The sequence below is a fragment of the Mobula birostris genome, chromosome 5 (genome assembly GCF_030028105.1).
Source record: "Mobula birostris isolate sMobBir1 chromosome 5, sMobBir1.hap1, whole genome shotgun sequence".
Taxonomy (NCBI): Eukaryota; Metazoa; Chordata; class Chondrichthyes; order Myliobatiformes; family Myliobatidae; genus Mobula; species Mobula birostris.
This window is the reverse complement of record NC_092374.1, coordinates 53,321,840-53,393,928: the sequence shown is the minus strand read 5'-3', so window position 1 is coordinate 53,393,928 and position 72,089 is coordinate 53,321,840.

Genomic DNA, 72,089 nt, shown 5'->3' with positions numbered 1-72,089 from the left:
GTGTTGGAATTCCTTCTCACAGATCTGTCAAACTTTGGAATTCTTTATCAGAGGGTTTGGGACACTGGATCATTGGTACTTAAAGGGAAAGTAGCCACAGTTTCAAAATACCAAGGATTTGTGAGCTATTCTGGTTCAGAATAGAAAAGACCTGGAGCTGATTGGCCATGATCACATTGTAAAGAGAGGTAGAAGCCTGCTCCTGCTCTTACTTGGTTTTTAGTTTTACACTATGTTTGGAATAAGCCACTTTTCAAATTTATTTTATGGAAATGGTTTACTGAGTGAACTGTCTTTTCATTTCAAAAAAAAACTTCAGTGCCCATGCTAATTGGAGGCATGTCGAAAGACATAAGCTTAGAATACTGCTCCTTTCTGTCTGCTGAAAACTATTGTACCAAGACTTGAGTAGCAACTTCAGCTCAGAGACTCATCTGTACCTACAGTCAGATCATTGTACCTAGTAGCTGTTCTTGATACCATGGCCCTAAACTAAATGAAAAGTCTGTGTTTTATTGTAGTCACTGTCATTTAATGCCAATATTAATTGCCCGATGTATGAAAATACTGTATTATTTGTTTACCTATTCAAGAATCAACCATAAACACAAAAGAAATCTTGAAATCTTGTTGAACACACACCCCTCAACCATTGGGCTCCTGAACCAAAGAGGATAATGTCTCTCAACTTCACTTGCCCCAACATTGAAATGTTCCCTGAACCTATGGACTCATTTTCAAGGGGGCTTTATCTCATGTTCTCAATATTTATTGTTTATTTATTATTATTCTTTCTTTCTTTTTTATATTTACACAGTTTGTTGTCTTTTGTACAGCGGCGGAATGCCCAAGTTGCTGCAGTGTTCCATTGATTCTACCATGGTTATTATTCTATTATGGATTTGTCGAGTATGCCCACTAAAAAATAAATCTCAAGGTTGTATCCGGTGACATACTGTTTATGTACTTTGATAATAAATTTACTTTGAACTTTGAATAAAATACTGGAAGATGAAGATGAGAAAAATCTACAGATGCTGGAAATACAGGCAACACACAGAAAATACTGGAGGAACTATGTCCTGACGAAGGGTTCCGGCCCGAAACGTCGGCCGGTCTTTTCCACGGATGCTGCCCGACCTGCTGAGTTCCTCCAGCTTGTTGTGAGTCAGCAAGTCAGGCAGCATCTGTGTAAGAGAATAAATAATTAATGTTTTGGGCAGAAACCCTTAATCAGGACTGGAAACGAATGGGGATGAAGCGGGAATAAGGAGGGAGGAGCGGGAGGTGGAGGAGTAAAGCTGGCAGATGATAGATGAGACCAGGTGAGGGGGAAGATGAATGGATAGAGGAGGGCTGATGAATGAAGAAGCTGGGAAGTGATAGGTGGAAGAGATAAAGGGCTGAAGAAGTAGTGTTAGCCATGTTGGGATAGAATTAGGATCCAGACCTTTGTACTGCCTTAACCAATTATAGAAAGCAATTGTTGATTAGATGACCAGCATACACTTATTTTGTTCCATTGATGCCTGAGGTGGGGTGGGGGTGGAGTGGGAGTGGGAATAGGAGGTCTCAGTGAGGCATAATGTTGCCTAAATTGCCCCTCAAACACTAGGAGAAGAATATCTAGTCTTGTGGAGCAAAGGAAATTACTGTCCAAGGATATAAAAGGACAAAATAAACAGAGCAATATTGTCATCTTAAGTGTGTGTATGGGAATATTGGGAGAACTTTTTTAAAATCAGATACCACAGCTGTAAAATCAACCTTTCCATTAAATCCAACTTCTTGTCAGTATCATTTCTGAGTCTATGTCAGGCAGTTGTTGATAAAGTGGGTGGCATAGTGGCAGGTGCAGACATTAGCGCAGTGCCTTCTAACATTCCTGGCACACTTTCCCTGCTCCCTGTCATGCTGTGATTGACAATAGTGTAATGCTGCATAACAACAGCAATTTACTGACTGGGAAAGCTAGCTAGCTATCAATGGCTGAAGAGATGAAACCAACCCTAAAATGATATTGTATATTATGAAACATGCTGAATTCATAATTCAGAACATTGAATCTTAATAAGAGCATGGTACATTGACTTTTTCCAAGAGTTGCATACAATAAATCCTCTGAGAATAAGCTAACTGTACACATCTAGTAACTGCTGTGCTACTAATTTTCTATGGTCCATTGCATAAATTACATTGAAGAAAGTAATTTCATCTTCAAAGGGCTTTCCATTCTTCTGCCTAGATTAAAAAAAAAAACAGTTCTTAAGTTGTCCCCTGCTGAGGGAATGAACCCACTGCACTTACATATATATTATATGGTTTAAAATATAGCAGAAAACTTAATGCAAGAAATTGGGTGGCCTCTGATATCCACCTCATAAAGAGGAAAAATATAAGGTAATCAAGGGAATTATATTCTAAGAACGTAATGTAACGTTTGTTCTTCCTTTGTATCATTAAATAGATTTGCATAGGCAGTAATATTTTCATAATTCTGTTATAATCATCCGAGCCTATACTGATTTAATTATCCGTTTACAGGTTTCTATAAAATACAGTATATAGACATTGCAAAGTTTTTAACCTGGGTGCCAAACTTCCACCAGCATAGCTTGCAAGTTCATGTCTGTTATTTTGAGAGCATTTTGGTAATCTTTTAATATCAGCAAGCAAGAAGTAAACTGCTGCAGGAAGTCAGCAGACTGAGTAGCAGCTATGGGAGGAAAGGAGTTGTTGATGCTTCTTTTGAATTCTTTTGATGTGGGCTCTGGACCCATGGATGCTGAATGACTTGCTGAACTTCTCCAGTAAATTGTGTGTTACTGTATATCTGCAGTCTTGTAACTCCATTAAGATATGAAAGCAATTACCTTTTCACCAGGAAACCACCAGCCTTAATTACCTACCAAGAATTTCTTGGAAGTGTGCTGTTATTATAATTTAACTCTTTGCTTATAACTCGTGTCCCAAAGACTCTAATTACTAATTGCACACAACTCGTGAATATAATGGAACTGCAAAAATAGCATTTCAGCTTGAAATTTCTTTGATTTAGAAGATTTTATTAAAATATCAAATATAATTATCAAACATCCATAATATTTAACTTTTCATTAAATTTCCTTCCAATATCTTGTTTGATCTTCTATGATTTACATTGTTTTACCTCTTTCTCAAATTAGTTTGGTCCAATTTCCAATATTTAATTCTCTGTCTCTCTTTGTTTCTTTTCTTAACCTTATATTTCATTAGTTAAGAAATAGACCATGAGACCCAATATTCAAGAGAACTCAGATGTAACCTCTTTTCCATTATCAATTGGCAATTCATTAAGTCTACAACTGAAAATAATATTGGGAGCTTTTTAACATTTTCTAGGCTATAATCATTGTGATGCAGACATTATTATATGATACTAATGGAACAAATATGGTGCAGTGATTAGTTAATAGAGGTGTCAGCTGTGAGGATCAATTGCTTTTTGCAAAGCTTTTCCCGAAATACATATTTCATCTTAAAGGGTATTGCTGAATTTGCATTGTCAACAATATTCCTTTTAAAATTTATTTTAGTATTCCTTAATGCTTTACTTTTTGGCAGCCTTTTTCCACCCTTCATGCACCTTGCTTTTATTTTTTTCTTGTTGCAGTTGTAACAGTAACTTTCTCCAGAAAGGAACATAATTGCTTAAAGTGAATTGGAGGACTTTTGTATGATTTGATTCAGAAAGTTGAAAGAGGACAAGAGAGAAGAAGATTTTAAACCAACAGCTGTGCAGAGAAATTTATCATTTCATTCGGACTCATCTATATCATCATTAATAAATCTATAATGACATTACCTCATGCTTTGTTAATTTCATTCGATAGTATAGCAAGACTTTTGTTGTCATTCTAACAATATACCTATTGAACAAAATGAAGATTCATGATGGATTTCCAACTATATCACTTAGGTAAAGGTGCTTTTGAATGCAAGATTTCATTCAGGAAAAAGTAACAACAAGTTTTTATGACATCCTTCACATGCAAAAACTGAACATTCAGTTCTTCAATTTGGAACTCTAATGTTTCCTTCTCTGTACAGTGAATAACTTAATCCAGTTCTCAGGATTGTTATCTGATTAAAGTCAAAGGTGAGTTTAGTGTCAGTGGCTCAAGTGCATGTATTCATAGTTGCAATGACAAACTTATTATCAGATAAGCAGCATCCATTATAATTACAATGAATCCAAATTTGATATTCCCCCAAAAATGAACAAGGGGTTGGTCATGCAGGAACAATGAACTAACCAATGCTGTTAGTATTTCTACATATGTAGCTTGCATATTTAAATGTATGGGGGGTCAAATCAGCACTAACCATACTGTGAATTGGATAAACATTTCTTTAGTGTCCAATATCATAAGTGGTTAGCACGTTAAACCTATTGTGTGCTGCTAAAAGCTAGCCTTCAGCTCTTAAACATGAGATATGTTAGTGCATTCTACAGCTGAAGCTGACCCAGTGAAAAAAATGCACAATGGGGAGAGAAAAAGAGGGCTTCAGAGTCTCTGATATTGCAGTTGATTTGTTGTTAAAGATGTACAATGGCCAAAGAGCCATTCAAATACCTGATTGAATGGCAGGAGGAGTAGATAGCTGTGGAGCCTTGGATGGCACTCAATCCTGAAGTCCTGATTATTCACAGAGCATAGAATAGGCCCTTCGGCTCCAGCTCATCCACAATGACCAAGATTTAATATTGCAAGAAGTCTAGTTACCTTTCACTAATGATCAATTCAGTGAATGCATCTCCAATTGTAAATCCTACAACTGGTACCATGAGCCAAAGTCCCTGTTCAATTCTCAGCATAACTCTCACAACCTTCCTATTCCATCCTTTTATTTACTCTGTCTCTATCAGTAAGGACTCCGATATCTCTGCCATTTGCTGCAGTGCACCCTCACAGACAGACAATGTCTGCAAATCCCCCACACACAACTGTTCAGTCAAAACAATGGCATCTCCTCAACACACTTCTGTTTTGCAGGGAAAGTGAGACAATAGGAGCAGCTGTATCTGATTATGCCACTAAGCCCATGGAAGAGATAGAAACATAGAAAATAGGCGCCCCTTAGTGTTACGCAGCTCTACCCATATCGATTCCACGTCTTCCCGGCTTATGTCCTTCCTTTCTATTGCGTTAATCTCTTCTTTAACCAGCAACGCCACCCCACCTCCCCTTCCTTCATGTCTATCTCTCCTGAACATTGAATATCCCTGAACGTTGAGCTCCCATCCTTGGTCACCCTGGAGCCATGTCTCTGTGATCCCAACTATATCATAATCATTAATAACAATCTGCACTTTCATTTCATCCACCTTATTACGAATGTTCCTTGCATTGACACACAAAGCCTTCAGGCACTCTTTTACAACTCTCTTAGCCCTTATACAATTATGTTGAAAAGTGGCCCTTTTTAATGCTTGCCCTGGATTTGTCGGCCTGCCACTTTTACTTTTCTCCTTAGTACTTTTTGCTTCTACCCTCACTTTACACCCCTCTGTCTCTCTGCACCGGTTCCCATCCCCCTGTTGTGAACTAACCTCCTCACGCCTAGCCTCTTTAAATTGATTCCCACCCCCCAACCATTCTAGTTTAAAGTCACCTCAGTAGCCCTCGCTAATCTCCCTGCCAGGATATTGGTCCCCTTAGGATTCAAGTGTAACCTGTCCTTTTTGTACAGGTCACGCCTGCGCCAAAAGAGGTTCCAATGATCCAAAAACTTGAATCCCTGCCGTCTGCTCCAATCCCTCAGCCATTCATTTATCCTCCACCTCATCGCATTCCTACTCTCACTGTTTATGACCATTGCTAGAATCACAACCAACAGTGGGTTTGAAATATCAAATCACTGACACTTCCCTCATTTCTGAAGTTCTGTTCCGCATCCCACCTTCTCCATCAGTCAGGAATCCTTTTTGATTTAAAAGTTGTCAATAATATCATCATCTTGTCTGTAACTCACTTCAAACATTCTGGTTGCACACCAGAGCCCTGGCCCCCATTCCAATTTAACTTCAGGTTATCAAGTGCTGGAATCTGTCTAGATAAGTGTAGCAAGATGTCAGTGATGACTGTAATGCACAATCACCCACTTTCACATTCACAACCATTAGTTCAGATGCTCAAAATGGTGGAATATGCTTGTGATGAAGCATGTTCCAGGCAGGACATGGGAAAGCAAAACCAAACTGCTAGCTTGCCAGAAGGCAAAGGTTATCCCCCCGTTCTGTTGCCAGTTATGGACATCACCAGCATATGTTATTGACAAAGATGGATGGGAATGGACAGGGAAATATTTTTTTGGGGGTGGAATCTTACTCAAAAGTCTGCACACATCATCTAGCACCAATATAGGAGTCTGGAATCAATTTGGTACAGGTCTTTGGAGATTACTTGGAACCCAGCCATTCCTGTATGGAAGTGGTAACGGATTGTTGTTAAACATTTGCCTACTCAATCTGGAAGCAGTGTCCTGAGTCACAAGCAGTAGGAGCCAAATATCAGAGGTCTCCAGAGTAAGGTCAGGTTGCTTCCTTTGTGGCTATGGATTATCTTCTGGAAAGTGAATTATAGCAGTTCGACAAACATTTTCCAGTAGATTATGATGATAGATCTGGCAAGGCCAAACGGTAGCCATGGCTCTGTGGAGCACAAGTGTATTGTTGTCTCACAAGTAGGCATCATTGTTCTACCCCTCCTGCCACTCTACCAGTATCTTTCATTTTCCTCGCCACACGGTCAACCTTTGCCGCTGTCCAATGCAGGGTTTGTAATCCATTGCTGGACTGTTTACTTGTAGGGTAACAAACACAAAATTCTGGAGGAATTCTGCAGGTCAGGCAGGATCTATGGAAAGGAATAATGAGTCAGAGTTTTGGGTCGAAGCCCTTTATGAAGACTGGAAAGGAAGGGAGAGGAAGGCAAAATAAGAAGGGAAGAGGGTGAGGATGTGTTGATGAGAGAAGCTGAGAGCAACAGGTGGAAAAAGGTAAAGGCTAGAGAAGAAGGAACCTGATAGGAGGGGAAAGTGGTATGAGGAGGGGCACCAGTAGAAGGTGATAGGAAAGTGAGGAGAAGAGATGGGTAAGGGGGAGCCAGAATAGGGAAAATAAAAGAGAGAAGGTGTGGGGGGGAGAAATTATCAGAAGTTAAATAAGCTGATGTTTGTGTTGTCAGGTTGGAGACTATTCAGATGGAATATCAGGTACTGCTCCTCCAACCTGAGAGTGAACTCATCATGGCAGTAGCAAAAGCAATAGACTTGCATGTCAGAAAGTGATGGACAGTGGAACTGAAATGGACTGAAATCCTACTTGTTGAGGACAGAGCAAAGATGCTCAATGAAGCGGTCCCTCAGTCTATGTTGGGTCTCACTGATAGTCATCGTCATACTTTATTGATCCCGGGGGAAATTGGTTAAATTGTACAGGAGGTTACACCAGGGGCACTGGATACAGTAGATGACCTTGACAGAATCAGAGGTGAAGTGTTGCCCTGTTTGGGGCCCTGAATGGAGTTGAGGGAGGAGCTGAATAGGCAGGTGTAGCATTTGTTCTGCTTGTAGAGATAAGTGCTAAAAATGAGATCAGTGAGGAGGAATGAATGGACAAAGAAATTATGGAGAAAGTTATCCCTGCAGAAAGTGAAGAGATAAAGAAGTGTTTGGTGTTAGTAACCTGCAGAAGATGGTAGAAGTTATAGAAAATTATGTGCTGGATATTAAGGCTCACGGGGTGGTTGGTAATGGTAACAAGAGGAACTTTATCCCTGTTAAGGTGGCGAGTAGATGTTTGAGGAGGGTGGTGAGGGCAGCCAGGGAAATTTTATAACTTTGCTGGATGTAATGCAAGATAAATTAAATACCAAAAAGTGCAACCTCATACCTGGCAGTTTACCACTATTCTATCTTTAAAGATAGTTTCATTTAATAATTTCCCATAAGTAAATCATGGGGTTTCAGTTAGTAGGAATCAAATTAGAAATCATAGTTAAATTCAGGATTATGCTTAATGCAGCTTTGAGCAGAGGTTGCATTCCTCCTCTAATAAAATGTGCAGAATGCAGTTCAGAATTGGCTTACATTCTGCCCAACAGAGTGAGGAGGAATGGTTTAAGGGGATAGCTGTACATTATGCCTATTAGGAATGCTGGAAGAAGATCAGCTTCAACCTTGAAGTTGAAGCAGAATGTCAAAGTTCAAAGTACATCTATTATAAAAGTATGTGTACAATCTATAACCTTAAGATTCATTTTTTTTTTGCAGGGAGCTACAACACAAAGCAGCACAATAGAGCACATTAAAAAATCTCACCCAACAAAAGCTGTCAAGCACCCAATGTGTGAAAAAATGAACAAAACGTGCAAATAATAAACAGATAAACAAATAACACATAGAACATGAACTACAGAGTTCCCAAAAGTGAATCTACAGCCATGAAGCTAGTTTAGCATTGTAGCCACTCTAGGAGCATGAAGGCTGCAGGTCAGAGTCATGGAGCCAGTTCAGCACTGAGGAGAGTGAAGCTGGCGCAGGAGCCAGCTGGCTGCAGACTACAGCCTCAAAGCCAGTTCAGCACTGAGTAAGTGAAGTTGGTCCAGGATGTGCAGATAAAGCAAGGGCTCATGGCTGCAGGCCACAGCTGCAGAGACAGCTGAGTAGGGTAAACCTCACTGAGAAGTGAGCCCAACACTAGCTCGTGAACTTTGATCTTAGCCTTGATGCCTTGATCTTTTCAATCTGGCTCAGTGCTTAAATCAGCCAAATGTCGGTTCATTTTCCATTCTCGGGCCTGGGATCCGCCACTTCAAGTCTACCCCAACCATCTCCATTGCGGCTGTATCTGCATTCTTGAGACTCCAGTTCACTGAATCATTCCGGATGTCTAAAAGAATTGGTGGTATACTCTACTTATCAGGCTAAAATGGAATGGAGGTAAGTAATCAGCTGTGCCTTGGGATGAAATCCAGTTTTGCTTCCTTATGTGCTTCATTTGTTGACCTTGAAATACAGTATGTAAGATTATAGCTATAATACATATTAACAGTTATAAATATTGCTGCAGAAAAGTTGTTTATATTTAATTTTATCCACTTTGAAAATTACATTTTTCATCCAAAAGAATAAGACAGTAGACAAAGATGAGAAAATCTGCAGATGCTGGAAATCACACAAAATGCTGGAGGAACTCAGCAGGCCTGGCAGCATCTATGGAAAAGAGTACAGTTGACATCTTAGGCTGAAACCCTTCATCTGGAAAGTAATAAGACAGCAGGTGCAAGGGAAAATAGCTATATATGGAAGTTCTTAGAATTCCCTATCTTGCAGTACTGTTGGAAAACCTTTACTTAACAAGCTGGAACAAATCAAAGGAAAATTAGGGAGGCTTAATAAATGATGGTATTGCCAATGTCACTCATACCCAATGAATGAAGGAAGAATTACAAGGACCATCTCATGCTACCTATTAATTAAAAGTAGACACTTAACAATGCCAAATCTTTCTGATGAACTTTTGAAAAGCGGAAATGTTTGGATTAAGAAAATAATTTAGGGAACAAACAGCAGCTGGACCTATATTAGTGAAAGTAATGAAATAAAAAGATTAATTTAATCTTCTATCCAAGCAGATAATAGATCATATTAAACCAGTACACATCCCAGTACCTCTGTTCTGCCAATGATGAAGATCTGTACAGAAGACTATATGTTTCAGAAGTGAAAACTTTCCACTCTATCAAAGATAAGGATAACATTTCCATTGTTTCAATAAGATGATGATGATGATGATAATAATAATAATAATAATAGAGACATATTTCAGTTATCACTACTTAGATATATATTGAAATGGTCTGAGCTAAATTTGAACTTAGCATTATCTATTATGTCTAGGATACCCTTGTCAATGGTTATGACTTGATAAGGGAAACAGCAGTTTACTTTTTCATGAAAATAGTTCAAATTTCATGATCCTTCAAAATCCTTAATTTTAATAATTTATTGGTCACTTAATTATTTATCCTTGATATATTATTTAGACCAGGCAATATTTCTCTATTTCCTACATTGAAATAAACTCAAACACCACTTCTGGTGAAATTGATAATTTAAAGTTTTAATTTGGCTGATTTTAGTGATTCCAATTAAACAAGAATGGTGTGTACCCATGATTTACTTAACTGGACTTTGCTGTTGGAAATATGTCAAAGTACAAAGTAAATGTTATTATGAAAGCACATATATGTCGTCATATACAACCCTGAGATTCACTTTCCTGCAGGTATACTCCACAAGTCTATGGAACAGTAACTATAACAGAATCAGTGAATGACAGACCAACTAGTGCTTTCAACTAAAGTGCAGAAGACAACAAACTGCGCAAATGCAAAATGAAGAAGCAGTAATATAAATAAGTAAGCAATGAATATTGAGAACATGATATAAAGTGTCCTTGAAGGTGAGTCCATTTGTTATGGGAACATTTCAATATGTGGCAAGTGAAGTTGAGTGAAGCTATCCTCTTTGGCTCAAGAGCCTAGTGGTTGAGGGGTAATAACTGTTCCTAAACCCGATGGCGCGAGTCCTAAGATCTTGTACCTTCCTCCTGATTGCAGCAGCAAGAAGAGAGCATGTTCTGCATGGTGGGGGTCTCTGATAATGAATGCTACTTTCCTGCAACAGTATTTCATGCAGATGTGGTCAGTGGTTGAGAGGGCTTTACCTGTGATGGACTGGGCCATATCTAATACTTTTTGTAGGATTTTCTGTTCAAGGACATTGGTGTTTCCATACCAGGCTGTGATGCAGCCAGTCAATATACTCTATACTACACATCTCTCGAAGCTTGTCAAAGTTTTAGATGTCATGCTGAATCTCGGCAAAGGAATTAGAGGCACCGCCGTGCTTTCTTCATAATTACACTTACGTGTTTTGTCCAGGAGAGGTCTATTGAAATAGTAACACCTAGGAATTTAAAGTTGCTAACCCCCTCCACTTCTTATACTTCAATAAGGACTGGACTCCAGCAGGCAAGTTCAAAGTTTTTAAATGCAAAATCATGGACACTTAGGCCAATTAATTCTTCATTTATTAATGTGGTAAAATTATCCAGTGTTTTACAGGAGGATTAATGAATAAAGTTTGATGCCAAGCCAAATAAAGAATAGCAGGAACACATATGATACCAGACTTGTAGAGTGCAGAGAACAGATAGGTTGGCAGCAGTACAGAAACCATGGCGATAAGGATGTGCCATGGATGGATTTGTTTTTTAGACAGGATTGTTAATGGATGTATTTGGGGAAATAGATATGGCTGTTCTACATAAACACAATCCTGATTAATATTTGGGAAACAGACAGCTTTCTAATCAATCCAAACTGTTTATTCTCCTGTTTTAGTTGTATTTTCTGCAAAGACATCTACCCTATTGATCAGCAAGGATATAGATTCCATGTGGGACAACAATGGAAGCAATCACGTTGGAGTAAACTTTGGTTCTTTGGTAGCTGGGTCAATCGATACTCTGTCCTCTTCATTTTCAAGAAATGTGATCCTGGTATAGAAACAATAGCTAGAAGGTGATGGTGGTCAAAGTGAGCTAGAAATCAGGATAATGGGGATGGTTCTATCTCTCGGGTGATAGAGAGAATCTGAACATCAGATTTGAGGGCCCCCTGGTGTTATTATGCATAGCGCAAGTGTGTTCTGTACCCTTTTCTTGCATGGCACAGATACCTGACTGTTTTCCATTATATATGGATATTGAAAATGAGTTCTATCTATAGGAGCATAACATGTAAATTCCAGGTAAAGAAGGGGAGTGTCTATTCAACACGTCAGTTGTCCTTATGACTGCTTTTGTATGTCTCTGGGCATGTAAACACCAAGAATGACTGTATGTACTGCTCCTGATGCTAAATTACATTGAAAAAAATTGCTGTAACAGGTTTTGACTCAGAATTAAAAATATCTACACAGAATAAAATTTGGTTTTACTTTAATCAATTATTTTAATTTTCTGGATTTAACTACATTCAATAGCCCAATTATTTTCTCAATTTAAGTGGATGGAATAGAAGCCTGGCTATAATTCAGGAAACGTGCAACTATCTTTGATAATGGGGAGGAGTGGACTGAACTATGGTAATCAGTCCTCCCTGGGTTTTGATGAAGTGGCAAAAGGTCATTTGAAATTATTCTGCTGTGCAAATAATGGAATGACTTATGCATTGTAATTCCCTAGGACTTCTATGACCTAAAACACTAACTTCTGCAAAAAAATGCTTCCTGATATTACCCCAAAATGGTATAGACCCAAGATTTGATCTGGACTCCCTCAACATGGAAATAGGCTTAACATTTCATGTTAGGTAATTTAAACATCACCTTGTCTTAAAAGTGAACCACCAATCCTTCCAGAACACTGAGTCAGAATTCTGGAGCACCCTATCAGTATGGAAGCACTTTGATTACAAGGTCAGCTGTAATACAAGAAGACAGCTGCATTGTGGGAAAATAGGGATGGGTGATAAAGGCTGGACATGCCATCTCTCCTGAGTCATACTGCCCAGAACTGGGTTCGGTGGCGTCTCATCAGTATAGGTTCAATATAACTAAATATTACTTATAGTGGGGTTATGCCAGAGCTTTACATAGCTGCATCTCACCTGTGGCTCCAAGTAGCTGTTGGCGTATGACAAAACTTACCCTAAAATCACCTTGACTCTTTATATGAAGTATTTCTTTCCTTCATCTGTATGAACTCCAACTACGCTTCTGATGCATATATCCCGTGCTCTTCTGCTACTTTGCATTAGTTTATATTCCTTCCATTGTTTATTCTGTTGCATAATAGAAATATTTAGATTGTAAGTTTTCCAACTGTGGAATACAATCTCCCCTGAGGAAGGGATTTGATTTCCAAACTGGGGAAGTATCCATTTGATTGTATGGCACAGTTGAAAGGAAGTGACTTCTAAAAATGATTATTTTTTATTTAATACTTGTAATAAAGGTGGAGAATGCAGGGAGCAGAATAAAGATTGGAAAGCTGTAGTTCTAGACATTCATACCATCTATATAGTTTGAAATATAGACTCTCCTGCTACTGTACTTATTATCCAGAGGTTTGGGTTAACGATCAGGCCAAGGAGTTCAAATCCTGCTAGGACAGTTAAAATTCAGTGAATTAAATAGATAAATAATGAGAACTAGAGTAAGAGGCAGTGGTTATGAAATTAATGAACTGCCAAAAAACCTCAAATGGTTCATCAATACTCATTAAAGAATGAAGTTTACCACCGTTACCTGTTCTGATTTATAGGTGACTCTTGTTCCAAAGTATTTAGTTGATTTTTCACTCCATTAATATCTTATACATGCACAAAATGAAGACGATCAGTCGTATAAATCCAGTCAAGACATAAAGAATTCAAGACTAAACTGTTGACCCATGTGTCTAACCTTAGGCTTTTTTAATTGGATCTTGGAAGGGCAAATACCCACTTAGTCATGGAGCTAAGTAAAGTTTTCTGTTCATTTACCTCTTTATTTCTTTGCTTCCAACTAACTTCTGGAAGCACATTAAGACAATTTCAGAGCTCCAGCACCTGCATTTGAACGTTTCTCCCAGAAATGGAAAGACGACGCTTAAATCAGGGAGGAATACCTCAGCAGCAAATGAGAGGTAAAAAGATCAGATTTCCTCTGAAATTCCTTTCCTCTATCCAATTTTGTTTCTGCATTTCTAGTTTCATATCAGAGCTTACGTGACCTTATCATTATCTAACTAGTTACTTCCCTTTGTAAAACAGTCAAGGTCCCTTGGTAGAAATTTGCAGATGCAGTGATTTCAAAACACCAAAGGCAGCTTCTGGACTAATCTTATTAAAGTAAAACATAAAACACTTCCTGTATCTGCCTTCTCCAATATATTCTGACTAAATGGCTTTTATGGATTTCTTGTTATGTAGTGATACTTTGCCAACTACATAGCAAGATTGATCAGCACGGATTGAAGGAATGGTAAAATATTGCTATGATATAAAGCAATAGAATTTTTAATTCATCTGGTTAACTGCATACTAATTGACTGCATAATCCATGCAGCCCTAATAAGTTTTGAAGATAAACTTGAACATGAATATTGTTCCATGAAGTTGCAAAAATAAAAATTCCATCATAATTCTCTCTGAGGATTTCACATAGCATGTAACTCAAAAAAAATCTGTAAATTTAAACAGCCTACTTCCTAATTATTCTCTCACATCCTCTCCAGAAGCTGCCAGTCAGCAGGGGCACCCTTTAAGCACTCTCAGGCAAACAAAATCACCCACATAATTGAGGAAAACAGGTGCTGAATACAGGTTGACAAGGTTGTCACAGAAATGTGGTGAATCAGGGACATACATATTAACATATAAGTCCTGATGAAAGGTCAACCACCTAAAGTTTTAACAGTGTATTTCAAATACTTGACTGTCTTGCTGTATTTTCAAATTTTTTTGGTTCTTTTTCACGTAAAATACAATATAGCAATCAAAGTAGTGAAAGAACTATTTGAATAAAACAAAATCCTCATAAAGTTACTGCACTTAAAGATGCATGTATGGTCCTATTCAAAAGCAATCTGGCTAGTCCTAAATTTCCATTACCTTTCAACAACACAAGCCATCAAAGGACAGATGTGTGAAGAGGCACGTGCATAGAGAAATCGGTTTATGTTGCTTTGTGGTGTAAGTTGGCGGCAAATCATTCCAGCTTGTCGCTGATATAGCCATTAAACCAGTCCTTATAGTCACACTGCCAATTTCATAGAGAGCGCTTAGACACATGAATGGTATCTAAAACAGACATCAGATGTTCTAATAGGTAGATAATTCCCTTCGAAAATCTGATCACCAGTGAGTAGAGTGGATGAGGTCTGCCTCATTCAAATATCTTTAATGGTATTGGTACTTATCAAAGACAGATTCATAAACTTAATAACCTACTTTCTGTGGGTCTAAAATGATGGGCAAACTGGCCAACTTCAAAATATTTCTAATTTCCATCACCTTGGCCAAGAAGAGCTTTGAGCCTGATAGTTTTAACACTTTAATTCATTTTTATTCTGTTAAGTAACATGTAAACACATGACTTACATTCTTCAAAGGAATGTTATTGTATACTCTATTCTCCAAATGGGCTATTATGCTTTTATATAGATTGACAACCCTTGCTTCCCTTTGTTCAACAATAAAGTAAGGACTAGCAGTACAAATCTTTTGTTGGATTCAAGTTATTTAAGGAAGCCAGTTTCCCAAATATTTGCTCGTAACACTCAGCTTGTGATTGCAGTCTCCGGTTGGTTCCCTGACTGCTTATTGACTATTTTGTATCCTTTTTTTTTATCAGATAGTGCTTTGTAAAAACAAAGAACATATGACTATAAACAGTTATAACATTGCGCCAATATTTCTTTGTCTGCCATATTAATGCTCTGTTATACTTCACAAAGGAATGGTTCACCAGATTGATTCCTGGGATGGCAGGACTTTCATATGAAGAAAGACTGGATGAACTGGGCTTGTACTCGTTGGAATTTAGAAGATTGAGGGGGGATCTGATTGAAACGTATAAGATCCTAAAGGGATTGGACAGGCTAGATGTAGGAAGATTGTTCCCGATGTTGGGGAAGTCCAGAACGAGGGGCCACAGTTTGAGGATAGAGGGGAAGCCTTTTAGGACCGAGATTAGGAAAAACTTCTTCACACAGAGAGTGGTGATTCTGTGGAATTCCCTGCCACAGGAAACAGTTGAGGCCAGTGCATTGGCTATATTTAAGAGGGAGTGAGATATGGCCCTTGTGGCTACGGGGGTCAGGGGGTATGGAGGGAAGGCTGGGGCAGGGTTCTGAGTTGAATGATCAGCCATGATCATAATAAATGGCAGTGCAGGCTCGAAGGGCCAAATGGCCTACTCCTGCACCTATTTTCTATGTTTCTATGTTTCTAATACAATGTTAGGTGCGTTCTTAATTATAATTAAAACTAATTGGAAAATAAACTCTCTTGTCTATAAATAGTCTACTGAACTTTCAATGCACCATCTAACTATATATGGGCGAATTACCTTGGATCTTTAAAGAGGAGAAATTGGAACAGCCAGAAGACAATCAGACTGATTAAGCTGATATGGAGTAAGGGGATCTACAAACGTTTGTATTAGAAACGACAACACCATAATGTAGCAACTTATTGAGGGAAGAATCTTTTAAGCAATTTCTCCCTCCTTGCATGACATGCACAACAAAAAAAATCCTCACATTATAGCAGTCATAGTTGTCTGTAACATTCATAAAATAAGAAAAAACAGCAGTTATACTAAAGCTAAGCTTTTCTTTACTCCTTGGAAAGACTTGGTTACATGCCTCATACCGGCCTACAAACTATTCTTATGCTAAGTGCTTTGGACTGTCTGGTATCCTTTGATGAGTCCTCCAAAGTTCTCACAAAAACTAGTTCACCAATCACTACAAATCAAAGGAGAGAACACTGCTGAGTATTCTTGAAGACAATAAGAGGGAACTGGACAACTTTCTTAGAAGTTTGTGAAAATTTGGAATGTCAACTAAGAATTTGCTAAACTTCGATAGATGTGCGGTGGAGGGGATATTGACTGGTTGAATCACAGCTGGTATGAAAACCCCAATGCCCTTGAATGGAAAAGCCTACAAAAAGTAGTGGGTACAGCCCAGTGTATCTCAGGTATAGCTCTCCTCACAATTGAGCATCTCTGTCGGAAAGCAGCATCCACTATCAAGGAGCCTCACCATCTAGGCCAGTGGTCCCCAAACTCTGGGCCGCAGACTGATACTGGGCCAAGAAGAATGCAGCGGTGCAGTGGTAGCCGGAATGCACTCAGCACATCCTTAAGAAAAAAGCTGAAATAAACAAGCTAATTAATTTGGTGCCGGCCAGCACGTAAATATCAGCCCAGATCAGAGGCGATTGCTGATTGCGTCACCTCTGATCTGGGCCAACATTTACATGCCAGGTGGCACCTAATTAATTAGCTTGTTTATTTCAGCTTTTTTTCTTAAAGATGTGCTGAGTGCATTCCGGCTACCGCTGCACCGCTGCATTCTTCGCAGCCCAGAGGCTGGGGACCACTGATCTAGGCTACAGCTCTTCTCACTTCTGCCATTAGGAAGGAGGTACAGGAGCCTCAGGTTCCACAGTACCAGGCTGAGGAACAGTTATTTCCCCTTAGCTAGTATGCCCTTGAACCAGTAGGGATATTTCATTCAACTTCACTCACCCCAATACTAATCTAGTTTCCCAACCTATGGACACACATTCAAGGACTCTACAACTGATGTTAACATTATTTATTGCTTATTTATTTATTATTATTAGATATTTTCTTTTTGTATTTCAGCAGTTTGTCATTTGCACATTGATTGTTTAACTTCCTTTGTTGTGTGCGGTTTGTCCTTGATTCTATTGTGTTTCTTTATAGTTACTGTGGGTGCCCACAAGAAAATGAATCTCAGGATAGTATATGGTGATATATATGTACTTTGATAATAAATTTACTTTGAATTTGAAATTCAAACAGAGGAACCAACCAAATAGAGAAAACTGAAACTTTGAATCATAGAATTGTTACTGCATAGAAGAAAGACATTAAATCAACAGTCCATGTTGACTGAGTCTGTCCAAAGTGATCCTATCTGTCTCATTCCCCATTGTCCTGTAAACTATATTCCTTTTTTTTCAAATACCTTTAAAATGCTCTTTTCTCATGGCTCCGATTGTAGTGAGCTCAATTCATTGCCGTGCTCTGCCTGACAAGATTATCCCTCACATCCATCCATGCAACCTGTGTTGATTCCTTAGAATTCTGCTTCCAAGTTGACTTTTGTCAGGCGGCACTACAGCAGTAGCAGTGACGGCCCGAGAGCTGAGGGAGAGACATGGACTTGGAATGAATAGTTTGCTCAGTTTTAATTAGAGCAGTACAGAACAAAGGAAAATAATAAATGCTAGGCCAAAAGGGTCATTAACTAAAAACTCTCAAAATACATAAAAAATCACGGTGTCACTACATGTTGAAAACAGTAACCTTGAATTAAATTTATACTGCTCCTTTAATAAGTGTCTATCTAAAATCACTGGCCCACTTTCCCAGACTGCTGGCTAAGGTAAGGTTAAGGCTTGACAAGACTTGCAATTTATCTATCGCCACAATAGGTCAACAGCAGACGCAATCTCAATGGCTCTCCACATGGCTTAAGACCACTTAGACAACACAAACACCTGTGTCAGGGTGCTGGTTATCAACTATAGCTCAACATTTAATGCCATCATTCCCAAAATACTGATTGAGAAGTTGCAGAACCTGGGCTTCTGTACTTCCCTCTACAATTGGATCCTCGACTTCCTAACTGGAAGACCACAGTCTGCGTGAATTGGTGATAACATATCCTCCTCACTGATGATTGACACTGGTGTCCTCAGGGGTGTATGCTTCGCCCACTACTCTATGCTCTGTATACGCATGACTGCGTGGCTAGGCATAGCTCAAATACCATCTATAAATCTACTGACAATACAACCATTGTTCGTAGAACTTCAGGTGGTGACGAGAGGGCGTACAGGAGTGAGATGTGCCGCCTAGTGGAATGGTGCTGCTGCAACAACCTGGCACCCCATGTCAGTAAGATGAAAGAGTTGATTCTGGACTCCAGGAAGGAGAAGACGAAGGAGCACATACCAAGCTTCATAGGGGGATCAGAAGTGGAGAGAATGAGCAGCTTCAAGTTCCTCAGTGTCAAGATCTCTGAGGATCTAACCCAGTCCCAACCTTTCGACGTTATTATAAAGAAGGCAAGACAGCAGCTATACTCTATTAGGAGTTTGAAGAGATTTGGCATGTCAACAAATACACTCAAAAACGTCTATAGTTGTACTATGGTGGACATTCTGACAGGGTGCATCACTGTCTGGTATGGAGGGGCTACTGCACAGGACTGAAAGAAGCTACAAAAGTTGTAAATCTACATCTTGGGCACTAGCCTACAAAGTACCCAGGACATCTTTAGGGAGCGGTGTCTCAGAAAAGCAGTGTCCATTATTAAAGACCTCCAGCACCGAAGGCATGCCCTTTTCTCACTGTTACCATCAGATAGGAGATACAGAAGCCTGAAGGCACACACTCAGCGATTCAGAAACAGCTTCTTCCCCTCTGCCATCTGATTCCTAAATGAACATAGAAGCTTTGGACATTTCCTCACTCTTTTTAATATACAGTATTTGTTTTTGCACATTTTAAAAAATCTATTCAATATACATAATTGATTTACTTGTTTATTAATTGTCTTATTTATTATTTTTTTTCTCACTGTGCTAAATTATGTATTGCATTGAACTGCTGCTGCTAAGTTAACAAATTTCACATCACATGCCAGTGATAATAAACCTGATTCCGATTCTGATTCTGACTGAAATAAAAGGAAGAGAGTTAAATACAATTACAAGAAAACTCTAAATGGCTGGGAGATGCAATCTTACATGCATGATTGCTGTCTGCTTCCAGCTGACTGCCTGTGATGGTGCCCAGACTCTGCAGCACAGTCTGTAGTTGTGACAGGGTCTCTTTCCCCAGATGCAGTTCCTGAGGCACCAGAGACCCGTGCCCACCAGAGACCCGTGTTCCAGATGAGAGACTTGTCTTGCTTGCCTCGAGCTGGAACCCAACTACGCCCCCATGCCAATCCACAAAGTACTGAACACTGGCTTACACTCAATGAGATGCCAGAAGGCAGGGACCCATTCATCAAGTTGGGAGGAGTAGGAAGGGGGTGACTGAAACAAGCAGGCGAGGAAGTCACCAGCTTGAGCTGGGAAATATGGAATGAACACTGGGTGAATCCTCGTGGATGATGATAGGTGTAGCCTATAGGAGACTCTGTTGCGAGCCTTCTCTACTACCAGTGTTTCTACACAGCATGGGGCCAACTTGTGTCTCTCAGCTCTCAATGGAAGAACCCTAGATGCCAGCCAGACTTTTTGTCCTGGCTTAAGAGGCCTCACCTGTCAGTGGAGTTGAATGGCCTGTGGGCATATTCTTTCTGGATGTGCAGCAGCTAAGCCCTGGCCAGCTCCATGTGCACTTGTAGCTTTGGACTAACTGTTCACCAATCTCTTGGTCAGGGAAGAGTGTTGACTGGAATAATTTCTGGCATTCAACACGGACTTGCCAGTAGTTGACATCTGGAGGTTATTGTGTGCAATTTCTATCCGAACCAGTTGGGAGCTCCAGGAAGTGGGATTGGAAGAGACAAGGCAGTGCCGGATTGTCTCCTGTTCCTGAATTACTCTCTTGGTCTGGCTATTAGTTTGGAGGTGGAAACCTGATGAGATGTTGGCTGTGGCTCCCAAAAGAGAACAGAAAGCTTTCCAAAAATGGAATGTGAACTGTGGTCCTTTATCAGACACTATGCCCTGAGGGAAGCTGTTCCTGAACACATGCTGAACCATGAGAGTGACAGTCATGAGCTTGGGGAGAGCAATGAAGTGGGCAGCTTTAGAGAACTAGTCCAGATCTATCAGAATGGTAGTGTGCCCATCTGACAGAGGCAGACCAGTGATGAAATCTACCAAGGCAGTTTGGCACAGACAACAGATAGAGCAGATCATCGGGGTACTGACATGATGTCTTGTTCTGGGCCCAAGTGGGACCGGCAGGAATGAAGTTGTGGACCTCCTGAGACATAGACGACCACCACAATCATGTATTTATAAATTCTAGAGTCCATTGAATCCCCAGAGTGACCCCTCTTCCACTCTAGGACGCACAGTGGCAGGGACAAACATTTGTTTGGAGTGTTACGCCCCTGGGCCAGGATCTGCCTGTTGGCAGCCCTTGCCTCTGCTTATATTCCCCAAATCACCAGAGCAGCTATGCATGTGTGAGGAAGGGTGGGCTCAAGAGTGACATTGTCATCAGAGATGTCAGACTGATGGGAGAGAGTATCGATTTTGGTACTCTTGCTGCCAGGATGGTAAGTGAGGGTGAAATTAAACCGGGTGAAGAGAATACATGAGGCTTGACTTGAGTTGAGTCCCTTGGCATCACAAATGCAAATGAGGTTTTCGAGATTTATTTATACCAAACAGAGTTTCTTTGCTCTCTCCGGCCAGTGTCACATGCCTCCAGGGTCTCCTTGACAGCCAGAATTTCTTAGCTCCTGACATCATATTTTGACTCTTGCAGGAGTCAAGTGATGGGAAGGAAAAGCACAAGGGTGCAGCTGAGCATGTACTGAAAAGAGCTGGGAGAGTGCAGACCTAATGTTGACATCAGAAGCATCAATCTCAATGATGAAAGGTTGGGATGGGTCCGGGACAGTGGATGATGGTGAAGCAACACTTAGCTCTGAGAATGCTTGATCTCCCTCACTGGTCCACTGGAAACCTACAGCAGCCTTCTTGGAGATGACATTCATGGGAGCTATGATAGAGCTGAAGTTTCTGATAAAGTGGCAATAAATGTTTGTAAACCTCATGAAGCACCACACCTGTATGACTGTAGATGGTTTGGGCCACTCACTAACTGCCTGAACTTTACATCGGTTCATTAGAACATCAAAAGGGGTGAGGATGTAGCCCAAGAATGATAGCTGTTCTTTGTAGAACTCACACTTCTCTGGCTTGGCATAAAGGTTCTTGAGGAGCTATCTAAGAACCTTCTGGACATGCTGGATGTATTCCTGGTGAGAGCAGGAATAGAAAAGAACGTCGTCCAAATACACAAGATGACTTAAAGGGTCCTACTGGATTGCCATCAGTCTTATCCATTTACATTAGTGCCTTTAACACTATTCTGGGAATGAGGGTTTAGAGTAGATGCTCTGTGCTGCTTTGAGCTGCTTCCTTGCCCATTCAGTACCACAACTCTTCCTGCTAATTATGTATATTGGGCACCAATCCATCCTCAGACCTAAACTGTGAATGTTCAGGACACTCTGAGGAAGTATCATCAAGTGCAAGGTTAAGCTATGCAATGCTGCTTGGTTTTTGTCCTATTCACAAAGGGTGATACAGCACACAAAAGTAGTAGAGCATGCCTCCTCACAGTTTGATTTGTCTGGGTTCAAGGCATACCTTAATTGTTGTCTGCCTGGAGTTTGAACATGCAACCTCAACTACATGAGGTGCTTTTATTTCCTCCCATGTGTGGGTGGATAGGTTAATTGACCTTGGTAGAATGCTTATTGCAATATTATGAATGGGAATGTGAGGAGATTAAAATGGATTAAGATATGATTGGTATAGAAATGGGAGTTTGATGGTTGGTGAAGGGCCTGTTCCACATTGCATTTCTCTGTGAGTTGGAGATATTATGTAAGCTAATTCCACAAATGGAACCAGATTAGATATAGTAATCCAGTGAGATGCTACTTTTTTTATAGCCATATTCAATGGTCTAGGTACAGACTGTACTAGTTTGCAAAACTTCTTTTTGTTAAGCTGATTTAAATTATTTGCACATCATTGAACATAAAATCTTCATGAATGACTAGCATTGAATTGTGCCTTTGAATGTGACCTTTAAAGAATTACAGGGTACGACTAAGTGGAGTTTTATTAATGCACAACCTCTGTGAGGAATGCTGAACCTTACTTATAAAACAATAGAGAAACATTTGGGAGTTTAATTATAATACAAAATATTATATGTTTGGCATTAATAAAACATAAGGTTTTCTAAAGATTCTTTCTGTCCTTATACCTCAAAGCAGGCATGGAGAACCTTTTTGAGAGAGTGTGCCAAAATTTGCGGTAATGCGGTGGATTCTTGTTAATTGGGCTGTTGGTTAATTAGGACAGCTGCTTATTTGGACCACTCTTTAAAGGACAAAATATAATCGAGAAAATAGCCAGGATTCCCTTTGTTTATTTGGGATACTATGTCACTTAATTAGGACAGAAGACTGTTGCTGAACCGTTTCTAATTAGTTCCAGTTGTGTGCACTTGCGTGCCATTAAACATTACACCATGTTTAGAATAAACAGTTTTTAAATCGTGTCATTTGTGTGTGTTCAAAAAGCAGTGACTTCTGTCACTGATAGTTAAAAGTAGCAAACAGTAAGATAATTCAGAACTACTTTGCTCACTGTGGTTTCAAGAATCTAGGCTTGGAGATGTCAGAAACAACCAGGAGAGAAAATGAAACAGGCACAAAATACTCTGCAGATGTTGGGGTCAAAGCAACACGCACAACACACTGGAGGAACTCAGCATGTTGGGCAGCATCCGTAGAAGCCAACAATCAACGTTTTGGGCCGAGACCCTTCGTCAGGACTGAAGAGGGAGGGGGCAGGAGCCCTATAAAGAAGGTGGGGGGAGGGTGGGAAGGAGAAGGCTGGTAGGTGTCAGGTGAAAAACCAGTAAGGGGAAAGATCAGGGAGTGGGAGAGAAGACGGTATATGAGGTGTTGCTCCTCCAACCTGAGTTTAGCCTCATCATGGCAGTAGAGGAGGCTATGTATGGACATATCCGAAGGGGAATGTGAAGCAGAGTTAAAGTGTGTGGCAACTGGGAGATTCTGTCTGTTGTGGCGGACGGAGTGGAGGTGCTCGATGAGGCGGTTCCCCCAATCTCCATCAGGTCTCACCGATGTAGAAGAGGCCACACCGGGAGCACCGGATGCAATAGATGACCCTAACAGACTCACAAGTGAAGTGTTGTCTCACCTGGAAGGACTGTTTTAGGCCCTGAATAGGGGTAAGAGAGGAGGTGTAGGGACAGGTGTAGCACTTATGCTTGCAGGGATAAGTGCCGGGTGGGAGATCTGTGGGGAGGGACATGTGGACCAGGGAGTTGCGGAGGGACCGATCCCTGCGGAAAGCGGAGAGGGTTGGAGATGGAAAGATGTGCTTAGTTGTGGGGTCCTGCTGAAGGTGGTGGAAGTTGCAGAGGATAATGTGCTGGATCTGGAGGCTGGTGGGATGGTAGGTGAGGACAAGGGGAACTCTGTCCCTGTTGTGGTGACGGGAGGATGAGGTGGGGGCTGAAGTGCGGGAAATGGAGGAGATGCTGGTGAGGGCATCATTGATGACAGCAGAAGGGAAGCCACTATCTTTAAAGAAAGAGGACATTAGAGATGTCCTGGAATGGAAAGCCTCATCCTAGAAGCAGATGCAGCAGAGATGGAGGAACTGGGAATAGGGAATAGCATTTTTGCATGTGGCAGGGTGGGAAGTCCCTCCGCTACTTTCTGGAAGATGGCCTCAAAGCACTCCGCTACTTTCATGGCCTTCTGTCTCTTTCACAATCAATTTGCTAGTTCTTTGCTTCATCCCTCTCCCTCCAAGTTTCACCTATCGCCTGGCGTTTTTCTCTTCCTCCCCCCACCTTTCAAATCTACTCCTCAGCTGTTCTTCTCCAGTCCTGCCGAAGGGTTTCGTCCCGAAACATCGACTGTACTTTTTTTTCCATAGATGCTGCCTGGCCTGCTGAGTTCCTCCAGCAGTTTGAGTGTTTTGTTCCTACCCTGGTTTGTTCTTCCAAAGTGCAACACCTCACATTTGTCTGCATTAAATTCCTTCTGCCATTTTCAGTCCGTTTTTTCCAGCTGGTCCAGATCCTGCTGCAATGTTCTGATAGACTTCCTCTCTGTCCACTACAGTCCCAACCTTGGTGTCATCCACAAATTTGTTGATTCAGTTTTTACCACATTATCATCCAGATCATTGATATAAATGATAAGCAACAATGGACCCAGAACTAATCCCTTCTGCACAACACTAATCATAGGCATCCAGTCAGAGAGACAACCAACTACTACCACTCTCTGGCTTCTTTCGCAAAGCCAATGTTGATTCAAATTTACTACCTCATCGTGAATGGCAAGAGACTGAACATTCCTGACCAACGGGACCTTGTCAAATACTTTGAGCTGTGAAGTAATCAAGGAAAATAATGCAACTATGATCCCAGAAAGCTAAATAAATATACTGCACGTGGAGACCGAACAAATGTAATGTTTAAAGTCAATACCCTTCTTCAGAAATGACAAAAATTTGAAATGAATTATGTGGTAAATTGCAGCAAAGAGGGTGGAGAGGGGAGGAATGATGGAAAGAAATTTCCAGTAGAACAGATACTGAGGAAATGAATGACACATGAAGTGTTAATTCTGGCTGAAGGAGTGCAGTGAAAATTTATTAGTAAATTAACCAGCTTCACCATCTCGTTTCAACTGACACTATCATTACCTGTGCAAAGCAGTGCCTCTTGGCTTCTGTTTGCTACTTCTTTTCTTCCCAATTTTCATTGTTTTATCTCTAACTTTGCTTAGTTTTGATGAGAGGTCATTGCCTTGAAACATAAACTCTAGCTCATATCCACAGATGCTGCCCGACCTGCTGAGTATTTTCAACGTTTTGTTTTTGATCATGCTATTTCCAAACTTCACCGCCATCTCCTCATTGTACACTCACTGGCCACTTTGTTAGGCACCTCCTGTACCTAATAAAGTGGGCAATGAGTGTATGTTCATGATCTCCTGTTGCTGTAGTCCATTTACTTCAAGTTTCAATGTGTTGTGTGGTTGTAATGCATGGTTATTTGAATTATTTTCACCTTCTTGTCAGCTTGAACCATTCTGGCCATTCTCCTCTGACCTCTCTCATTAAAAAGGCATTTTAGCCTACAGAACTGCTGCTCACTGAATGTTTTTCAGTTTTTTACACCATTCTCTTAAACTCTAGAGACTGGTGTGTGTAAGAGCCCCAGGAGAACAGCCATTTTGATACCCAAACCACCCTGGCACCAAAACTCAATCATGCTACAGTTAAACACAATCATATTTCATTTCTTCCCCATTCTGATGCTTGGTCTGGACAACAATTGAACCCCTTTACCATGTTTAAATGCTTTTATGCATCAAGTTGCTGCCACATGATTGGCTGATATTTGTATTATTGAGCAGGTGTACAGGTGTACCTAATAGAGAGGCCAGTAAGTAAATTTCTGGACTATAACTAATAGATAATTAACCACTTCAATGGAGTTTCAGTACCTTTCTCTTCAATCTCAGAAAAAAAAACTTTATAGGTGCATTCACCTGGAAAGCATCAAAACATTCTTCAACTTCAAACTTAATATTTTCCCTGGGGTTGTAATAACCTAATTCTAACAAATCACATAAAAACCTTAATATACTATGCAGTGACATAAAGTAACTTCATGCAAATGACATGCATGTCTCATTTTATGTAAGTCATTGCCAGATAAAATTAACAGCCAACAGTGTTAAGCATTTGATTCAGGTGGCTGCCAAAGTGGCATTATCACATCATTTAGAAGGTTGGCAACAATCTGTTAGGTATTAAATACACTGAGACTTTATTAGTACCTGATGCATTAATAAAATACATCAATTGTTATTTTAAAGTTAATTTTAAAAGGTCATCTTGTGATGAAATCTGCTTGTTGTCCATTCAGATCCATTGTACTACAGAAGACTGGTGCTCTAAAGCCAGCTGAACCTCAAATAAGCTATTCCATTATAATTACAACACTGGCATCAACCGAGCAATGTGGAAAATTGCCCAGGTATATCTTTTCCACAAAAGGCAGAGTAAATCCAATCAGGTTAATTTCCACCCAATCAGTTTACTCTCAGTCATCAGTAATATGATGGAAAATGTTGTCAGGTATTATCAAATGGTAATGGTTCTGGATGTAGAAAATTAAAGAAAAAGGACGGAGTTAGTGCGTAAAATGAATCAGAGTTATTAAGGGTGGCATGGTGTATCCAAGCATAAACATGTTAGTACATTACATGGTAAAAAATAAAATTGTGAAGCTTTTCTTAATCATCATGTAACAAAGTTGGCCAATTAATTTGCCACTGCAGAGATGTAGTTGCAGTATGACCATGGTTGATAATTAAATGTTGCATGTTTTTGGAAGTGTCAGCCAAAAGTGAAATAAAGAGGTAGGGGCACAGGGATGGGTCAAAGGTAGTAGCTCAGAAAATTAAGGACAAGGATCTGTCTGATCACTGCAGTACAGAAGGGTATGGAGGATTTAGAGTGAGTGGAGAAGAGGTTTGCCAAGATATTGCCTGGATTGTAAAATACAAGAGTGGTTGGACAAATTTGGATTGTTTGCTCTGGTGAGGAGAGGGCTGAGGAGTGACCCGATGGGTGCTTCTAAATTATGAGAGGCATAGATTAAGTAGATTGAGTCTTTCTCCTAGAATGGAAATGTTGTCTTTCTTTTCAAAACAATTTTACTTCAGATGTAGAATCATCTTGCTCCAAATATATTTAGCCTGGGTGAAACTGTATCAGTACAGCCATCTGTAAATCCAGGCTTCTATCAGGAAAGTATAAAGTGGTCATTGATGGATTGCAGTAAAATTTCACCAGATTGATTCAAGAAATGGCAGGTTTATCACATATGTAGGGATTAAAAAAACTCGCCCTATGCTTTCTTGAGTATAGAAGAAGGAGTAGTGCTTATGATAAAGTGTATAGGATTCTTATAGGGCTTGAGAGGATGCTTGTAGAGTTTGTGTTTTCCCTGGCTGGCTCAAAGCAAAGGGGTTGGTCATTCAAGACTGAGATAAGAACAAGTTTCTTTACCAAGAGGGAAAGATGAACATGGAGGATCAGCTATTAATATATTCAAGATGGAGACTGAAGGGATTTTAGGTATTAATGGAATTACAGGGTATGAAGTGAATGCAGAAAAGGGGGGGGGAGGGGTTGTTAAAGATCAGCCAAGAGCCCCTTTGAAAAGTTCAGCAGAATGCAAGGCAGGGTAGCCTAGTTTTGCTTCTGTTTTTTTTTCTCAAGGTCATTAGGAATGTGCAATAAATTTTGTTTTGCAAGCAATACCAGCATCCCAAGAACTGAATAAATATAAACTTGCCCTTGGGGCTTTCTGAGCAGACTATATATATGTATCAGACTATATATATATTTAAACAATTGACAGACGACATATGAGAATATATAAAAAAATCTTTTATGAATAAATATCACAAAAAAGGCATTGTGCTGTTCTTCAAATATTGCAAAAAACATTAAAATAATGTAGATGACCATAATGCTAACTCACTATGCTTCACAGTTTCTGCTGTTCCTCCCTTCCGATGCTTTGCACTGGTATTCACAACTAAAAAAAAAGCTACCAAGTACATATAGGCACAGAGTATCAAGGCAGCAGTTGAACTGATGATAATCACTTTACATGCATTCTAGTTTTACCACAAAGTTGACAAGCCTCCAGATAAAAATTTCGTGGAGTTATAACCACAATCCCTTTTAGTTTTATTTTCTGATTGGTTCTAATCAAAACTGGTTATGTTGTTGCTAACCACTTGCAATATTTGATGATGTGTTGAATACAATAAACTTTAATATTTCTGATTATGTTAATTATATTTTGTTATTTATTATGCTTATATTAATGCATTGTCTGTAGTGTGCACATGTTCCATGTCAGATTAGATAGAGAGTTAATCATATATCTGGATCCCTGCACATATTTCTCAGACTCTGGAGTTTTTATTTTCATATGTATCCACTTAGATCATTGATCCTTCTCTTAATGTATAGGAAAAACTTGCAATTTGGTCTTGGTGAAATCCCAAATAATGCCAGTGCTATCTCAAACAATGGAAATGCCACAAACTGTTGCTTGATCTTCCACTCACTGCTTTCACAAGTCTCAGGTGTTTTAGATGCCTGCTACTTCACCACCCTGTCAAAGATAGATCCTTTTGTTTGTTTACAGAGGTAGAGATTTAGGGACACCCTGATGGTTCAATTCTCCTCTGCTCCCACACGAAGGTATTCAGTTGCCATAATACTTTGGCTGACTATACCATCAAGGTTTGTGAGTTATGGTTGGCACAGCTCATTGTGAATGGCCCAAACAATAGTTCAATAGTTTAATACTCCCATTTAATATCAGAGAATGTATACAATATACAACCTGAAATTCTTGTTCTTCACAGACATCCACAAAAACAGAAGAGTGTCCCATAGAATGAGTAACAGGAAAAAACTCTAGAACCCCAAAGCCCCCCTACTTCTCCCTCCAACACACAAGCAGCAGCAAAGCAACAACCCTCCCACTCTGTTACATAACTTCAGCAAAAAAGCATCAGCACCTTCCACCCACTAAGCAAGCAACAGCAAAGCCCCCAGGAGAGATCATGATCTGCAATATAATAAAAACTAATCCTTCTCCAGACAACTCGACAAAGCAACACTCTCTCTTTCCCTAATAAAGGAGAGCTCCTGTATGACCAAGTAATTATCTGCAGCAACATGGCTATGTAGTGGATATATTCTGTTACCTTTTTGCTTGGCTGGTCACAGCTCTTCAGATGTTGTTTTAATTATAGCAAGGATGTACGTAAAGCAGCCAAAGTTGATTCTGCAGATGACGTTCTGCACTCTTCTCACCCCGGACAAATGCATTCAATTCTGGAGTAACTGTGAAATTTACAAGCTTCCCAAGGATATTTTCAGCTTTGTTTATACACAACTTCAAAATGTGCTTCTTGCATAACAGTGTGCTGTCCAGAGTTACTTTGAGATAAAATAGTTTGTTCAATGAGGGAACTTTGCTGCTATTTCAGTGGATATTTAGTCTACACTGCACATTACAACTGAACAAGTGGTTGAACTGTGATTTACTTAGATTTGTTTGAATTTGATTAGCAAAAGTCAGTCAGCCAGGCTAATGCAGCTGTTAAAGTGTGTTCAATCTTCCTCATGCCCTGTTTGCACTATGATCGATGGGTCCTTTCTGTTGGTTCTTTGTACAAAGGTTTGTCAATATAAAGCAGTCAGAGTGTTATCTAGTCAGCTATGACATTGTGGTATCCCTTTGTTTTCCTCTGTGGATTGTTACACGCTTGCTAACCAACTTTTTTTGCTCTTGTATGTCACTCTATGTTTTCTCTCACCTTCTGCTTTGTACTTCAGTCGGGCCAGTAAGAAGCTCTTCCCCTCTTGCTACAGTGTTTTCGGCAAAATAACTGGTTTCATACATGCAAATACAGCCAGCATATCTGATGGCCAGGTCTAATGAGAATTCCAGACTGTAATTTGTTGGGCTGCCTCGTAGATTACATTTTATGGCTTGTATTTACAAAGTGTTCAGGAATTTCTGGCTGAGTACCAACATCTACCAATCTGCGTTTCTGCCAGTTTGTTCTTGGACATTGAAATGATAGTGGAGAGTGATTGTTTTTAATGTTACAGCTGTTGTAGCTCTGGAGCCCAGTGTCACTTTGACATTATGATATTGGCCTCTGTCATGTGTCCAATGTTAGGATTGCTGCTTTATCTGAAAGACAAAAAGCTGTACTTCAGAGACAAAAATGTAGCCACTGTGTCATCTTCTTGGCCATTGGGACGAAGCTAATTAATTTAATTAAACATATAAAAATGCATTGATAGCGCATGAGTGGAATTTCAGTAGCAAAATTATCGAGTAGGTTCTTTCAATCATTGTGGATTTTGTTGACAGTTATTGTCCTTCCTGAATTATTACTGAACTGAGAAGGCGGTAATGAGTTAAATATATTGGATAGTAAAGGTTTAGAGGAATATGGGTCAACTATGGACAAGTGGGACTTGTTTAGATGGACATCTAGATTGGCACGGACAAGGTAAACTGAGAGGCCCATTTCTATTCTGAAATATTTTATAATTTAATATTAGTAGCTCTGAAATCACGTAGAATCAAAAAGGCGTACAGATGGATGATTTCCTTTCCTGAAGTGCACTAGGGAAACAGATAGGTTTTATCTATTTATTGAGATGCAGTGTGAAATTCTTCTAATTACTCTTAAGCTTTACCAGTCTTGGCCATCCAGTTAGAATGCCTGATCTCCTTTCGGGCGAACAGAAATGATGCAACCTCTGGCAAGACCCGTGGAAGAGGTCTGTGTGTCCACATCGTTAAGAACTAACGTGTGAATGACTCTGTACTAACAGCTCACTGCACATCGCACATAGAGTTTTTAATGGTGAAGTTCCAGCCCTACTATTTATTGAGGGAGTTCACTGTCATTGTGATTGTTGCTGCCCACTTACTTTATACTTTATTGTCGCCAAACAATTGATACTAGAACGTACAATCATCACAGCGATATTCAATTCTGTGCTTCGCGCTCCCTGGAGTACAAATCAATAGTAAATATTAAAAAATTAAATTATAAATCATAAATAGAAAATAGAAAAGGGAAAGTAAGGTAGTGCAAAAAACCAAGAGGCAGGTCCAGATATTTGGAGGGTACGGTCCAGATCCGGGTCAGGATCCGTTCAGCAGTCTTATCGCAGTTGGAAAGAAGCTGTTCCTAAATCTGGCTGTACTTGCCTTCAGGCTCCTGAGCCTTCTCCAGGAGGGAAGAGGGACGAAAAGTGTGTTGGCTGGGTGGGTCGTGTCCTTGATTATCCATCCCTGTGCTCATGCTGGGGAAGCGCTATCTGCGAGCTCGAAGCCACTCAGCCTGATGGTGTCTTCATTGTTGCTGGTGACTTCATTCATGCCAAATTAAACACAGTCCTGTTAAAGTTCTACCAATATGTCAACTTCACAACCAGAGGAGACAATCAGAATCATTGAATCAGAATCAGAAAATTTGCTAACTTAGCAACAGCAGTTCAATGCAATACTTAACCTAGCAGAGAAAAAAATAATAAACAAAATAAAACTGATAATAACAACAAATAAACAAGTAAATCAATTACGTATATTGAATAGATTAAGTAAAACATGCAAAAACAGAAATACTATATATTAAAAAAAAAGTGAGGTAGTCTCCAAAGATTCAATGTCCATTTCAGAACTGGATGGCAGAGGGGAAGAAGCTGTTCCTGAATCACTGAGTGTGTGCCTTCAGGGTTCTATACCTCCTACCTGATAGTTACAGTGAGAAAAGGGCTTGCCCTCTGTGCTGGAGGTCCTTAATAATGGATGCTGCCTTTCTGAGACAGTGCTCCCTATAGATGACACAAAATACTCTGCAGATGCTGGGGTCAAAGCAACACTCACAACACACTGGAGGAACTCAGCAGGTCGGGCAGCACCTGTGGAAAAGATCGGTCGATGTTTCGGGCCGGAAACCTTCGTCCTGATGAAGGGTTCCAGCCCGAAACGTCGACCAATCTTTTCCACGGATGCTGCCAGACCTGCTGACTCCCTATAGATATCCTGGGTACCTTGTAGGCTAGTACCCAAGATGGAGCTGACTAGATGTACAACCTTCTGCTGCTTCTTTTGTTCCTGTGCAGTAGCCCCTCCATATCAGACAGTGATGTAGCTTGTCAGAATGCTCTCCGTGGTACAACTATGGAAGTTTTTGATAATATAGTTGACTTGGTTTATACCAACGTTAGTGGAGCCTACAAAGTTGACTCTTATCCTCACCTCGGATACTCAGAACACATATCCGTTTTGCAAATCCTGCATATAAGTGATGAAGTGAGTCAAATTAGTTTACAGGGAGATCAGGACCTGGCCAGAAGGTGTCACTTCAGCATTTCAGAACAGCTTTGAAAGCACAGACTGGAGCATATTCAGTGAGGCAGAAACCTCCAATTATCACATCGACATTGATGAATATGCGGGATCGAAAACTGGCTACTGCTATGTTTTGGAACGTCAAAGCATAAAACTTATTGAAAGGAAAACAGGAGCCAGAAATAAAAGTGTTTGTTCTTTATTTTTACTTCAAGTCAGGTGCACACGTATGACGTGGTGGTGTAATGATGTATATGATTCATGTGCTTATGCATATAATATGCAATACATTATAAACAACAAAGAATTCTTAATCAAACAATATATTTACAATATTACCAAAATATTAAATGAGCAACACTACTCCCTGCTTAGCTATAAACCACAAGTCAATATAGAATGCAATTCAACAGCATACTCCATAACACAAATACTATGCATGTGTGTGTATATACATGTCTATCCCAGACTACCAGACAAAGTTTTGAACCATCAGTTTCATTTGAACCATGTCTAGATGACCAACATGTAGCTCCTCCAACAGTTTAGCTCTCAGCTTTAACGGTTCAGCTCTCAATTCCCACATAAAGCGATCTCTGTCCAGGGCAAGTTCATCCTGGCATAGGTAAAAATAGGGGAACTGGGATTTCTGTGGCAAATTCCAGCCAATTAGGATGACCATGTAGACCCAAGACAGTCTTTTCTACTTTCCATTTAGACCATCTCTGTTGTAATAAGGAGACTTTGATTTGTGTTAGGGAGAATACGTTATGAGGAGTGCCCACTTTTGTAAATGTTTAGGTATTTCCAAGGATAAACAGGATAACCTATCAGCATTTCCATGATTAGTCAATCTTGTAATTGTCTCATCCAAGAATCAGAGTTCACCTCTGCAGATGTGCTGCTGCTGTGAGTGGATCACCATTCACTGGATTGAATATCAACACTAGTGGCTGATGATCAGTAATGATGGTAAACACTCTCCCATTCAGGTACTGGTTCAAACGTCCCCCCCCCCCCCCCCCAAAAGAACAGACTCAAGGCCTCTCTCTCAATCTGTGCCTATTTTTCTCTGCTGCTGAAAGGGAATGTGATGGAAAGGTATGGGGCATTCATTTCTATCACTCATACCTGTGACATAACTGCACATATACCATAAGGGGAGGCATCACAGACAAGCTTAACAGGACAATGTGGACCATAATGTGTCAGTATAGTGTCTGACATCACCACTTCCTTGACCATTTTGAAAACCACTTCACAGTGTTTAGTCTATTGCCATTTTTTCCTGCTCTGTCATAATGAGTTTCAGGGGTGGAGCACAGTAGCCAGGCTTAGAAGGAACCTGTTATAGTAATCGACAAATCCTAGAAAGGACCTCAGCTGTTACACATCCTTTGGCCTTGGGGCATCAAATACTGCTTGAATTTTCTCAGCACGTTTGTGTAATTCTTGTGCATCAATAATGTGACCACAATATGTAATGCTTGTTTTAAAGAATTCACACCTGTTACATTATGCTTGTAGCCTATAATCTTACAATATTTTTAATATTGTCTTAAGATTTTGGAGATGTTCCTTGTTGTTCTTACTGGTAACAATGATGTCAACCAGGTAATACTGAGTGCCTGGACAGCCTTGCGGCTCCTGGTCTATAGCATTCTGCCAAAGTGCAGGTACAGTTGCTACTCCAAAAATAAACCTATTATAGTGAGAAAGCAGAGAAGTTTACAAAGATATCCTCTATCCTGGGCAAAGGGTATTGATCTACTTTCAATACTGGGTTGCTGGTGACCTTAAAATCCTCACAGATCCTGAAAGACCATTTCTTCTTGGCTACTAGAATTACTGGCATTGCCCATTGGCTCTATTCAACCCGAGAAAGAATTTATTTGGCCTCCATGCAATCTAGCTCTCTGGCTACTTTATCATCAATTGTATGAGGAACTGGACAGGCCTTGTAAAATTTGTGTGTGTCACTTTCATTTAACACTATTTTACACTTGATAAGTTTGAGTTTTCTCTTGCCATCCATGAACATCATCCAGTACCTTTCTTAATTTGCTTTGTTGACTCTTTTGCAAAAGATATGGCATGCAAATGACGGATGGATCAAGTTGTAGATGTCTCAGCCAGTCATGACCCCAAATGTGAGCCACGGCGGCAGGGCCTCCGGCACTGAGTCTGACCGGGTGGTGCAGAAGGGTGGGACGGAGAAGAGGAGAGCTGTCCTCATTGGAGACTCTATGGGGAGCAGACAGGAGATTTTGTGGATGTAAGAAGGACACCCACATGGTTTGTTGCCTCCCGGGTGCCAGGGTCCGGGATGTCTCTGACCGGGTGCACGACATCCTGGTACGAGAGGGAGAGCAACCGGAAGTCGTGATACATGTTGGGACCAACAACATAGGCAGGAAGAGGGATGAGGTCCTGAAATGTGAGTTTTGGGAACTAGGCAGAAGGCTGAAGAACAGGACCTCAAAGGTGGCGTTCTCAGGATTGCTGCCAGTGCTACGTGACAGTGATGGTAAGAATTGGAGGAGATGGCAGTTGAATGTGTAGCTGAGGAGTTGGTGCAGGGAGTAGGGTTTTAGATTTTTGGATCATTGGGATCTCTTCTGGGGAAGGTGGGACCTGTACAGATTGGATGGGTTGCACCTGAACTCGAGGGGGAGCAATATCCTTGCAGGTAGGTTTGCTAGCATGGTTCGGGAGGGTTTAAACTAATTTGCAAGGGGGATGTGACCCGGAGCAATAGAGCAGTGAAAGAAGTGCACTGAGTAAAGCCAGATCTAACATACAGAGAGGCTTTGAGGAAAGTGAAGCAGAATAAACGGTGTAAAGGTAGTAAGGTAGAAGGGCTGACGTGTGTGTACCACAATGCAAGAAGCATCAGGAACAAAGGTGATGAACTGAGAGCTTGGATACATGCATGGAATTATGATGCAGTGGCCATTACAGAGACTTGGCTGGCACCAGGGCAGGAATGGATTCTCAATATTCCAGGAATTCAGTGCTTTAAAAGGGATGGGGGGGGGGGAAGGGGAGGAGGGGTGGCAATACTGGTCAGGGATACTATTACAGCTACAGAAAGGGTGGGTAATGTAGCAGGATCCTCTTTTGAGTCAATATGGGTGGAAGTCAGGAACAGGAAGGGAGCAGTTACTCTACTGGGGGTAATCTATAGGCCCCCTGGTAGCAGCAGAGATACAGAGAAGCAGATTGGGAGGCAGATTTTGGAAAGGTGCAAAAATAAAAGGGTTGTTATTATGGGTGACTTTAACTTCCGGAATATTGACTGGCACCTGATTAGTTCCAAGGGATTAAATGGGGCAGAGTTAGTTAAGTGTGTCCAGGACGGATTCCTGTCACAGTATGCGGACAGGCTGACTAGGGGGAATGCCATACTAGATCTAGTACTAGGTAATGAACCAGGTCAGGACACAGATCTCTCAGTGGGTGAGCAACTGGGGGACAGTGACCACCGCTCCCTGGCCTTTAGCATTATCATGGAAAAGGATAGAATCAGAGAAGACAGGAAAATTTTTAATTGGGGAAGGGCAAATTATGAGGCTATAAGGCTAGAACTTGCGGGTGTGAATTGGGATGATGTTTTTGCAGGGAAATGTACTATGGATATGTGGTCGATGTTTAGGGATCTCTTGCAGGATGTTGGGGATAAATTTGTCCTGGTGAGGAAGATAAAGAATGGTAGGGTGAAGGAACCATGGGTGACAAGTGAGGTGGAAAATCTAGTCAGGTGGAAGAAGGCAGCATACATGAGGTTTAGGAAGCAAGGATCAGATGGGTCTATTGAGGAATATAGGGAAGCAAGAAAGGAGCTTAAGAAGGGGCTGAGAAAAGCAAGAAGGGGGCATGAAAAGGCCTTAGTGAGTAGGGTAAAGGAAAACCCCAAGGCATTCTTCAGTTATGTGAAGAAGAGAAGGATGACAGGAGTGAAGGTAGGACCGATTAGAGATAAAGGTGGAAAGATGTGCCTGGAGGCTGTGGAAGTGAGTGAGGTTCTCTATGAATACTTCTCTTCGGTATTCACCAATGAGAGGGAACGATGATCGTGAGGACAATATGAGTGAGATTGATGTTCTGGAGCATGTTGATATTAAGGGAGAGGAGGTGTTGAAGTTGTTAAAATACATTAGGACGGATTCGTCCCCGGAGCCTGACGGAATATTCCCCAGGCTGCTCCACGAGACAAGGGAAGAGATTGCTGAGCCTTTGGCTAGGATCTTTATGTCCTCGTTGTCCACGGGAATGGTACCGGAGGATTGGAGGGGTGAATGTTGTCCCCTTGTTCAGAAAAGGTAGTCAGGATAGTCCGGATAATTATAGACCAGTGAGCCTTACTTCTGTGGTGGAAAAGCTGTTGGAAAAGATTCTTAGAGATAGGATCTCTGGGCATTTAGAGAATCATGGTCTGATCCTGGACAGTCAGCATGGCTTTGTGAAGGGCAAGTCGTGTTTAACAAGCCTGATAGAGTTCTTTGAGGAGGTGACCAGTCATATAAATGGGGGTGGTGCAGTGGATGTGATCAATATGGATTTTAGTAAGGCATTTGACAAGGTTCCACACGGTAGGCTTATACAGAAAGTCAAAAGGCATGGGATCCAGAGAAGTTTGGCCAGGTGGATTCAGAATTGGCTTGCCTGCAGAAGGCAGAGGGTGGTGGTGGAGGGAGTACATTCAGATTGGAGGATTGTGACTAGTGGTGTCCCACAAGGATCTGTACTGAGACCTCTACTTTCTATGATTTTTATTAACAACCTGGATGTGGGGGGGTAGAAGGGTGGGTTGGCAAGTTGCAGACAACACAAAGGTTGGTCATGTTGTAGATAGTGTAGAGGATTGTCAAAGTTTGCAGAGAGACATTAATAGGATGCAGAAGTGGGCTGAGAAGTGACAGATGGAGTTCAACCCAGAGAAGTGTAAGGTGGTACACTTTGGAAGGACAAACTCCAAGGCAGAGTACAAAGTAAATGGCAGGATACTTGGTAGTGTGGAGGAGCAGAGGGATCTCGGGGTACATGTCCACAGATCCCTGAAAGTTGTCTCACAGCTGGATAGGGTAGTTAAGAAAGCTTATGGGGTGTTAGCTTTCATAAGTCGAGGGATAGTGTGTAAGAGTCGCGATGTAATGATGCAGCTCTATAAAACTCTGGTTAGGCCACACTTGGAGTACTGTGTCCTGTTCTGGTTGCCTCACTATAGGAAGGATGTGGAAGCATTGGAAAGGGTACAGAGGAGATTTACCAGGATGCTGCCTGGTTTAGAGAGTATGGATTATGATGAGGGATTAAGGGAGTTAGGGCTTTGCTCTTTGGAGAGAAGGAGGATGAGAGGAGACATGATAGAGGTGTACAAGATAATAAAAGGAATAGATAGAGTGGATAGCCAACGCCTCTTCCCCAGGGCACCACTGTTCAATACAAGAGGAGATGGCTTTAAGGTAAGGGGTGGGAAGTTCAAGGGGGATACTAGAGGAAGGTTTTTTACTTAGAGAGTGGTTGGTGCATGGAATGCACTGCCTGAGTCAGTGGCGGAGGCAGATACGCTAGTGAAGTTTAAGAGACTGCTAGACAGGTATATGGAGGAATTTAAGGTGGGGGGTTATATGGGAGGCAGGGTTTGAGAGTCGGCACAACATTGTGGGCTGAAGGGCCTGTACTGTGCCATACTATTCTATGTTCTATGTTCTATGTTCTAAAATATGTACTTATATCATGTTATATTATATTATCATGTTTATCCTATTACAACTTTAAGCAAGTCTACAGGGAGTTTGGCCTCATCACATAGGACATCAACAGAGTAGCTCTTTAGTAGCTAGCGAGCTAGTTTAAATAACGCTAGCTACGCTAATGAACGAATGACACCTGTTAAACTCACCTCAACATGTCGTTTACATTTTAACCCACCATGGGCAATAGAAGAGTCACTGTTGCAAACAGTGCAGTGAGCAACACTGTCATTATTTTTGATGTCGACTGTAAAGCCCGCCCACAGAGAAAACTGATAGGTCTACTTAGCACGAAGAGAGACCAATCAGGATGCTCACTCTTGCTCTTCCTCCCCCTCTCAATCTCACTCTCCCCCTTCCTCTCAAAAAAATCGATTTCCAGGATATTGTATATAATTTCCGGGCATCAGGGAGCCGCTATCAATATGCGGGAGACTCCTGGAACTTCCGGGAGAGGCGGGATGTCTGAGTCTGTCTGCTTCCACTGTCCTTGATTCATTTGAATTCCCTGACTTGTAGACTGTCATTCTTTTGTTTTTACCACATACAAGCCCAATAGAGTTTGTTGGTTATTGTATTTCACAGTTACGAATGCCGTTCCCACATCAGTTATCTTTTCTCCAGTATAGATTATTGGCTGGATATCTGCAGGCTTCAGTTTAATATCTTTGAAATGCAGCTCAAATTCATTTTATGGAATGACTGAGACAGATGAACCAGTATCCAATTCCATTTAAATATCAACTCCATCATGGGTTCTAGGCTCCAAGACATCTTTAAGGAGTGGTGCCTTCGGAAGGTGGCCATCATTCAGGACCCCCACCACGCAGGACATGCCCTCTTCTTATTGCTACCATTAGGAGGAAGATACAGGAGCCTGAAGGCACACACTCAGTGATTCAAGAACAGCTTCTCCCCCTCTGCCATTCGATTTCTGAATGAACGTAGAACCCATGAACACTACCTCACTACTTTTTTAATTTCAGTTTTTTTCTCAATAGTTCCATTTAATATCAGAGAATGTGTGCAATATACAGTACAACCTGATTTTTTACTCTCTGCAAGCATCCTCAAAACAGAAGAAAAAAAACCCAAATAATGAATGACAGAAAAAAACATAAGAACCTCAAGGCCCCCAACCCTTCCCACACACAAACAGCAACAAGTGGCATTAACCCTTCGCCTCTCCCTCCCTCCACTTTTTCTAGTATAAGGCATCAGTATTGCCACTACCAACCATGAAAGCAAAAGCAAAGCCCTCAAAGCGAGATCACGTCTACAGTCCATCAAAAACTAACTGTTCACTCCAACATTTCAACGTCCCACAGGCTCACTCTCCGAATAACAAGGGGAAAACAGATATCGCTCCTTCCACAGCGACAGGAGAGACAACAGTTGCTATTTTGATATTACACTCAGTCTAAAGCATAGCTTTTTTATTCTGAGCTGCACGACTGAAGAATCGGCAAATCAATTACTGAGTGCAGAACCCTCCAACATCTTTCTCGCCATCTTTGATGTGCCGCCTGCCACTATGCTTCAGTACTCAACACCGGTGAGAATTCACATCCACAGGGCTGCGCGGCCTCCGAAAGCACCCAACCAGGCCAAACCTGGACATGTTGAAAACACGGCCAATTGACGAGTTCTAAGAATGGCAACGCGCTGTCGTGCAGAACTGTAGTCTATGAGTGCTGCTGCAGATCAAAGATTCTGTTAGAACCCAGCAACCCTGAAAAGAAAAACAGAGACAGTAGAACAGGAAGAATTTAACTGTCTTGCTGATAAGCTGGGAGAAGTCACCATTTGGTGCCACCTTTGTCTTTGCCCAGATCTTTAACTCCTTAGCTGTTTTGCACTGCTTATTTTAACTTAGCTATCTTAACGGACATATACGAGGGGTGATTGATAAGTTTGTGGCCTAAGGTAGAAAGAGTCTATTTTAGAAAACCTCACACATCTATTTTTCAACATAGTCCCCTCCTACATTTATACACTTTGTCCAGCGGTCGTGGAGCATACAGATCTTGGACCACCAGAAAGTGTCCACAGCAGGGGTGATTGATAAGTTTGTGGCCGAAGGTAGAAGCACATAAGTTATACAGCTCTCGTTACATGCCCATGCAGGTCCACACTTTGAGTGATTATGCAGAAAGTTTGACGTTAATAACTCATCTCCTTCTACCTTAGGCCATGAACTTATCAATCACCTCTCGTATATACTTACTGTGATTCAGTTTTTTCTCTGTATTTATTTATCATGTATTTCATTATACTGCTGCCATAAAGTTAACAAATTTGACAACATATGCTGGTGATATTAAACCTGGTTTTTGTGTAACCCTCATCATTATCAGAGTTTTCCTCAACAGCATGCAGATCAGTGTTCTTTTGAAACTGCAACTTGACATTTTAGCTTTTTCTCTTCTGTGTGCATTCCATTTGTCCATTTATTTTTTTCTCCCCAACATCTTTTTTGTATATGTCCTGTTAAATTTGACTTAGTAGGGAGAGTGAGGCAGTGATTGAAAGGAGCTACAGGTGGGTAGCCACTCCAAGGCTACAGAAGACAGATAAATGATTGACTGTCAGAAGAGGGAAGGGAGAATGTCAGACACTGGAGAGCACCTCTGTGGATGTCGCCTCAACAATAAGTACTCCATTTTGAGTATGTTAGTGAGGGAAGCAACAGTGGCCATGCCTCTGGCACTGACTCTGGCTCTGTGCCTTAGAAGGGGAGGGAACTGAAGAGGATGGCAGCAATAATAGGGGATTCTATAGTCAGGGGCACAGATAGGCAACTCTGTAGGCACGAGAAGAAAACATGGATTGTAGTTTGATTCCCAGCTGCCAGGGTCCGTGACGTTTCTGAACGCATCCACAATATTCTGAAAAAGGCAACAGCCAGTAGTCGTGATACATAGGTAGAAAAAGGGAGGAGGTCCTGAAAAAAAGAATACAGTAAGTTAGAAAGGAAGCTGAGAAGCAGGACTTCGAGGGTAGTAACTTGGTATTTCTGCCTGTGCCACGTGACAGTGAGGATAGGTATAGATGGCAGACAAATGTGTGGCTGAAGAATTGGGGCGGGGGTCAGAGATACAAATTTCTGGATAATTGGGACCTTTTCTGGGGCAGGTGTAACCTGTACTAAAAGGACAGTTTGCACTTGAATCAGAGGGGGACCGATATTCTTGTAGGCAAATGTACTAGAGGTGTTGGGAATGGTTTAAACTAACATGGCAGGGGAATGGGAACTAGAACAAAAGGGTTGAGGTTGAGCAGCAGTAGATGGTGGATGTAACATGAATGTAAGGAAGGACAAGTCAATGACTGGGTACAAATACAGTCAGAGTAAAGGGTTAAATTGGAACAAAAGGGCGAAGAATGTAGGACTGGAGGTGCTGTATTTAAATGCACATAGCATTCAGAATTAAGTAGATGAACTTGTCGCACAATTAGAGACTGGTTGGTATGATGTTGAGATCATCACTGAGTCATGGCTGAAAGAAGGTCATAGTTGGGAGCTCAACATCAAAGGATATACTTTGTATCCGATGGACAGGTAAGAAGGCATAGGTGGTGGTGTGGCTCTGTTGGTAAGAGATAGAATTACATCTTTAGAAAGGGTCAGAGAATCTTTGTGGGTGGAGATAAGAAACAGCAAAGGTATAAAAAAAATTATGGCAATCATATATAGGCCTCGAAATACTAGTCAAGACATGGGGTTGAGATTGCAAAGGGAGCTGGAAAAAGCATGTAATAAGAGTAATAACATAATTGTAATGGGGGACTTCAATATGCAAGGGGATTGGAATAATCAAATTGGTGTCCGATCATAAGAGGTGTAATTGGTTGAATGCCTATGAGATGACCTTTTAGAATAGCTTGTGCTTGAGCCTGCTCAGTAAGAGGCTATCTTAGAATGGACGTTGTGTTATAACCCAGATCTTATTAGGTGGCTTAACGTAAAGGAACCCTTAATGATTGACTTCATACTGCAATGTGAGAGGGAGAAGCACAGTCAAGTGTATCAGTATCGCAATGGGAAAAAAAAGGAATTACAGAGGCCTGAGAGAGGAGCTTGTCCAGGCGGATTAGAGGAGGATACTGGCAGGGATGACAACAGAGCAGGGATGGCTGAAGTTTCTGGGAATAGTTCACAAGGTGCAGAAGAAGTTGTTCTTAAATGGCAGGGGTAGGCAATCGTGGTTGACAAGGGAGTTAATGACTGCATAATATCCAAGGAAAGGACATATAAGGTAGCAAAAGCAAATGAGAAGTTGAAGAGAAAGTTTTACAATCCAACAAAAGGCAACTAAAAAGGCTTTAAGAAGGAATAAGATGAAATATGAGGAAAAACTAGCCAATAATATAAAGCAGGATACTAATTTTTTTTTCAGTTATATGAAGCGTAAAAGGAAGGTGAGAGTTGATATTGGACCACTGGAAAATAATGCTGGTGAGGTAGTAATAGGGGACAAAATAATAGCAGATGAACTTAATGGGTACTTTGCATCCGTTTTCACTGTGGAAGACACTAGCAGTGTGCCAGAGTTCCATGAATGTCAGGGTGAAGGAGTGAGTGCCATTGCTATTGCAAAGGAAAAAGTGCTAGGCAAGCTCAAAGGTCTTAAGGTGGATAAGTCACCTGGACCTGATAGATTACATCCCAGAGTCCTGAAAGAGACTGCAGAAGAGCTATCAGATGCATCAATCATGATCTGTCAAGAATCACTTAATTCTAGCATGGTCTCGGAGAATTGGAAGAATGCAAATGTCACTCCACTCTCTAAGAAGGGAGGAAGACAAAAGAAAGTAAATTATAGACCAGTTAGCCTAACCTCAGTGGTTGGAAAAGTGGTGGAGTCTATTATTAAGGATGAAGTTTTGGGGTACTTGGAGACTAATGATAAAATAAGTCAAAGTCAGCATGGTTTCTGTAAAGGGAAATCTTGCCTGACAAGTGTGTTAAGGTTCTTTGAGGAAGTAACAAGCAGGGTGGACAAAGGAGACGAGGCGGATGTCACTTACTTGGATTTCCAGAAGGCATTTGATAAGGTAATACACATGAGGCTGCTTATCAAGATAAAATCCTATGGCGTTACAGGAAAGATACTGGCATGGATAGTGGAATGACTGACTGGCAGGAGGCAGTGTGTGGGAAAAAAGGGAGCCTTTTCTGTTTGGCTGTCCGTGACTAGTGGTGTTCCTCAGGGGTCAGTATTGGGACCAATACTTTTCACTTTGTCTGTAAATGATTTAGATAATGGAATTGATGGCTTTGTGGCAAAGTTTACAGATGATACAAAGAAAGGTGGAGGGGTAGGTAGTGCTGTGGAAGCAATGCAATTGCAGCAGGACTTAGACAAATTGGAAGAATGGGCAAAAAAGTGGCAGATGGAACACAACATTTGGAAATGTATGATAATGCATTTTGGTAAAATGAACTATAGCGTAGACTATTATCTTAATGGGGAGAAGGCTCAAACTTCAGAGATGTAAAGAGACATAGGAGTCCTCATGCAAGACTCCCAGAAGGTTCATTTACAGGTTGAGTCTGTGTCATAGAAGGCAAATACAATGTTGGCATTTATTTCAAGGGGAATAGAATATAAAAGTAAGGAGATAATGCTGACGCTTTATAAGACACTAGTCAGGCTGCACTTGGAGTATCGTCAATAGTTTTAGGCCCCATATCTCAGAAAGGATGTGCTGTCACTGGACAGAGCCCAGAGGAGGTTCACAAGGATGATTCCAGGAATGAAGGGCTTAACATATGAGGAGTGTTTGGCAGCTCTGGGCCTGTACTCACTGGAATTTAGTAGAATGCGAGGGGATCTAATTGAAGCTTACGAAATCTTGAAAGGACTAGATTGTGAATGTGGAGAGAATGATTCCTATGGTGGGGGTATCTAGAACTAGAGGGCACAGCCTCAAGATTGAGGGGCGACTTTTGAAAACAGAGGAGAGGTCGATTTTTTTGCCAGAAAGTAGTGAATCTGTGGAATGCTCTATCATAGATGCGGTGGAGGCCAAGTCCATGGGTATATTTAAAGCCCACGTTGATAGTTTCCTGATCAGTCAGGGCATCAGAAGCAGGTTTATGGGGGTTGAGTGAGATCTGGGATCAGGCGGAGCGGGCTCGATGGATTGAATGGCATAATTCTGCTCCTATGTCTTATAGTCTTATGATGAGCATGATGATAACTGGGCTAAATGATTACTACCCAGTAGCACTGACATTAACAAAAATGAAGTATTTTGAATGGCTGGTAAATAGACTGTATAAAATGCCAGTGACCAGCTACGTTGGACCCTTTCCACTTCATCCACTGTTAAAACTGGTGCACTGATGATGCCATAGCCTCAGACCTCCATTCTGTCCTGTCCCACCCAGAAAATGATGCCTCTAATGCCAGGATGCTATTCACTGACTTCAGCTCAGTATTTAACCCAACCATTCCTCAGAGGCTGGTGGGTAAACAGTCCTCACTGAGATTCAGCACACTTCTCTGTGACTGGACCTTAGATTTCTAAACAGAACAACTCTGGCCAGTTCGAGTTGGCAGCAACATCCCAAGCTCAATCACTTTGAGCACTGGTGCCCCCCAGGGCTATCTGCCCAGCCCAGTGGCATTCATGCTGCTGATTCATGACTGCACCACAGATTCAGCTCAAATTGCATCATAAACTTCACTGATATGCTACAGTGGTTGGCCTCATCAGCAACAGTGATGAATCAGCATATAGACAGGAGGTTGAGAAGCTTCTCAAATGGTGAGAGAACAACAACCTGAATCTCAACGTGGACGGGCCAAAGGAATTGTGGACTTCAGGAAGGCACAGGTCGACCACTGTCCACTGCATATCAATGGTTCTAACGTGGAGAGAGTAAAGGTCACAAACTTCCTTTGTGTGTACATAATGGACTATCTAACCTGGACCCACAATACTTCCTCACTAGACAAGAAGGCACAGCTTTTGAGGAGATTGAGATGTGAAATGCTCGCTGCCCCATTACTTTCTACAGGAAGACCATGTAGGGTGTCTTGTCTGGCTGCACATTGTGTGGTATGGAAGCTGCAAGCTATCAGGCCGCAAAACCCTACAGAGGACAGTTAAAACCACTGAGAGGATCACTGGGTCCCCCTTCCCCTTGTTTGTGATATTTACTGGCAGTGTTGCAGATGAAAGACCCAAAGGATTGTTGAGGATCCCCACCACCCATCCCACAATGTCTTTGAACCACTACCATCAGGAGGAAGGAAAAGAAGCAGAGGAACTAGGACTACCAGACTTGGTAACAGCTTCTTCCCTCAAGCTGTGGATACCCTCCCACCACTGGGGTCACATTGCTAGGACAGTGTGCTGTTTAATGTATACTGTATTGTTTACTGTTTATCTGTGCTGCCTGCATTTTGAATTATATTTCATTAGCTTACTTATGGCAATATTTTTGTTCATGTGCTGCGTATGTTACATGTCTTGTGGGTGCACCCTGGTCTGGAGGAACATTGTTTCATTTAGTTGTATAGATAGTCGGATGATGATAATACTTGAACTTATCACAACTGAGTCCAATTTTCCATTTTGGTTCCATTTAATTGTTTGAATTTAAATTTTCTATCTGCCATGGTGCGCTTAGTGTGCATGTCCCTGGATCAATGCTTCAGGTCACCGGACACTCATCCAATAATAAAGCCACAATGTTGCCCTCACCATTTTATGGGTATGATTGTCCAAAAAGTGAAGACATATTTTTGTATTACATTAAATTTGAGAAGCAAGGGTTAACAATTTATTTTTCTCCAGAAATGCATTTTAAATACATTTTGTGTAAACAGGAAAACAGTTGGATAAAAATTGGATCCAAAGAGCACACATGTTTAACAGAGAAATTACATAAAAATAATTTAACCCAGGCTAGTTCCTTCTCGCAAACAATTCCAGGTAAAATCCTATCAACCAGAAAATTAAACCAGGCACTACATACATTATTCACCACTGCACACCCAATATTCCCTTGCATTGACTGTACATAATGATGTTACAAGTTCACACTGTGCATTTCTCCCACATTGGCATGAATTGGATGTAACCAAAACTCTTGTTGAGCACTCAGAATATAAATGGGGCAAAGCCTGCTGAGGTTGACCAGGAGATGTCAATTATAGGCTCGTCACACTGACACTGATGTCTTGCACACAGGATTTGCCAGTCTCAGTTGTAAACACATTGGGTGTGTGAAGCCTCATTACTGTTTGCTCCATCACTGCCTGCATCCTTTCAATTTGTAAATGTCAAAACTCCAATCCCTCTACAATTTAAGTACTATTAGACTTTGCCACTCAATATCTGGATTGATTTTTATCTCATCCTGTATCTTGGAAATCCCATGCTTCCAATGTTTTAACAAAAAATTATACCTTCATGAATACCAAAACAAAGTAATGATTTTGAATCTTCGCAATATATATGCAACTTACTGTTAAAATACTTAAAAAAAATAATTGGATTCTATTTCTATTCCACCACCAATTTCATATCCGTTCTGCCTGCTTTATCAATTATATTCTGTTCATTTCATAATCAGCCCTTAATCATTCTGCAACTTGTTATGACATAGGACTCAACGAGGGAAGGTACTCATTTCAGGGGGAGGTGCACATTCACACAGAAAATCACTACTTCCTTCTCTTGAGGGTTTTCCTTTACCTCCATGGCAATCCTCAATGTAGTTGCTGCAGGGAAAGTTTCTTTAAAATCTACTCATCTTTCCTGTCAATCAACAAGGTAAATGTGGCACAGTTGGGAGCTTCTCATTTAGCTCTTGTTGCAACCAACCCAATTCTCATTGTAGTGATTTTTTTTTTCATTTTAATACCATCCTATCAGTCCTTATTTTTGGCGAGTTTTGCATTTGTCTTCGGAGAGAATCTGACTGGGTATTAGTACTACAAGCAGCACTTGTTTCTTTAAAAGAATGGAAGAAAGCTAAGTTCTAGGCCAATATCTGTTACAAAGAAAAATATAAGAGAAATGTACTTTAACCATTGCTAATGTATTTATTACTTTCTTTTTTTCAATGTGTGCAGTTGTTTCAATCTTTAAAGCTAGAGCAGATCTGCAAAAGCAGCAGCCAGGGTAAATACCGTAATGGCACACAAATTCAACCAAATCTAACCGAAAAGTAAGAACATTTCACTATAACTTATTCAACAGACATCAGCAAGTGCATAAAAACAAACTTTTTTAAAAATTTAAATCCTATAACCTATACAATTAAGAGGTAATGTTATACTTATTGTATCAAGCCAAATAATTTTTTCAATACAGTTTTATAACTACTAATCCAATGCAAATGAGTAATACAATGACTAGATTGTGAAACTATCTTTGCCATATACACAGTCATATTTGTCTCTATTTTGCCAGGTTACACCAGCAGTTCCACACAATTATTCTGCACTGCTGACAAGTAAAATATCTTCCTTGTGAATGTGGAGAATGAATTTACAAACCAATCTGCACTGCCCATTTCCTGACTGTGGTCCAATGACAGAAGAAACCCCAGCACTGGAGTTGAATCCTAGCAGTAATTCTCATGTGGATTATAGGGTCATAGGAAGAAAGGTAAGAATAAGCTAAGTCACATTTTTTAACTTTTTAAAAATTATGTTAACACTTTCAATGGATTTTACATTTATATTTTTAAATTCTTGGGTCATGAAAGTATTAATGTTAAAAAAAATCTGAGTTGTTTAATTTTAATTTTTTTAAAAAAACATTAGCAGCTTTGATAGATATTTGGGAGATCACGTGTGATGATGATTTTGGAGCTTTTCAAAGAGGGCACTAAAAGGATAGGTGAATGTAGGGTAGTGGATGTTCTCTATGTGGTCTTTAGTAAGGCTTTTGACAAGGTCCCATATGACAAGCTGATCTGGAAGATTGGGTCACACAGTATTCAGGGGAAAGAAGTGAAGTGGATTTAGTATTGGCTCAGTAAAACCAAGAAGAATGTAGTTACTGAGGTTGATTCACCACCTAGAGACGTGCTCAGTCGGGCGCACTAAGTTTTGGAGTAGGGTCGTTATATCACAGTTATAAAAGTCATTGTTAAGGTTTTGCTTGGAGATTGTGTGGACTTTGGTCACCTTGTAATAGAAAAGGCTGGAGGGGCTGCAGAAGACATCTATGAGGATGCTGTCTGGACTAGAGGACCTGAGTTATAGGGAGAGGTTGGCCACACTGGATCTTATTCCCTGGATTACAAGAACAAGGGATGACCTCATAGAAGTTTATAAACTCATGAAGGATGTGGATAAGTTGGATGGACATAGTCTTTTCCCTAGGGTTAGGAAGTCTACACGTAGGGCACAGATAAAAGATAAGTGGGGAGAAATTTAAAGACACTTTATAGGTAACTTCTTTATACAGAGGGCAGTGATTACCTGGGGTGAATTGCAAGAGGAAATGGTTGTAGTGCCTACAATCACAACATTAAAGAAGCATTAGGATAGGGAGGGGAAGAACTTGGAAATTTATGGCCAAATGCAGGCAATTGAGACTAACATGGAGGATGCTGTGGTTTGCATGAACTAGGTTGGAAGATTTTGTTTTACTCTGTGAACCTATGGTTCTAATGCTTAACAAATCTTTATTGGCTGCCAAAGGCTCACAGAGCAGAGCATATACTGACTTTCTTAAGGATGGATTGATGAGCAAGTTAGTTCTTATAAATCCCGCCAACGTTAATTTTGACCTTGTTCCTACATGGGCATATCTGACTTTCTCCAGGATATTACAAAAGCAACTGTTTATATTGGATTTGCAAATTCCATTTATTTCTTTTATTGTTTAGTCTATATTATCTTGTCATTTATAATAAAATTTCAACTGTACTAAAATTGTAAGTGCTTTGAGTATATTAAATTCTTTACTTGAAACCTGTCAATTATCCCATTAATAGCATTCAGTATCACTTATATGCTCTGTCAATCCCTTGTGATGAGTGTAGTCCCTCGTGACTATTTGCAGTCATTTCCTTTAACTTCTTGCACTATTGCTTCCCTATTCAGTCCAGCAGGAGGCACAACAGAAGATCATGCACTCCCCATTTTACAACCATTTCAAGTCACTAAGGATTTCATAGGGGTATCAAACTGATAAATGATAGTCCTTCTATAATAGGCTTTGTTTGTTCATTCTTTTCTTGAAATAATACCCATGTCAGAGAGACAAGCTTGGGAAAATATCCAAATACCAACTCAGTACGTAGCAAAAAAAACAGCACTGGCATTGTACATATTCTGCTGATCCTCTAACACATGTATCGTCTCTCCAGCCACCTGCTCCTTATGAAATTCAAAATATGCAAACTCTGCAGCATTGCTACTCATTCACCATCTGTTAGATCTTCAAAGCATTTTGAGAAATTTGTTAAACTTGACCTGCTTCTAAAAATCTTAGTTCATTTGGAGTTGTCTCTCTTCAATTCGATAGACTCGAATGTTCCTGTTGTAACAGATTCCCTTCTTTTCCTTATTATCAACACACCATAAATTCTAAGACCCAGAATATTTTTTTTAATCTTTCCATAGTTGACTCAATTCAGACAGCATAAAATACACTCAAAAATATGCTCTATATCCTACGTACAAATGCTCATTCCTCTTGGAAGCATCTCTGTGCATACTTCCTTCACATTACGAATATCCAATCTATCTAATTCATTACATTTCCCTTTGAATTTGTACCTCTAGTTTGAATAAGCTCATTATTAACATTTTTTTCAGTGAATGCTCTGTAAAAAAATAATTTTTAAAGGTTTATTACGCAGTAGGTTGTCATTCCATCTTTGCATGCTTCCAACATATTTTGATGAAATTGTAGAAAGATGATATCAGAAGCTGGCATATGGTTTATGAAAAATGATATTTTAAAAATGTACACTTCAATGGATATTCTTCACTGATCCCTAATCTATTAAAATGCTAATTAAATTAAAGCATAAAATGCTGAAGATCCTCAGCAGGTCAGATGGTATCTGTAGGGAGGGAACAGTACCTGTGGAGATGGAAACCGAGAAAGCTTTCCAATTGGTGACAAGCCACTGAACTGCTGGTATTATTGAACAGCTTGCTCTTGAAATTATAGAGTGTGCAGTTATTTGAGGGACTTTGCGAGAACTAAAAGATAAAGATCTAATTTATAGATTAGAATAAATGGATTTTGGTGACATGAGCATGTTTTTGATGGGGAAGACAATTTACTGTTATACAGAGTTGTTATGAGTAATCCACAAGAGACAACTATATGTATAAGAGTCATATATGTGAAAATGTCTGAATTGGAATGTGATTGTGACCATTTCTTGGTCGATTTGTGCCATCAAGGAAATGTAATCAAGTTCTGCAAGTACAAGCCATGCCTGTGCCAATATGTGATTTCCAAATAAAACATGCATGAGAGCATGTCATTCCCCCGGCAATGCTACTTCGGACTTCTGCCTGAAAAAACAGATCACATCATTTTAACGTACACCTATCACTAGGTACTTTTAGAACAAACCAGTACTGCTCCCTGATGAAAGACAAGGCACTTTCTAAAAAAAAACACTCAATTAGATTTATTTATTTATGTCCTGTCCTGTCCTATGTGAAGCGTGCAAGAGACTTATAGTACCATCTTATGCCTTGGGCTTCGAACATTGCTGAATTTTGTGCCGAGCATATGAACCAAACAGGTTTCCTCATATATAATTACCTCATACTGAGACTCCCCTGGCACCAACAAATTTCTGGACCACTGACTTTAGATCTCTGAAACTAGTTGAAATAGGAACCTTCTTATACATGTAAGGTTAATAGCTGTAGTTGTAAGAGGCAAAGCTGACCTGTTGTGCTGGGATTATGGGCACATACTGCTCTAAAGCCTAGCTGCTTAGTGGACCGCATAAAATTTTAATGAGATAATCCCTACCTGCCTAGGATGAATGTCAGTATAGAGCATCAGTTCAAAACCTGGAAAGTGCATTCCATAAGTAATGCCACACTCACTGACCATCTTCAACACATCTACCTTTGAGTGCACAGGGACTGACCGTACATTAGGTAGAGGCACAATGGAGGCATTGCAGATTTGCTTGCTTAGAGTGCAGCATAGAAATTCTTTCTGTGGCTGTATCCAGGTCCTAAGATTCAAATACAGCCTACAACTCCATTTTCAAAAAAGCTAGAGGTAATAAGGACATTCTGCAATTGCTCGATATATCAGTAGGAAGATTCTCTCGATATTTATTTATGTATTCTCCCTTATCCCTACTCTCACATTGTTGGGAGGCAAAAGGCAGTTGCATACAATACCATAAGAGACAGGAGCAGAAATAGGCCACACAGCCCATCAAGTCTGCTCCGCCATTTCACTGTGGTTGATCCATTTTCCTGCTCAACCCCATTCTCCTGCCATCACCCTGTAACCTTTCATGCCCTGACTAGACAAGAATCTATCAATCTCCACCATAAATACCCCCAATGGCCTGGCCTCCACAGCTTCCCCTGGATTCACCACCCTCTGGCTAAAGAAATTCCTCATTACCTCCATTCTAAATTGCCTTCCCTCTATTCTGAAGTTGTGTCCTGTGGTCTTAAACTCCCCCACTACAGGAAGCATCTTTTCCACATTCATTCTATCTAGGCTTTTCAATATTTGGTAGGCTTCAATGAAATCCTACCCACCCCCACCCCTCCCCCACCATTCTTCTGAATTTCAGTAAGTAAGGCCCAGAGACATCAATACTCCTCATATAATAACCCTTTCATTCCTGGAATCCTTCTTGTGAACATCTTCTGAACCCTCTCCAATGTCAGATGAGACCTCCCTAGACAAGGGGTCCAAAAATATTCGCAATACTCCAAGTGAGGCCTCACCAATGCCTAATAAAGCCTCAGCATTACATCCTTGCTTTTATATTCTAGTCTTCTCGAAATGAATGCTAACTTTGCATTTGTCTTCCTCACAACTAACTCAACCTGCAGGTTAGCCTTTAGGGAATACTGCAAGAGGACTCCCAAGTCCCTTAGCACCTCTGATTTTTAAATTTTCTGTATGTTTGCAAAACAGTCTACATTTTTGTTCCTTCGACCAAAGTGCATGACCATACTCTCCCAGACGTTGCATTCCATCTGCTACTTCTTTGCCCATTTTTCTAACCTGTCTTAGTCCTTCTCCATTCTCCAGCCATCCTGCTTCCCGAACACTACCAGCCCGGCCACCTAACTTCAAATCATCTGCAAACTTGACAGCAAAACCATCAATTCTGTCATCCAAATGGTTGATATATATGTAGATGGCAAAATGGTAAACTACAAGAATAACAGAATCAATAAACATGCACCAACGAAGGGCTGAGTTAAGTTAAGTAGCTTCTTTATCCATCTTTCAGGCTTGGATTCTATTGTTGTGCCAGAAGCATAGGTCCAATGGACAGATTGCTGGGGGAAGGAGTTGTAGATAGGAAACCCAGGATGGATTTATTGTTCTGGATACTCTCTATCCATGCTAAGTATTGCACTATGACTACAGATTTACAGAACAGCTCTGTTAAAGCTATCTGTGATTTCCCAACTACAAGCCAGATATGTTATGAATGTCTGCAGCAAAAGAATACTGTGGAGAAGGGAATGGAGAAAATGGCTTGGGTGGTTAAGCTGGGGGGGGGGGTCAGGTGGTTAGAGTGGGGCAATGGTGATTGGCAGCATGAATGAACTAACACTCATTTTTTGCATATATTCTTTACTCTAAAGAACAAAAATCTGCAACCCCTTTAATTACATTCCTGCTCCAGACTGTTTTCTGGACTATGTTGATACACATATGTTACTGCTGGAGCACGGGCACGTTCAAAGCTATCAAATGGTTAGTCATCCACTTAATGCAAATGATCTTTGTAAGGCACTAATTTGAAGCAATGACAACATGCCATTCATAACTCTTTCATCTAATTAAGGCACCGTATTTTTTATATTTGAGTGCAGTTTGTGCTCTAAGTAATTAAAGTGGGGGACCATGTGAACCACACATTAGTAAGGCATGATCCAAGTTTATCTCTAGAGAAGCAAACAATCTACTGGACGAACTCAGGTGACTGAGCAGCATCTGTGGGAGGAAAGAGACTGTCAAAATTTTGGGTCGAGACCCCGCAACAGGACAGAGTTAGAATACACTTCTTATCACTGACTGATGAGTTCTGATACAGAGTTTTGACCCAAAACATTGACAATTCCTTTCCCTGCACTGAGTTCCTTCAAAACATTATTTGTTCCTTCAGCTTCAAGCACTTGCAGTCTCTTGTGTCTTCATTATCTCCTGAGAAAAAATTGCATCATCACCATCTATTGACATATTAGCAGTATATTTCTGCTGTTGGATGCAGGCAAGCCCATGTCCTAATGATTGCCAGAATGAAGTTGGAATGTAGCAGATAATGACAAACTGTGGAAATTTCTCAGAGAAACACGGCAGGCACTGTTGAGCTATCTTGACAATGGAATCCTGTTGTAAGACCCTGTCAGCAACCTGTACTCTGTTTCTCTTGGCCCTGAGGCTGCCATTTTGATTATACATTCCAACATGACTGGGAGCTTGGACTGGAGGGAGCAGCTATCTGACATCAGAGGAACAGACATCTTTTGCTCCTCAAGAACCAGTTATCTCTCTGGAGTGGTAAATGAATTCTAACAAGCACAGTGGACTGCCTCAGGATACCTACTTACTGAATACTTGGTACAAGAAGGTCATTCAGTCAGTGAGTCATACAGCACAGAATTAGGCCCCTTTGACCAAATGAGTCTGTGTCAATCATTAAGCACATATTCATGTAATCTAGCATTCATTCTATATTTATTCCTCTCCACATTCCCGTGAACTCAGCCTAAATTTTACCCCTCACCTATACATGTGGTTAATTCACTGTAGCCATTTAACCTACTACTTCTTACATCTTGGGGTTGTGGCAGTAAACCGGAATGCCTAGAGAGAAACCCCATGGTCACAGGGAGAACATGCAAGCTCCCAAAGTCTGGATCGAAGTGGGGTCTCTGGCGCTTTGAGGCAGAGTTCTATGAGCTGCACCTCTGTGCTATTTGAAAGGATCTTCTGCCTGGTGATCTTACACAGTCAGAAAGCTGAAGAGAATCATAGCTTTTGCAGTTATGTTGTAGCTACAGTTGACCTGTAGAGTCTGAAGGGTCAGTTTTAGATTTGAGAAAGGTGTATGACTAGTTTAAGCAGGGTAAACTGAAGTAAATTATTTTCAATTAATGTATAGTTCAAGAATCAGGGAATGCATAATTAACATTTTTGACAAAAGGATATAAAGGTGATATAAGGATATTTCAATTTTAACTCAGTAAATGACTAACATTTGAATTTAGCATATTCCAATACAGTAAACAAATAAATAATCATGCCTTGAACTCATCCAGATGCTGCTTCATAATCAATTCCAAATGATGTCTATTAAACTGACAGGGGAAAATCTATATAATGCTATCATCAACTGCTCTCTGCTGTATAATAAGGTCCAAGTGATTAAATTTTGAAAAGAGTCACAGTATACTTAAATCAGCTGACACAGAACCGATAATTTAAGGAATGGAATTCATGTTATAAAGAAATTTGTCAATGAGCTCGATGAGAATCTTGAAATTACATGCACAATTATGAAGAGTACCAACGTAAATACAGTGAAGAATGAGGGGTTTCAATGCACAATGACAACTGTCCATCTCCCTCTTTATAGATGCTATCTGATCCATTGAATTCCTCCAACATTTTGTGTGTTGCTCCAAATTTGCAGAATTTACAATCTCTTATGGCTTTATATATTGTCTTTTATTGATCCAAAATAGTAGTCCTTATTCCTTATACTTCTTGTTTCCTCTCTTCCTCCCTGTTATGCTCCAGAATGATAGTTGCTTAGCACTGAGACAGTAGCAAGTGTTCTACCTTCACAATAACAAGGGAAGTATATTGTGCATGTGGTTACAGTACATACGGAATAGAGCTAGTGGAGGACTGAGATTCAGATTCATTGAGTGGTCCGGGGCTGCTCCAGAGCATAATCGCAATAGGGCAGTGGCAATGGGTGTGGAGAGGAGAGATCCTACAAGGAAACTATGAAAGAGAGCATTTAATGGAAATGGACTAGAGGTTCAATCCTGAATTTATACAACTATGCTAGCAGCTTTATATTCAACTGCTCTTTTGTGGCTTTGATCAATCTTTCAAAGACCACCCCTCTCCTTTAAGTGGTGCAGATGTGGCTTTGCATAGCCCCAGCTATTTTCAATGGGTATTAACGCCTCATAAAATTTGCACCATATTTAAGCATCAAAGCAATAAATAATGCAAATGAGGCTGACTAGATGTTGATGTCATGATATTTGAATGGGAGCATAGGATACAGATGTATACCAAGCTGGTGAAAATGCATAAGTTAACTCAAAGCATTTATAGTGCCCTCAAAATTTGTAATGTATTTTTTGCAGTGATACCTGTGTGCGGACTGTAGCCTCTGTTTTCATTAACAGCTGGCATAACCTGTTGTTTGGCTCAGTTTTAACACAACCATGCATTTATTAGTAAAACAAAGATGAAATTTTGCACATTAGGAAGTTACACAAAATTTGGTCAGTGACATGCATAGAAAAGGTTTAGAGGGATATAGGCCAAATGTAGGCAAATAGGACTAACGTAGTTGGGCAACTTGGTCATCATGGACTAGTAGGACCCAAGGGCCTGTTTCCTTGCTGTATGGCTCTATGACTTCAAGTACTTCTATTCAATTGTCATACAAAATAAATTGAGTTCAGATCAGGTAATTCAATCAGGAGAGACTACATGATTATGTTAAGTAGTGGGGATGGGGATTGGAATAATTTTGGCTAAAAAACAAACCAAAAACAAATAAAAGGCAGATCAGCTCTACTGGAACAATTCTTCACCAATTAGGATTTCACATGGAGAATTCTAGCACATTTGATAAGATATTTGCTAACTTTAAAAGGGATAGAGAGGGCAGAAAAAGGGGAGGAGGGGTGGCATTACCGGTCAGGGAAACTATTACAGCTACAGAAAGGGTGGGTAATGTAGCAGGATCCTCTTTTGTGTCAATATAGTTGGAAGTCAGGATCAGGAAGGGAGCAGTTACTCTATTGGGGGTATTATATAGGCACCCTGGTAGCAGCAGAGATACAGAGGAGCAGATTGGGAGGCAGATTTTGGAAAGGTGCAAAAATAACAGCGTTGTTAACATGGGTGACTTTAACTTCCCTAATATTGATTGGTACCTGATTAGTTCCAAGGGTTTAGATGGGGCAGAGTTTGTTAAGTGTGTCCAGGACGGATTCCTGTCACAGTATGTGGACAGGCCGACCAGGGGGAATGCCATACTAGATCTAGTACTAGGTAATGAACCGGGTCAGGTCACAGATCTCTCAGAGGGTGAGCATCTGGGGGACAGTGACCACCGCTCCCTGGCCTTTAGCATTATCATGGAAAAGGATAGAATCAGAGAAGACAGGAAAATTTTTAATTGGGGAAGGGCAAATTATGAGGCTATAAGGCTAGAACTTGCGGGTGTGAATTGGGATGATGTTTTTGCAGGGAAATGTACTATGAACATGTGGTCGATGTTTAGAGATCTCTTGCGGGATGTTAGGGATAAATTTGTCCCAGTGAGGAAGATAAAGAATGGTAGGGTGAAGGAACCATGGGTGACAAGTGAGGTGGAAAATCTAGTCAGGTGGAAGAAGACAGCATACATGAGGTTTAGGAAGCAAGGATCAGATGGGTCTATTGAGGAATATAGGGAAGCAAGAAAGGAGCTTAAGAAGAGGCTTTGAAGAGCAAGAAGGGGGCATGAGAAGGCCTTGGTGAGTAGGGTAAAGGAAAACCCCAAGGCATTCTTCAATTATGTGAAGAAAAAAGGAATGACAGGAGTGAAGGTAGGACAGATTAGAGATAAAGGTGGGAAGATGTGCCTGGAGGCTGTGGAAGTGAGTGAGGTCCTCAATGAATACTTCTCTTCGGTATTCACCAATGAGAGGGGACTTGATGATGGTGAGGTCAATATGAGTGAGGTTGATGTTCTGGATCATGTTGATATTAAGGGAGAGGAGATGTTGGAATTGTTAAAATACATTAGGACAGATAAGTCCCCGGGGCCTGACAGAATATTCCCCAGGCTGCTCCACGAGGCGAGAGAAGAGATTGCTGAGCCTCTGACTAGGATCTTTATGTCCTCATTGTCCACGGGAATGGTACTGGAGGATTGGAGGGAGGCGAATGTTGTCCCCTTGTTCAAGAAAGGTAGTAGGGATAGTCCGGGTAATTATAGACCAGTGAGCCTTACGTCTGTGATGGGAAAGCTGTTGGTAAAGATTCTTAGAGATAGGTTCTGTAGGCATTTAGAGAACCATGGTCTGATCAGGGGCAGTCAACATGGCTTTGTGAAGGGCAGATCGTGTCTAACAAGCCTGATAGAGCTCTTTGAGAAGTTGACCAGCAATATAGATGAGGGTAGTGCAGTGGATGTGATCTATATGGATTTTAGTAAGGCATTTGACAAGGTTCCACACGGTAGGCTTATTCAGAAAGTTAGAAGGCATGGGATCCAGGAAAGTTTGGCCAGGTGGATTCAGAATTGGCTTGCCTGCAGAAGGCAGAGGGTGGTGGTGGAGGGAGTACATTCGGATTGGAGGATTGTGACTAGTGGTGTCCCACAAGGATCTGTTCTGGGACCTCTACTTTTCATGATTTTTATTAACAACCTGGATGTGGGGATAGAAGGGTGGGTTGGCAAGTTTGCAGACGACACAAAGATCGGTGGTGTTGTAGATAGTGTAGAGGATTATCAAAGATTGCAGAGAGACAGGAGTGGGCTGAGAAGTGGCAGATGGAGCTCAACCCTGACAAGTGTGAGGTGGTACACTTTGGAAGGACAAACTCCAAGGCAGAGTACAAAGTAAATGGCAGGATACTTGGTAGTGTGGAGGAGCAGAGAGATCTCGGCGTACATGTCCACAGATCCCTGAAAGTTGCCTCACAGGTGGATAGGGTAGTTAAGAAAGCTTATGGAATGTTAGCTTTCATAAGTCAAGGGATAGAGTTTAAGAGTCGTGATGTAATGATGCAGCTCTATAAAACTCTGGTTAGGCCACACTTGGAGTACTGTATCCAGTTCTGGTCACCTTACTATAGGAAGGATGTGGAAGCATTGGAAAGGGTACAGGGCAGATTTACCAGGATGCTGCCTGGTTTAGAAAGTATGCATTATGATCAGAGATTAAGGGAGCTAGGGCTTTACTCTTTGGAGAGAAGGAGCATGAGAGGAGACATGATAGAGGTGTACAAGATAATAAAAGGAATAGATAGAGTGGATAGCCAGCACCTCTTCCTCAGGGCACCACTGCTCAATACAAGAGGACATGGCTTTAAGGTAAGGGGTGGGAAGTTCAAGAGGGATATTAGAGGAAGGTTTTTTTACTCAGAGAGTGGTTGGTGCATGGAATGCACTGCCTGAGTCAGTGGTGGAGGCAGATACACTAGTGAAGTTTGAGAGACTACTAGATAGGTATATGGAGGAATTTAAGGTGGGGGCTTATATGGGAGGCAGGGTTTGAGGGTCGGCACAACATTGTGGGCCGGAGGGCCTGTTCTGTGTTGTACTAGTCTGTGTTCTAACTGTATGAAACACTTAATTGCACAGAGATCAAAAACAGAAAGTACTGGAAGCATTTGGCAGGTTAAGTAACATTTGTTGGGAGAAAAATTGAGTCAATGTTCCAGGATAAGGATTCTTAAAAGTAAAGAAAGTGAGAAAACCGTGTGTTTGGATAGGTGGTCAGGACAGAGGAAACATCTGTCAGAGAGCGCAGATTGAATGTAAGATTTGATTTACTATAGGAAAGTACTTTAGTTTTTAAGTAATTATTACACTGACAATGTTTCTCTTTACCCAATCACAGATATTGCTTCTGTCTGCTATACACCTCCCTCTCTGCAAATTAAACTATATTCATCCTCTCACTTTTCCTGCTCTAATGAATGACCCATGACCTGATATGTCAGTACTGTTTCTCTCCTTATTAACCTGCTAAATGTTTTACTCACAGTCTTCTATTCCATATTTCCAGCACTTGAAATTTCTTTGTTCACATTGTATTGGGAACACCAGTCAAGCATCTAAATTCACAGTAAGCAATGTTGATTTACAAGACTCTCCAAGGATAAGTGATTAAAATTGGCTCCTTTAGCAACATTGGATGCTTTGTAAGAAGCAGGTAAGATTCTGTTCTTTTTCAAAGGATTAGGGAATAAAACAGTTTGTGGATCATAAAGATATGACAGCTAACATATTTATTGCCATATACTAGTTCATAATCAGGTAACTAATGAACGGCCAATGGCACCAATGATTCTCCTCTTGGTCATTTCCCCAAGATAGTCAGGATGCAGACTAAGGCCTCCATAGATCCACATCAATTATTTTTCCTCTTGTTCCTTCTCCTGGACCCTGCTCGCTGCTGCCTGCTTTAATAATTAAATTTAAGGGTAGGATGGACACTTAAATCAATCATAGTCCAAAACCCACCAAATTAATTTTAAGAAGAGGGGTAAAAAGATGGGATCCTCTAGCCAGGAAACCTTACATTTATATTCTTGTTAATTCCTCAAGGAGCAGTTAATCAAATAATAATAACAAGTGCACTAGTCACAAGCCTTGAACAATTCTTTTGTGCTACACAGGGCTTGTTTTCTGGTCTGTATCCATGTTTCACCAATCATCTTTATTGCACCTTTCAAGGCTATGCAGTTATCACTAAGGTAGCTGGTCAGTACAAACAGGTTGTAATCCATTATGAATGAAATGGAAATGAATAATTAGTACATGGTTTATATTTGGCACATGTACGTACCAAGGCACAGAAAAAAACTTTGTTTGCATGCCATCCATACAGATCTTTTCAAGATACTAGTACATCAAGGGAGTACAAAGGGAAAAAGGCTGAGTGCCAAAAATATGTTAAAGTGCAGTACAAGTAATAGAGTTAGAGATTGACAGAACAATTCAGCATGAATACAGGCCCTTCAGCCCATCAAGTCCATGTCACCCACCGAGCTAGATACAATTTTCTGCATTTGGTACATATCCCTCTGAGTCATACCCCTCCAAGTGCTTCTTAGATGCTACTATTGTACGTGCCTCAACCACTTCTTCTGGCAACTCACCATCCACTGTATGAAAATTGCTGCTCCTTAAGTCCCTTTTAAATCCTTTCCCACTTGCCCTAAATCTATACCCTTTAGTTTTTGTCCCCCTTCCCCTGGGGAAAAGACCGCTACCATCCACCTTATCTGTGCTTCTCATAATTTTATTCATTTCTATAAGTTCATCCTTTATTCAATGGAATAAAACCTAGGCTAGCCAACTTCTCTTTATAACTCAGGCCCTCTAGTTCTGGCAACATACTCAAAAATTTTTACTGCATATTTTCCAGCTTACTCACACCTTTCCTACAACAGGCTGACCAAAACTGTACACAGTACTCCAGGTATGGCTACAGTAATGACTTACACAATTGCAACGTAGTATCACAACTCCTGGACTCAGTGCTCTGACTGATGAATTCCAGCATGCAAAATATCTTTATCACTTCCCTGTTTACCTGTGATGCTGCTTTCAAGAAACTATGCATTTATACTCCTAAGTCTTTCTTTACTATTACACTCCCTGGTGCCCTGCCATTCACAGTATAAGTACTACACTGGTTTGACTGTACAGAATGGTACACCTTACACTTAACTGTATTGAAGTCCACTTGTCATCTCTCAGCCTACTTCCCTAACTGATCAAGATTCCATTGTAATCTAAGATAACATCCAAGGATAGACAATAAAATGAAAGGGCCTTAAAAAGGTAGGGTGTGAGATCAAGAGTTTGTCATTATTGTATAAGAGGTCTGTTCAAGTGTCTTATAACAGAAGGATAGCAACTTTGAGCCCAGTAGTGCCTGATTTCAAGCTTTTGTATTTTCTGCCCGATGATAGAGGGGTGGGTGGCGGATATTGACCTGAGTGGGACGGGTCTTTGATTATGTTGGTTGCAATGGGAAGTGTAGACTTAGTCAAGGCAGAAGAAGCTGTATTTTGTGAAGAACTGAATTGTGTTCATAACTCTCCAGTTTGTTGCTGTCTTGAACAGAGTAGTTGTTCTAGCAGGCTGTAAAATTTGGTGAGATTCAATGGGGACATGTGAAATAACTGGCCTCCTTACTGAACGTGACTTCTTATCAGGCCTTTAATACCTTTATAATTTTTATGGAATATATAAAGTATATTTTTATATTGAACATAAATGTATTTTATTTGCCTCTAAGGGAGGATATGTGAGTGGTGTTGATGCAGAATAAGAGAATCTATTGGGTGTTTTCCATTTGAACATACTGAGTATATGTTATGGATAGAGCACTCATTTGAAAATTTTAAAAAAGTCTTTACATTCTTATTTGCTGTAAAAAAATATATATATATTTAACCAGGAGCAAATCAGAGGAATGTAGTAATGCTTAATATCGTGAATAATATTCCTTTGCACAACTCCACAGTGATACTTAAATATTTATATATTTAAGATATTTCCCATAAATCAAGGCCAAAATGAAGAAGTTTTCTTAGACCTGAAGAAAGTGACAAAGTTGTCCAGAATTCTGACAACTAACTCTGTGGCCAATTATGAATGCTCCAAACACTCTGCAAGAAACCTAATGCAAAATCTGCAACAGAGCAGAAAATGTACTGAAGTAATCCTTCATAACTTGTGACTCCAATTTTCCCCATCCATAGGTTTCAGTTTGTGTTTTCCAGTTGGCACAGAGAAAGGCTTTTAATGTCACACATAGTTGTTTCATTTTGTTCATTCAACGCAAAATACCACCTGAACATGCATGCATGTGGCAGATTCACACAGGGAGAAGGCAGGTTGACTGACACTTCATATTATTTTAATGTACGACTTACACGTTATTTTGTCTGCTATTATAGTAGAAGATGGAGACCAACACGAAACCTTTCCAAACTCCAAGTACCCAGGCTCCATGAAGTGACATTCATCAAATATTTGGGGCAAATCAATTGAAGGGAACATGTTGCAAGACAGCAATACAGGAAATTTTAATAGAAAAATAACAATTCTGTAAGTTCAAGGTTCAAAGAAAAATTATTATTGAAGTACATACATGTCACTAAATACAAGCCAGAGATTTATTTTTCTGCAGGCATACTCAGCAAATGTATAGAACAGTAACTATAAAAGGATCAATGGAAGATTATCCAGAGTGCAGAAGACAAAAAAAAAGTACTAATGCAAATATAAATAAATAGTAATAAATAATGATAGCCTGAGATAATGAGACAAAGAGTCCTTAAAGTGAGGAGGTCATTGGTTGTTGGAACATATCAATAGATGGGGAAGTCAGTGTTGTTGTCCCCTTTTGACCTAGAGCCTGATAGTTCAGGGGTAGTAACTGCTCTAGAATCTGGTGGTGTGAGTACTGAGGCTCTTGTACATTTTACCTGAAGGCAACAGTGAGAAAAGAGCATGGCCTGGATGGTGACGATCTCAGATGATGGAGGCTGCTTTCCTATGACAACATTTCAATTAGATGTGCTCAGTGGTTGGGAGAGCTTTACCCGTGAGGTATTTGGCTGAATCCACTACCTTTTGTAGGATTTTCTGTTTTAAACATTGGTGTTTCCATGCCAGGCTATGATGCAGCCAGTCAATGCATTCTCCTCTATGCAACTATAGGAGTTTGTCAAAGTTTTAGACATCATGCCGAATTTCTGCAGACTCCTAAGGAAGTAGAGGCACTGCCGTGCTTTCTTCACAACTGCACTTGCGTGTTAGGTCCATTCCAGATCCTCTGAAATAGTAACACCCAAGAATTTAAAGTTACTAACCTTTGCCACCTCTGATCCTCCAATGAGGACTGCCTCATGGACCTCTGGTTTCCCTCTCCTGAATTCAACAATCATCTCCTTAGTCTCACTGACATTGAGTGAGAGGTTTTTATGACACCACTCAGCCAAATTTTCAATCTCCCCCCTGTATGCTGATTCATCACCCACCTTTGATTCGGCCCACCGCTGTGGCGTCGTCAGGAACTTGACTATGATATTGTTGATATTGGAACTGTGCTTAGCCACACAGTCGTAGGAGTAAAGCAAGCAGATGGTAGTAACTTGATTATATCAGCAAGACAAATGTCTGTTAATATGACTGATTTTACAACAGAAGAAACAGCTGTGTGAAGGAAAATTGTATGACACATGGTATATATCATATCTACTCCAAATATATACTGGGGATGGGAATGCCAAAATCTGGCAAGGAATGTCTAGGATGTAGAAAGTTAATCTTTTCCTTATAGCATAAAAGGAGTCCATTCAGCCCATCAAAGTTTGCCAGCTTCAAAGCAATCCCATCAATTTACACCCACTTCTTTGTAAACTTCCATTAACTTCTGACTTTCCTATCAACTGCACATTTTTGGGATATAGGTGGAGACTAGAGCAACAACAACATTTAAAAGGCACCAGGACAGGTACATGGAAAGGAAAGATTTAGAGGGATAGGGGCAAAATGTGGACAAATAGGAGTATCTTGGTTAGCATAGATGAGTTTTGCCTGAAGGCCTGATTCCATGTTGTATTATTGTATGATATCCAGAGCAAATGCATGTACCCACAGGGAGGAGAACATGCAGACTATCCACAGACAGCGACAATAGTTAGGATTGAACTCAGGCCGCTGGAGCTATGAGGCAACACCTCTACCAGCTGCGTCATACATGCATCCTAATATTGTATCAGATACATCCTTATGACAAAGAAACTATGACCAGAATGTTCGGATCACAATAAAAGTAGCAACACTGTAGTGATGTGATAGAGCTTATGAGATCTAAATTCAATAGATTCCCCCATTTAAAAAAAGGTTGTTAGGATAGGATACACAGTTTACATGAAGTAACTTGAGTGGGAGGTATGTAACTGGGCCATTTTGATTTGCATGCTCATTTCCAGGACTACATCACTAACAATGTGATGACTGGCCCGATACAAAAGGCAAATAGAAGCAGCTGCCAGCTCTGTCTGGAAGTGAAGCTCATCGGAGAAACGTGGAAGAAGGGAACGTGGAACAGAGCAGGCTCCAAGGTTTCTGGATGCCCTTTGGGAGCTCCTTATGGAGATGATGAAAAACAGGAAATAAATCCTTGATTTGCCAAGATTCTGATAGCCTTAAATGCATTCAGAAATCACTCCTAGGTTTCATTGCGAAGAGTCAAGCCTGAAGAACACAAATGCAATGTTGAAGGAAATTCAATAACCACACAGGAATTGTTGAAATCAGGAAAAGCATCTTCAAGCACTACAGTATTCTGCTCCTAAACACAGATACTGCTCCAGAAATCTCTATCATAGGACTCACTTCCTAATGTACCCATGCTCTTTTATACCCTTACACACTTCCTGCTGCTGCAACCATCCTATAAGTACCGTGCACCCTGCATATACTATGCTTGCATGCAATATGCACTTGCAAGTGCAATGGTTGGCTTATTCAGTAGACACCCAAATAAAATAAATGGTTAAATGTCTGCAACAATTTCCATTTATATAGCACCTTCACACACAACAAACTATACCCAATCAGGAGGGGTGAAGAAAGAGAATTAGACATATTAGACTCATTTGGAGAAAGAATTCTAGAGCCAAGGAGCTCTATTGATAAGAAACAAAAGGGAGTGAGGATAGATCCCTCAGTAAATCCAGTGTAAACTTAAGTCAAGTCAAGTCACTTTTTATTGTCATTTCGACCATAACTGCTGGTACAGCACACAGTAAAAACGAGACAATGTTTTTCAGGACCATGGTGCCACGTGAAAAATACAAAGACTACACTGAACTATGTGAAAAGCAACACAAAACGACACTAGACTACAGACCTACCCAGGACTGCATTAAGTGCACAGAACAGTGCAGGCATAATAAACAAGACAATAGGCACAGTGGAGGGCAGTAGGTTGGTGTCAGTCCAGGCTCTGGGTATTGAGGAGTCTGATGACTTGGGGGAAGAAACTGTTACATAGTCTGGTCATGAGAGCCCGAATACTTCGGTGCCTTTTTCCAGATGGCAGGAGGGAGAAGAGTTTGTATGAGGGGTGCGTGGGGTTCTTCGTAATGCTGTTTGCTTTACGGATGCAGCGTGTGGTGTAAATATCTGTAATGGCGGAAAGAGAGACCCGGATGATCTTCTCAGCTGACCTCACTATCCGCTGCAGTGTCTTGTGATCCGAGATGGTGCAATTTCCGAACCAGGCAGTGATGCAGCTGCTCAGGATGCTCTCAATACAACCTCTGTAGAATGTGGTAAGGATGTGGGGTGGAAGATGTACTTTTCTCAGCCTTCGCTGAAAGTAGAGATGCGGCTGGGCCTTCTTTGCTATGGAGCTGGTGTTGAGGGACCAGGTGAGATTCTCCGCCAGGTGAACACCAAGAAATTTGGAAACTGTGTGGGTAATGTAGGAAGAGGCGTTTTTTTTTATTTATCTGATTATAAACGGATTGGAAAATTTGGAACCATTTGCATGCAGTTCCATTCAGCTGTGAGGGTGGGGAACTGGCAAAGGAAGACTATGTTAAAGATTATTGGCTATCAAGGAGGGAGAGATTACCTTTGTTGCAATCATTTGTAATATCTGTGATCAATAAAATCAGTTTTCATAATGTGACAAGTGAAGAGTCTGAACTGAGAGATTCAAAGAAGAAGTTCTTACTAGAAGCGTGGGGATCACTGACATAGCCTATTATATAGTTCTGCACAGAATTCGGAACTCATATACACCGTCCATACACATGCGGCTCAAATTGTGAGCACCGTCTGATATCCTGGTCAGGAGATTCACTAGTGCTGCTCAGGAGAGCTTAAGTAATTTGGCTGGGTGATGGGAACCAGAGCACCAGGTCAGAAATTGGAGGGATCTCATGACCAGTAAGAACAGACAGGAGCAAGTTAATAGATATAATGGGATGGAAAGGTTGAAGTATATGTATTTTAATCCGAGGAGTATTACCGGGTAAGGGTGATGAACTTAGAGCATTGATCAGTGAATGGAATTCTGATGTTGTGGTCATAACAGAGACATACTTGAGAGAAGGACATGAATGGATGCTTAATATATCAGGGTTCGGATGTTTCAGAAAAGGTGGAGAAGGAGGTAAACAGGGATGAGGGGAGATACCATAACATCTGGCATGGAGCCTCTACTGTACAGAATTGGAACAGGCTATAGAGGGCTATAGACTCAGCCAGCTCCATCACGGGCATCTTCAAGAGGTGATGTCTCAAGAATGTGGTATCCATTATTAAAGACCCTTATCATTCAGGACATGCATCATTTGCCTTACTAACATTGGGGAGAAGGCACAGGAGCATGAAGGCCCATATTAACTGAATTAACAGCAGCTTCTTCCCCTCTGTCATCTGAATTCAGAATGGCCTATGAACGCTTCTTCATTATTTATCTTTTGCAGATGTATTTGTTTTTGCAATTTATCGTATTTTCATGTCTTGCAGTCCCCTTCTGGAAAATCAAACAAATTTCACAGCATATGTCAGTAATAATGTATATTTGGACTTTTAGAAGGCCTTTGACAAGGCGCCGCACATGAGGCTGCTTACCAGGTTAAGAGCCCATGGTATTACTGGAAAGTTACCAACATGGTCAGAGCATTGGCTGAATGGTAGGAGGCAGTGACTGGGAATAACAAGGATCCTTCTCTGTTTGGATCCCAGCGACTATTGGTGTTCCACAGGGGTTGGTGTTGGCACCACTTCTTTTTATGCTGTATATAAATGATTTAGATGATGGAATAGATGGCTTTGTTGCCAAGTTTGTAGATGATATGAAGAATAGTGGAGGGGAAGGTAGTGTTGAGGAAACAGGTAGGATGCAGAAGGACTTAGACGGATGCAGAGAATGGCAAAAAGTGGCAAATGAAACACAATATTGGAAAGTGCATGGTCATGCACTTTGATAGTAGAAATAAATGTGCAGACTATTTTCTAAACGGGGAGGAAATCCAAAAATCTGACATACAAAGGGACTTGGGAGTCCTTGTGCAGAACACACTGAAGGTTAACTTGCAGGCTGAGTCAGTGGTGAGGAAAGCAAATGCCATATTTGCATTAATTTCAAGAGGTCTGGGATACAAGAGCAAGGATGTGTTGCTGAGGCTTTATAAGGCACTGATGAGACCTCACCTTCAGTATTGTGAACAGTTTTGGGCCCCTCATCTTAGAAAAGATGTCAAAGTTGCTGGTGAATGCAGCAGGCCCAGGCAGCATCTCTAGGATGAGGTACAGTCGACGTTTCAGGCTGAGACCCTTCGTCAGGACTAACTGAAGGAAGAGTTAGTAAAAGATTTGAAAGTGGGAGGGAGAGGGGGAGATCCAAAATGATAGGAGAAGACAGGAGGGGGAGGGATGGAGCCAAGAGCTGGACAGGTGATTGGCAAAGGGGATATGAGAGGATCATGGGACAGGAGGTCCAGGGAGAAAGACAAGGCGGGGGGGGGGAAACAGAGGATGGGCAAGGGATATAGTCAGAGGGACAGAGGGAGAAAAAGGAGAGAGAGAAAGAATGTGTGTATAAAAATAAATAACGGATGGGGTATGAGGGGGAGGTAGGGAATTAGTGGAAGTTAGAGAAGTCGATGTTGGAGACTACCCAGACGGAATATAAGGTGTTGTTCCTCCAACCTGAGTGTGGCTTCATCTTTACAGTAGAGGAGGCCGTGGGTAGACATGTCAGAATGGGAATGGGATGTGGAATTAAAATGTGTGGCCACTGGGAGATCCTGCTTTCTCTGGCGGACAGAGCGTAGGTGTTCAGCAAAGTGGTCTCCCAGTCTGCGTCAGGTCTCGCCAATATATAGAAGACCACATCGGGAGCACCGGACACAGTATATCACCTCAGCCGACTCACAGGTGAAGTGAGGCCACACATGACATGTTGAGGATATTTTAAGACCAGCTGCACAGAATATAGGATAGGTATGTTCCGGCAAGAAGGAAGGACAAGGGTGGCATGATAAGGGAACCTTAGATGTCAAGAGATATGGCAAATTTAATTAAGAAAAAAAAAGGAATATATATAAAGTTTGGAAAACTAAATCAAATAGAACTTTTGAGGAATATTAAGAAGCCAGAAAAGTACTTAATAAGGGAATAAGGAAAGTTAGGAGTGTCCATCAAAAGTCCTTGGCAAGTAGGATTAAAGAGAATCCCAAGACATTCTATATATAAACTAAGGACAAGAGGATGACAAGAATGCAGGTAGGACTACTCAAGGATAAAGTAGGAAGCAGGTGTTTGCAGACAAATGATGTGGGTGATGTTCTAAGTGATTATTTTACGTCAGTAGTTACCAAGGAGAACGATGTGGAAGGTGAAAAGATCAGTGTGAAGTAAACTAATTTGCAAGAGCATTTTGAGACAAGAAAGGAGGTATTGTTAAGATGGATAAGTCCCAGGGCGTGATGGGATATACCTCATTATAGAGAGAAGCATGAAAGGAGATTGTGTTCTTAACCCAATCTTTATGTCCTTTCTAACCATAGGTGAGGTTCTGGAAGATTGTTGAGAAGTTAATGTTTCATTATTCAGGAGGGAAATATGGATGATCCTGGAAACTACTGACCAGTGAGTTTCATGTTAATGGAAGAAGTCACTGGAGAGGATTAATGGGGATAGGATTTATGAAAATTGGAAAACCGTGGCCTAATTAGCATGTCTTTTCACAGGGCATGTCGTATCTTTGTAACAAGTGAGTTTTTAGAGAAGGTGACAAAGGTGAATGATGAAGGTAGAGGTGTGGATGCTGTCTACATGGATTTTTACGAAGTATTTGACAAGATCTCTGAAGATTAAGATGTATGGGATGCACATGTTTTTGCATTCCTACAGTAAGGATGCAAGGCTTTGGAGAAGAGGCTTACCAGGTTGCTGCCTGGGCATTTGCTGCAGCAGAGGCTGAGGGGAGATCTTATAGGGATTCATAGGATTATGATAGGCATAGACAGAGTGGACAACCAGTAACTTTTTCCAGGGTTGAAATGTCTAATACCTGAGGGCATGTGTTTAAGACAAGAAGGAGTAAGTTCAAAGGAAATTTGTAGAGCATGTTTTTTTTGTAGTGTTGGTGGAAGCAAATACATAAATGCATTCAAAACATGCTGGAGGAACTCAGCAGGTCGGGCAGCATCCGTGGAAATGATCAGTCAACGTTTCGGGCTGGAACCCTTCATCAGGACTGAAGAGGGAAGGGGCAGAGGCTCTATAAAGAAGGTGGAGGGGGGGCGGTGGGAAGCAGAAGGCTGGTAAGTTCCAGGTGAAAAACCAGTAAGGGGAAAGATAAAGGGGTGGGGGAGAGGAAGCAGGGAGGTGATAGGCAGGAAAGCTGAAGAAGGAATAGGGGAAAACACAATGGATAGTAGAAGGAGGCGGAACCATGAGGGAGGTGATAGGCAGCTGGGGGAGGGGGCGGAGTGAAATAGGGATAGGGGAAGGGAGGGGGAGGGAATTACCAGAAGTTGGAGAATTCAATGTTCATACCAAGGGGCTGGAGACTACCTAGAAAGTATATGAGGTGTTGCTCCTCCAACCTGAGTTTAGCCTCATCATGGCAGCAGAGGAGGCCATGTATGGACATATCTGCATGGGAATGGGAAACAGAGGCCCGGAACATTGACTAATTGTTTCCAAGGTTGCTGCCCAACCTGCTGAGTTCCTCCAGCGTGTTGCGAGTGTTGCTTTGACCCCAGCATCTGCAGAGTATTTTGTGTTCATAAATGCATTCAAGATGCTTAAAGATAAGCACACAGATGTGTAGGAAATGGAAGACCATGGACATCGTATAGGCAGAAGGGATTAGTTTAGTTGTGCATTTGATTATTGATTTAATTAGTCCTTTCTTGCAACACCACCTACCCCCCACTACTTCTCCTTTATATAGTGGCCATCTCAGCTCTTGAAATGCAGTCCCAATGCAGGGTCTCAGTCTGAAATGCTCATGGTTCTTTTCCTCTCACAGGTGCTGCTTGACCAACTTTGTTCCTCTGGCAGATTGCTTGTTGTTCCAGAGTCCAGCATTTGCAATCTCATGTATCTTCACTAAACTGTAAATACCTGATGTGCCAAACATTGGTTGATTTCTAATACTGTACAAAATTAAAAGTGGGTAATAATTAGAGTTCAGAGCTTCCGTTGCCAATATGGGCATCAGATCAGCACACCGCCATCTACGCTGTTAGTGCTGATGCTATTTCCAATGCCAAGGGTTCCACATGATCCCAGGTAACAACATTAGAAGTTTCAACCTCATGGCATCTATGTTATGTACATAAATTCTAATTATACATTACATATAATCATCAGAATGCAGGCTTATTTGATTAGTCACAGATAGTTTCTCTTATCTTTTTTATCCAAGATTTGTCTTGACTGCTACCCTGCAAGCAGGATTAAAAAGAACAAAAGTTAACATTAAAATAGACCATTCTGACATTGTGAAGGAGCTTTTATTCTTGCCTTGAAATAAAAAGTCATTGTTACATCAGCCTGACAGTGATGACACATTTCATATTCAACAAGAAATGTCTGTTGCCAAGCTACAGCAGAACCCTCACGAGGTTGCTTGATGCTGCTAATTATATTTCAGAACAGTGCTGTCTCTTAAGGTATATGACAGAAAATGGAAGGCAAACCAGGTCTTATCTTGTTGAACATGCCAAGAACAGTTGCTACTTCTCAGCTGTGTCAGTTTTTGAAGTTAGGATTTCACACATTGCAATAATATGCCCAGATAAGACTTCAAAACCTAGAAAATGGATTGAGTAGTGTCTCCATTCTTCTTGATGCTGCATATTCCAATTTTGATCTTACCCAGTGCAGATTGTGTTGGAGATTATTTTCAAGTGAAATAAGGTCAGGTGTGAAATTGAACCAGTCACGTCTGGGATTTATTCATATCCATGTTGCAGTCATTTTCTGATCTTATGCATGTATTAATTCATATTATTTATGTAATGGTATTTCAAACCATATATTGCAGATGATACTCCAAACTTTGACCATCATGTTACTGTTTTAATAGACATTAAAATACCTTGCAGTAGTTTGCTTCTTCTCTCCCCAGTGGTGTTGGTACCAGGAAAGGAGAGGCTGTGACCCTCGAGGGCTCACTTTAATAAGTAAAACTTTTTACGGATAAAACATTCAGAATGACTCAATATCCAGGTCTCTTAAGTTCACCAGAAGAATTTTCTTGTGGTAGATTGCTTCATCCTATGTTGCTGATCATTTAATAGCCAGCAAATGGATCTTGGGGAATGGAAACTACCCTCTCCTTTCCTGGCCCCAACACTACTGTGTTGGCAAACAATAGCAGCTGAGCACAAATACAAGGAGAGCCAAGCAAGTCCCAGTTGAGCAAGTATCATTGTGGATATTTTCTTAAATCTCCTAAAAAGTCAAAGCTGAGTGTATTGACATAGGTCAGTGCATGTGCAATGAAGAACTTATTTGCACATCATCATAGT